This window comes from Trachypithecus francoisi, unplaced genomic scaffold (genome assembly GCF_009764315.1).
Source record: "Trachypithecus francoisi isolate TF-2019V2 unplaced genomic scaffold, Tfra_2.0 Lachesis_group3, whole genome shotgun sequence".
Classification (NCBI taxonomy): domain Eukaryota; kingdom Metazoa; phylum Chordata; class Mammalia; order Primates; family Cercopithecidae; genus Trachypithecus; species Trachypithecus francoisi.
In genome coordinates, this window is record NW_022681468.1 from 5,540,582 (window position 1) to 5,612,670 (window position 72,089).

The following is a 72,089-nucleotide window of genomic DNA, read 5'->3' on the forward strand; positions in this document are numbered from 1 at the left end:
TCCAGGTTTGGCCTCAACACCAGCTACGGCCCCTGGTGCTTCTGAAAGGTCTCTGATGGACACTGTTCCGGGCTCAGTTCATCTCTACTTGCCAAAGGTGGGGTTTGTCTGCTTTGCCCCCTACAGATGCTGCCAGGGTCCCGAGAGTCAGCTTGGGGAGGGTGAGCAGACATGGGGGTTGGGAGGGGAAGGTGGATTCTGGGCCGGGGTTGCATTCAGGCTAGAGAAGGGGGTGGATCCACAAAGGCAGGCTCTGAGGCTTGGAGAGGATCCTGGGCCCCATCTGCATAATGAGTTCTTGACAGTGACAAATGGATACTGACAAATCCTATCCGCTCTCTCGTTTCATCCTTGCAGTGGCTCCAGCATGGAGACAGTGTCGGCTCCACTTTAGGAGCAGGAAACTGAGGTCCAGGAAAGTTGGGTGACTTTCCAAGGGCATCCCCCATGGAGGGATGTGGTAAGAGCTGGCCCAGGCCTTCCAGCTTCATCCCTGCTGCTCCCACTCTACGGGAAGTCTTGTGGGACATATCCTGTGGCTGAACCTCTTCCCATCCAGCAGCATGGGAACCTCTTTCCATCTTCTTTCTCATGAAGAAAACCAAAAGCAAGGATTTCCACTTCTCGGAGCAAGTCTCTACCACCCTCTTCTAATCCACTGTGTCCTGGACCCCACCCGTATGGGGCCATCCTCCTGTGCCCAGCACCAACTCCATCCCAGGGACCTTGGCTGCATTCACCTTCCTCTCTCACAATTCACAATTTTCTGGAATTTTTCCTGGTGCCATTTCCACTGACTTCTCACCAAAGCTCATCTCTCTCATGCTTCCCAGCCCTTGATCTGGACATCATAAGGTTGTAGAAAGATCCTAGAATAGAGACTGAGAAAACTGAGTTCTAGAACTTTCCATCAACCAAAAGCATTATCTTTAACAATAAAACATTTGCAGGTTTGAGGATGGCTTCAGAGAAAGCTGCAGGATTCCAAAGCAGAATGTAGTCTTTGGAAGCCCAGGTGAGTCTTCACCTGGTTGTGTCATGCTGCTTGCATCACGTGGCTGCTCCGAGTCTTTATCTTCTCACCTAAAATTGATGTGATTGTGATGAAGACTGAGCAAGGAAATGCAATACTGAATTAAGTGCTTGGCAGTGTCAGATGGATTGGCAATACAAGCACCTGCCCTTCCTTCATGACAGGCAACCAGGACCCAAAACTCATCCATCTACCTTTCCATCCATCCACTCACCAGTCCACCCATCCATTCTTGTATCCATTCTGTCATCCATCCATCCATCCATCCATCCATCCATCCATCCATTCATCCATTCCTCCACACATCCAATCATTCCTCCATGCATTCAACCATTTCTCCATCCATCCATGAATCCGTTCCACTCACCCACCCATCCATCTATCCACTCATCTGTTCTTCCACCCATCCAACCATTTCTCTACTCACTCAACATTCACTCCCTTCCCTTCTCCCTCCCTCCCTCCATCTAACCATCCATCCATCCATCCACCCATTTTCCTACCTGTTCTCTCATTTATCCATCCATGCATCCATCCATCCATCTATCCACTCATCTATTTTTCCATCCATCCAACCATTTCTCTATTCACTCAACCTTCACTCCCTTCCCTTCTCCATCCCTCCCTCACTCCCTCCCTCCATCTAACCATCCATCCACCCATTTTCCTACCTATTCTCTCATTTATCCATCCAAGGATCCATCCACTCACCCATCTACCCATCCATTCTCCTATCCCTTCTCTCAACAAACCTTCCTTCCTTCCTTCCTTCCTTCCTTCCTTCCTTCCTTCCAATCCTTAGCCCTAGATTATGTCACAGCTCTGAATTTCTGTAGCATGAGTTCACTGCTCTTACAGTTCATCACAGGGGCCTCTCAAATTCAACTTCCTCCTCCCAAACCAACACCTTTTCTGAGAACCCCCTCAGAAGGCCCTCTCCACTGTACTTTGGCAAAAGACTTTCCATGGAGAACTTCATGCTATTCTTCAAACTACAGTTTGTTCTTCCTGCCTCCCCCCAGGCCCTCCCTCCTTGCATACCCACATTACTAAGCATGTTGCATTATGGGGCCAAGAAGTAGAAACAGAGTAATTACCCATCCTTTTTGACTTTGTTTCCTGAGAGACAATTGAACAAAAATAACCCATTGTCATGTGGTCCCTGTCACAGCTACAAAAGCTCTGGAGGTCTGGCGTTCTGGGTCATAGATACTTGCTTGCTTGGCACCAACTGCCATTGAGAGGGACAAGTTTAGGGTTAGAAATGCACAAACAACCCAAGATGAGTTGGGGGTATTTTTCTTTTTTTTTCTTTTCTTTTTCTTTTTTTCAGTGGTGCTCAAGACTGAAGTTCTTTTCAATATGTCAGGCTTTTCAAAAAATGATTAAAATGCACCGGATTATTAAATAGAGCTGCTTCAGACTTAATTTAGCAAACTGTAACATTTTTATCATTTTTATAAAGCCCTTTTTAATGAAAACCGTCTGCAAGGAGACCAAATATCGAGGCTGAAATCATGTTTTCTCTATATTTGTTATCCCTGAAGATGTTGTTCCCAGATTTTACAGAAATAATAAATTTCATTTAGAAGTTTGGGCCTCCGCGGCCGTGCCACACATCTCTGAATTTTCCAATTTGCAGTGAGAGAAGCTAATCCCACTGTAATTTTTCAGACTTGCCAACTCCTGACCGCAATTTCATACCTTCCTTGCCTCTTTATAAATGTAGAACTTGCAGCAACATTCGACCCAATGTGTTTATTTTACATGAGCCCAGAAAACGTTGTTCTAATAACCATAAACATATTTTCTCAGTGATAAATGTTTTCGTCCTGTAGCTCCTGATTTCACAGGTCACTGCTTTGTGCTATTTCCCACAGGTTGTCCCCTCAGCCACCGGGAATTAGGCAGGAGGTGTCCGAGCTGGCTTTACACCGTACAGGGTGTCATCTGTTTTGGTGTTGTGTGTGCCTGTCAGACATCCAAACCTGTTCTGGACACCCCTCCAGTGACACCTCATTAACAGAGGTGAGACTTCCAGTCCCAGAAATTATGTCTGCCATAAAACTACCTCGAAAGTGATTTCTCAGGTCCAAGGCCTGTGACCTGTCTTGGTGGCCGTCTGATGGCCTGTCTCCATGTTGGAAGCAGAGGTGGCTGGAGCCCGAGTTGCCCTGTGAAGTGGGCCAGGCCCTATGGCCACAGCTGGCAAGGTTATGACTGGCAAACAGCCAGTCAGAATTACTCCTGAGAGCCAAGGTAGTGGGGCGTGGCGGGGGTGGGAGTGCTAACCTGGTTTGGCCCCTCTGGCTTCTGGAGTCTGGCTACAGAAGTCAGGTGGGTCATGGGGCCAGGTAGTTCCTCCCTGGCTCCTCCTGGAGGGTGTTTTGTTAACTCAGATCTTTGGAGAGCAGAACAGGGTTTGATGAGAACAGTGGAGCCCACAGCATAGAAAGGGCATCTGTCCATTGGATCCCCCAAAGCCAATATCTTAACACTAGTCAGAGTCTGTGGGCCAGTCCGGTTCTGTTCAGCAGTTGGACTTTGGCTGGATTCTGAGAGCACCCCCAGTGCCTCCTCTCTGAGGATCAAGTTGGGAGGCAAGCTGTGGCCAGGGGCACCCCTCTCTGCTGTGATTTCAGCCTCCAGGTGCTGCTGGTCCTGGGATGGGTTTGTGTCTCCTGCTTTGCACATGGCTTGCAGGCATCACAGGTGCAATTGCTCTCAGTGCACTTTGGGGGCCCAGTTTTTTATCAAGGACTGGAAGTAAGGCCACCAACCATCCTGGCTTGCCTGGGACTGAGTTTTCTGGGATGCAAGACTTTCAGAGTTAAAATCAAGAGAGTTCCAGGCACACCAGGGAGGCAGATAACAGTGTTTACGCCACCGCCTTTGGTAAAAAGTCATTTTCTGTTGGGGGCCCAAGTGGAACGTATCTCTCCTCCACCATGCTGCAGGAACGTGGACACCAGGGCACATCCTGTGTAACACCATAAGTGTTCCCCAGCTGCTTCCAAGTGCCAAGGGATGTTCTCTCCACTTCTTCTCCCCATCAGAGTTAGGCACACCAGCACATTACTGTCTGGGGCCATTCTCAGTCCTCAGCACCAGGGGACTGGCACCCAGGGGCTTGATTCCATGAGTAACTGGCCTTCCCAAGAGGCCAGTGCTCTCAACACACTTAGGAAGAGACCAAGGCCAGAGGGGACAAGACTGGCCGACTGTCACTCAGTGAGTTGGTGACACTGTGGAGGTCTGGACAGACCCCAGGGCACTGACCTCCCAGCCCAGGGCTTTTTCTACTGCGTGCCATGCCCCAACCTGGCTCCAGCAGACCCCCTACGCTCTCCTCCCAAGAAGTGAGGCCGACTTTCAGTTCAGCTGAGGTCACCCAGAACTCCCTGCAGCTTTTGTCACATCCAGCCTTACGCTGCTCCCATCAGTGCGAATGCCCCCAACTGGCCTTACCGCCAAACTAGCAATCTTCCGAACCCCATGCTGCGAAGAACAAAGGACCAATTCAGCCTCCTGGGCAGGGAAGGGGTCTCATTAAGGCCCTGGCAGCCAATGTGGGGGCTGAGGTATTGTTTTTCATGGAAAAACAAGAATTTGCTGTTATGTGTTAGATTAAAGGCTTTGTCCTGGGGAATTAATCGGATGGCTACTGGCCTTGAGTCGGTAGCCTTTGACTCCCCTCCTCAGAGAAGTCACAGACCAGGGCCGTGAAATTGGTTCATTTCTCTTTCTGGTATTTAATGAAGCCCCAGACAGCCGTGGCACGGCGTCTCCTCCCCGGGGCGGCTGTGAATTACCTGTCACCTGCACTGGCGACAGTCTCTGAGCACTCACCAGCCCACCCCCCTCCTCCGCTAATCCATCCAAGACACACTGCCAGATTCATCCTCGGAAAACACAGCTCTGGTCACGAACTGCTCAGAAGCCTGGGTCTGCCCACCGCCTCCAGAATAATCTTCAAATTCTCCCGTCCCCTGAGCTCCTGTTTCAACCAACTCCAACTTTTTATTGGAGTATAATACACAGGTGGAATAGTACATGGATTGGAGGGACAGATATTGAATTTTCGCAGAGTAGCAGCGCACGCCTCTAGCCATCCCCCAGAGCAAGAAACAGAACCACGCCAGTGCCCCAGAAAACCTCCCACCACACCTCCCTTCCAGTTGGCAGCCTTCTGTCCCAGGGGTGACAATTACCCTGCTTTCCACACTATTTTTAAGTGGTTTGTACATGTTTATACATGAAATTATACAGTACATTGTGTATGCTTTTGTGTTCAATATGTTTTAAAAAGGTGGCCTCTCCTTCCAGATTTGCATACCCCACACAGCCGGGAAATAGTACCCACCTCCCAGACAGGCCCCACCATGCGACCCTGCTCCCCTGGGCATCACTCATGCCTCAAATTCTTGACCATCCAATCAGGAGCCTCCTCTTCCAGGAAGCCCCTTTGGATTCCCCTGCATGCTGAGAGCTGCCTCCTATGGGTAGAAACCTCCCCATTGTGGATCTCTGGTTAGACAGGGAGCTGCTCAGGGATGAGGACTCCTGGGGATACTGTCTAGGGACTTGCCTCCCCAGGGGAAGTTTGTCCATAAACAATGGCTTGCCACTCCATTGTGAGTTCTCGTTTCTTCCTCTATTGTAGTGTATCCTGACCCAAGGCATGAGTTTGCTTGTTGTTGTCACCATGGATTTCAGATGGTGGTAAAGTCTCCTGGGAAAGAGCGGGAGGAACTGAGGAAGAAGTGGGAAAGAGAGGGAGGGAAAGAATGGCTAAATGTTTGAAGGCCTACTATGTGCACACTTTTGTGGTCACTATGCTGCTATTGCCTGGTTCCATCGTCTCAACCATCTCCTGAGGCGAGTTCAATTTCCCTACAAACTGTGTGGCCCCGCACAATTTACTTGACGTCTCTGAGCCTCTGTTTTCTCCTCTGTAAAGTGGGGATCATGGAACCACCTTGCAGGCTGCTGTGAGGACAGGTGATAGAGAGGCCAAGAGCTGGCCTGGAGCTGGGGGAATGGGAGGCCACCAAGTCACAGCTGTGATCACAATCTCGATGTCCTGTGTTTGCATCTCACCTTGGAGGAAGGAGGAAAGGCTGAGAAGCTCTTCCCACCCCTGGAGGAAGCTGAGCAAGTGTCTGGAAAGCTGCCTGCAGCCCCAGCAGCCTCCGGTTCCCCTGAGGAAATCTCAGAACCTCTTTCCTCCTCTTGTGGACCCTGCTGGGTTCACAAGTGTGATCCAGTGTGATCCAGCTGAATAGCTCTGGAAGCCCCCGCAGCTAAGCAGGGGCCATTCCATTTCTTCCAATCTTGTCCAAGGTGAGGGTCTGGCCCAGTGGAGAGAACTGGGCCGTGGTCGCACCCACCATGCACCCCCAGCACCCCTTCCCTGAGGTCTGCATGTCTGCAAGAGGAGGGGACACACTGGACCTGCCTGAGAGCTGGCAAGAGCTTTGTATCTCTGCGTGGCACAAGACACAGAGGTCCGGTTGCTGCTCAGCTGGAGTGAAAGCCGGGGTCGGTGGGACTTTGGGTGCAGATTCTAAGGAAACATCTTTCCACCACACCTTCACTGTGAGTGACTAAGACCCCAGAGTTCCATCTTTCATTTGGCAGAAATCTGTGAAAGTTAATTCCTATTTCATACCCAACAAATACCCTACAGGGACTGAAGATGTAATAAATGACAAATAGAGCATTAGAAAAGAGAAGAAAAATACTGGACTCTCAGATGGGGAAGGCTTTCCAAGCAAGATGCAAAATCCAGATGCCGTGAAGGAAAATAATAACCAATGTAAGATCACAAGACCACTGAGTGCCGAAAGACACACACACGCGCGTGCACACACACACATGCACACACGCACACACACAGACACACACATGCATACACACATGCACACACACACACTTAACACAGACGCACACACAGATGCACACACACGCACACACTCACACACATAGACGCACACACGCACACACACATGCACACATGCACACACAGACACACACACAGACGCGCACACACACACGCATGCACACACATACACACTCACACAGACACGCACACACACGCACACAGATGCACACACACAGATGCACACACACATACACACACACACTCACACACACAGACACGCACACACACGCACACAGAGATGCGCACACACAGATGCACACACACATACACACAGACACTCACACACACAGACACGCACACACACGCACACAGAGATGCGCACACACAGATGCACACACACATACACACAGACACTCACACACACAGACACGCACACACACGCACACAGAGATGCACACACACAGATGCACACACACATACACACACACACACACACACACGCATGCACACACATACACACTCACACACACAGATACGCACACACACGCACACAGAGATGCGCACACACAGATGCACACACACATACACACAGACACTCACATACACAGACACGCACCACACACGCACACAGAGATGCACACACACAGATGCACACACACACATACACACACACACTCACACACACACGCATGCACACACATACACACTCACACACACAGATACGCACACACACGCACACAGAGATGCGCACACACAGATGCACACACACATACACACAGACACTCACACACACAGACACGCACACACACGCACACAGAGATGCACACACACAGATGCACACACACATACACACAGACACTCACACACACAGACCGCACACACACGCACACAGAGATGCGCACACACAGATGCACACACACGCACACAGATGCACACAACATACACACACACACACACACACACCACACAGACACGCACCACACGCACACAGAGATGCGCACACACAGATGCACACACACATACACACAGACACACACACAGACACGCACACACACGCACACAGAGATGCGCACACACAGATGCACACACACATACACACAGACACACACACAGACACGCACACACACGCACACAGAGATGCGCACACACAGATGCACACACACATACACACAGACACACACAGACACGCACACACACGCACACAGAGATGCGCACACACAGATGCACACACACATACACACAGACACTCACACACACACAGACACGCACACAGAGATGCACACACACACAGATGCACACACACATACACACACACACTCCACACACACAAACACGCGCACACACACACACACACAGACTAAAATTAAAATATAAATAACAAACCGAAGGAATGTAGTTGAACATTTCTGATAGACAAAGGAGCAATACCCTTAAAAAACAAAAAAGTTATAAATTAATTGAAACAACCCTCAATAGAAACATGGACAAAGGCTCCGAGGAGGCAATTCACAGAAGAGGAGTAAAAATAACAAGAAACAGCTGAAGAGATTCTTGACCACAGAATTTTACATTACAATATGAAACAATGAGATGTGGGGTTCCTTTGGCTGCTGACATTGGCCCAAATGTTCCTGTTTGACAGTAGCCAGGGCTGACAAGGGTGTGAGCACCAGGCACGAGCATGTGCATCCACGCTGTGTGCATGCCTGTCTCAGGAGTGTGCTTAGGAAGAGTCTTCCGTGATGAAAAATGCAGCAACCCCCGGACACAGCCGTGGGTTGTAGGGATCTGGCGTGACTTGCTGCAGTGTCTTTCTCTGGGTCTCAGCAGGAAGGACATGTCTTGTCCACTCATGCCTGTTCATCTTTAATGCTCTCACCTTAGAGCCTATTAAACTGGGGCATCCCCCCATCACCCGTGTGAAGAGAGGTGGGGCCCAGAGCAGGGCTGGTGCACATGGGGGCACTCCTGCTGTGACCGCTCCCTGCAAAGAGTCGTCCCCCACTGGGTCCACCTCATTCTGGAGGACACCCCCAGATCTCAGGCCGTGCATGTGTGTTCAGGCCTGGGTGCAGTCACAGCTCTCAGGGTGGCCGCTGTGGCAGCTGCTGAGACTGGAGTTGGGGACCTTGGCAGGGCAGGCTCTGTGAGGCTCTCCTGTGCGTGAGCTGACTCACATGCTTGCCTGTGGGGCCTGTCACACCGGTTCTGGGGATGGGGACCCGGGATGAGTGCCCTTCAGCCTTTCCATGGGACCCAGGGCCTGCCAAAGGTGGCGGATACTCCAGGCCTGGGGTGGGGTTGCTGCTGGCCTCCCAGCTGGTGGCAACCTCCTAGGAAAGACCCCCACTTTCCCTGCAGGTGGCCGCTGTGCTCCCCACCCACGTGTGTGGCCTGGGCGGGCTGGGCCGGAGGTCCCGGGCATCCCCGCCCTGCGGTCCTAATGTGAAGGCTGCGCTGCCCACCAGGTGGCCTGGCTCCAGGACTGGAAATTCGAGAGGACCCTTCCTGCCCAGGGTTTCTCTCCAAGCCCACAGCGCCTGGGGAAAAGCAGCCCCTCGTCCGCAGCCGCAGCTCACGGTGCCCCCTAGCGGGATCCGGGCTGGCGGCGTCTGCACGAGCAGGGTTTTGGGGTGGTTGGGAGCAGCCTGGCTGTACTGTCCCTGCAGCCTGGGCCTGGGGCCTGGGGTCTGTTGTGCAGGGAGGAGATGCCCCTAGAAATGAATGGAAATGAGAAAGAGTGAGGAGGACCCCACGACCAGAGATGCAGAGGAAGGAGGGGGAGGGAAAGGAAAAGGAAGAAAGGGAGTGGGGAAGGAAAGGGACAGAGACCCAGAGACCGAGAAGGGGGAGGATAGCAGAAGAGGGGAAGGGAAGAAGGAGCAGTGGGAGGGAGGGAGGGAGGGAAGGAGGGAAAGAGGATGAACTGGGGGGAGGGAAGCCCCGAACCAAGACGGCGAGAACGGAGCTGGGAAAATGCCAACAGTGTTCCCCATCCCCCACACTTCCGTTCATCCTGCAACTGATTTGGACACAAATCTGCCTCACTCTCGGGGGGCAATGTTTTTCTTGTTTATGAATGGGTTTGAACACCTGACCCCTCCCTGCCCCAGTGCATCTTGCAAGTCCCTTAAACTTGTGGGGAGATGCAGTTGCAGCCTCTGAGATGGTCTCTGAAGAGTTTGGCCTCCTGGTGTTCACACCCAGTGTAATCCCCTCCCCTTCAGTGGGAGCTGGTCTTAGTGATGGCCTCTCATGAGTACCATAAGCAGACATGATGGGACATCATTTCTAAGATCAGGTTTTAAACACCGTGGCTTTCACCTTTGGGTCCCCCCTCCATTAGCTCTCTCACTCTTGGGGAAGGAAGCTGCCATGTTCTGAGGCTGCCCTACGGGGAAGCCCCTGTGGCCAGGGACCAGAGCCTGCCCATAGCACATGCATGGGCTTGGGAGTAGAGCATCCCCACACCAGTCAAGTCTCTGATGAGACCACAGCCTCAGTCAACAGGCTCACCGCAGCCTGTGACAGACCCTGGGACAAAGGCACCCAGCTGAGCCATCCAAACATTCCTGGTGCTCAGAACCTGTGAGACGATGAATGTTTGTGATCCCTAGCTGCTAAGTTTTGGGGTTGTTACACAGCCACAGACAGCTAATACAGGAGACCCCCAGGGAGAACAAAGGGCTCTGCCTCTGATGGAGTGTGGGCACTGGCTGGTCACTCTCTGGACACTCTCTGGCCCTGGGAGCTCTCTTGGTTCTAGCCTTGGAGTTCCAGATGAGGAAACTGAGGCCTGGAACAGGGTGGCATTTGCCTGAGGTCTCTCCCGCTTTGGCCAGGGGCTAGAGTACCTTCCTTGGCAGGCCTGACTTTGGGACTTGGAGACACTAGGTCCCCAAGGGCTCTGCTGGGGGAGACGTGCTGCAGCCTGCTGGTGCAGTCACATGAGAAGGTCCTTGGACCCTGGCAAGGGCAGGCACAGGGCATGTGGTGATCAGGAGGGCAGCTTCCTTTAACCTCCCCTGGCCCCCTACTCTCCCTTCCTCTTAATGGAAGTGGTTTGAGTCAGGCATGGTTGGAGGGAGTGGGGCTAAGGTCAGGGCAAGGGTTTGCACTGTTCTCCGTGATTTGGCTAAATGGTGGTCCCACAGGTGGCTTAGAAGGCTTCCTTCCCCACCCACACCTCCCACTATAAGTGAGGAGCTGGGGCCTGGGAGGGAAGGAAATGGCTCAAGCTCACAGCAGAAGCTCTGCACAGTGGTGAGCAGGGCCGCTGAAGCCTCCAAACACAGGAGTCCTCAAAACAGCTCCCCACTTACCCCACAAACCCTCCCTACATCTGGAGACCAGAGCTGGCCAAGGAGAGGGAAGTGGGGAGCCAGACATGCCCACATCTGCACCTCAGGTCTGAGGCTGATGGGTCTCCCCCATTCCCCACACATCCTCTTTGGGCCCCAGTTCCGAGCCATGGTGAGCACTCTGGGCATCCCACTCAAGAGAAATGATTTAGGCTCACCAGGTAAGACACAGGATCCCTCATTAAATGGGATCTCAGATAACCAATGAATAACTTTTAGATATAAGTATATTCATGCAATATGTGGGATACACTTATACTAAAAAAGTATCTATTGTTTATCTGAAATTCAGACTTCATAAGGCATCCTTTTTCTCATTTGCAAAATCAGGCAATCTTATGACAAGGGCAGGCAGGCTCCGTACAGATGGCTGTGAGCCTCTGGCTTTGGGCCAGGTCACACTATTCCTTTCTTGGGTATGGGAGTTGGGGACTTAGCAGGGAAGAGCCGGAAGTCTGATAAATAAACACCAGCACCCCTTGTTGATAACTAAACACCAGTACCCCTTGCTGATAACTAAACAACAGCACCCCTTGCTAATAACTAAACAACAGCACCCCTTGCCATCTTGGGCTGGATTTCAGCCCTCACCTCTTCACACCCTGGGCCTTGAGCAGGCAACCAGCGACACAGCCCTTTGAGGGCAAGGTGAATTGTGATATCTTTTTTTTTTTTTTGAGACGAAGTCTCGCTCTGTTGCCCAGGCTGGAGTGCAGTGGCCGGATCTCGGCTTACTGCAAGCTCCGCCTCCCAGGTTTATGCCATTCTCCTGCCTCAGCCTCCCGAGTAGCTGGGACTACAGGCGCCCACCACCTCGCCTGGCTAGTTTTTTGTACTTTTTTAGTGGAGACGGGGTTTCACCGTGTTAGCCAGGATGGTCTCGATCTCCTGACCTCGTGATCCGCCCGTCTCGGCCTCCCAAAGTGCTGGGATTACAGGCTTGAGCCACTGCGCCTGGCCGAATTGGGATATCTTGAAGGGTAATGAGCTCCCCGTCATAGGAGGTGTGTCAGGACTGAGAATGTGATAGCAGCAGAAGAGAGGAGAGCATAAGCCATTCAGCTCACCAATGGGTCTAGAAAGAAGTTACCAAGGACTCTCCTGGGAGTGATGCCCTTGGAACCTATCTTGAGCGCTGAGTGGAGATGACCCAGAGGAGAGCAGGTAAGGGAGGTGCAGGCAAGGGAGCAGGCCCTGCAGGGGCTGGAGGAGGTGCAGAGAAGGGTGTGTGGCTGGGAGATGGTGACAAGAGGCTGGGTGAGTTTCCTATCACTACTGTAACAAATCACAACCAACTTAGCAGCTTGAAACAACACAAACTTTTCTGCAATCAGAAAATCGACATGGGGCTTATGGGGCTAAAATTGAGGTGTGCTCAAGGCTAGGTTCTAGAGCCTCCTCTGGAGGCTCCAGGAGAGAATTCGCTCCTGAGGCTTTTCCAGCTGCTAGAAGAGCCTGCATTCCTTGGCTCATGGCGGCATCATTCTAATATCTTGTCCATTGTCCCATCTCCTTCTCTGACCCTGAGCCTTCCCACCCACTGACCTCCTTCTTACCTTATAAGAACCCCAAAATCTCATTGGGCTTGACTACATAATCCAGGATCATTCCAGATCATCCCCCATCTCAAAATTCTGAATCACATCTGTAAAGTCCTTCCGTCACACAGGGTGACAGATTCACAGGTCCCAAGGGCTGGGACATGGGCATCCTTCAAGGGCATCCTGTGATTTTCTCAACAAGGGCAACTGGCAAGCCTAGCAGGTGCTAGTCAGAGGCAGCCTTGGACACCAGCTTCAGGGATGCAGTCCTTATCTTGAGGCCTTGGGGAGCTACTGGCAGGTTGTAAGCTGGGCCCCCTCCCCAGAACCCTGCACCTAATCTGAGTAGAGCCAACTTCAGGCCCTGCTGGTGGAAGCCGGTGTGGGTCAGGGGCAGCCCGAGCCCCCTGTGACCCTGGTGTGGCCAGTGGAGGTGGGTGGCTGTGTGCTGGGACAGACCCCCATGAGCTCAGCAGCAGAGCTAGGGCAGGGAGGGGGTGTGGGCAGCTTGCCTCCATGGGCAAGGCGTGTAAAACACCTGCTTCACATTACAGCTGCAAGAGTGTGATTTCCATCCCAACCTGGCACACTGGGGACGCCTGCTGCACGCAGTCCTGGTGGGGCTCAGCAGCTGCTGCAGAATTCTGAGGCTGTGAGCTCTGCCTGTGGGGAACGAGGCCTTTGATGCTGATGAGGCAGCGGGGAGGGAGGAGGGGGCTGAGCCTGAAGTCCCCCAGTCCCCAGACCCAGCCCCAACAGGCAAGGTCTGCTTTCTACAGAGCCTGGCATTTGGGGCCCTGCTGGGGGAATGCAGCCCACACACACGAGCCCTGCTAGCTGGAAAGGTTGAGCTAAGGTCCTCAGCGAGGCATGACTGAGGCCTTCTCAGACACAGCACGGTGGGAGGCTCAGCCTGTGTTCGGGCCTCTGCCTCCTCTCCTCTACTTTTGCCTCATTTTGGCCTTCACCTTTCATCAGAGTGGGTTGGGTCTCTGTGGGGACTCCGTGGGGAACCTGAGGATGCCCCTGTTTCTCTGAGTCTGAAGACAATTCATCAAGGCCCTCATTAAGCCCCAGCGTGCTGACCATGGGGTCTCACTGTGGTCTGGAGGAGAGGTTCTGCTTCTCCCACCCCGTCTAGACTGATTTTCTTTATCACTGTTATTATTATTTTAATTTTTTATTTTTTGAGACCGAGTCTCACTCTGTGTCCCAGGCTGGAGTGCAGTGGCACAGTCTCAGCTCACTGCAACCTCCGCCTCCCAAGTTCAAGAGCTTCTCCTTCCTCAGTCTCCTGAATAGCTGGGACTACTGGCGCCCGTCACTATGCCTGGCTAATTTTTGTATTTTTAGTAGAGACAGGCTTTCACCATGTTGACCAGGCAGGTCTCAAACTCCTGACCTCACGTGATCCACCTGCCTCGACCTCCCAAAGTGCTGGGATTACAGGCATGAGTCACCGTGCCCAGCCTAGACTGATTTTCAAACCCTGTTCTCCCTCCTGTGCCCACTCTGGTCCTGGCTCTTGAATCATCCTCCAAGTTTCTCACCTCAGAGACTTTGTCTGTGCCATTCCTTCCCCACAAGAACATCTTGCCTCCAGCTCCACCTCAGAGCCCCGCTGGCCTTCACTGCCGTGTACTCATCTTATCTGAGTCTTTTCAGGAATCCATGTCTTCCTGCTGCCCAATCTAGTCCGTTCCATGCTGTTCCGGGTTCTCAGAAGCCTGGGTCTCTAGCTCGGATGCGGCAGTGATCGCTCTCCATCTTGGAGGATGGCTGGGAATTTGCATGTCTGGGTCATTTTGGACATTGGTGACTCTGACATTGAACAGTGTTGCTATGACACCCGCCCTTACAGCCCTGTTGCCTAGAACAACCCCTGGTACCTGGAAGTGGCTCCCTCCATCTACTGAATAAAAGGAGGAGTCTGGAGGTGAATAACACTGAGAGGGGTGCCAGGGTCCCAGAGCCCTGCTGGGCCAGGGAGCAGTTCTGGATTTGTCGGTGCCTAGAGGAGAAAAGCTGGGGAAGAGCTCATGCAGAAGGGGACATTGGAGCTGGGTGGTAAAGGCTGAGTAGGAGTCTGTGAGCGGGAGAAGTGGGGAAATTCGTGCTAGAATGAACATTTGTGTCCCTGTGGACCCAGGGTCAGCACATGACAGCCCCGAGTCCACATTCTGCCTGAGACCTCTTTTTGCATGGCCTGCGAGCTAAGAATGGCTTCACATGTGGGAAAGCTTGTCTTATAAAAAAGGCAAAGAAGAATATGCAGCAGAGACCATATGCAGCTTCAATGCCTGAAATGTTTACTCCCTGGGCCTTGACAGAAAAGTTTCCTGAGCCCTTTCTGCACAAGGGGGAGGATGTACATGGGGCTGACCCTCTCCTAGGAGCTCCGGGAGGGTTGAGGATGGGAGCTTGAGCCGACTTGCACATAGGGGAGAGAGCCATGAATGTGGATCCACCACCCACTACTGCATGGGCAAGGCAAGCCCCTACCCATCTCTGGCCTCAGTGGGTGACGGCCTGTTTCTCACAGGAAGGCGGGAGGGCTGGATGAGATCACTGCTGTCACAGAGTTGAGCAGGCCCGGCTGGGGGGCCCACCGTCTCTGCAGCCAGATCCGTGACCCTCGGGCCTGGGAGGGAGAAGACTCCCACACTCCGTTTTGAATTAGCCGTATTTTCCACCGGCTGCCTGAGTCTGGAGGGACCCAGCAAGACGACGTTCCAAGCTTAGTAACGTTTCAGCTCTAATGAGCTGGAATTCTGGTGGTTTCTTTTAATCCCACTGTGTTTACCTCAATCAGCGATCGAAGGTTGGCTGGGATGGTTGTCATTTTTTTCTGTGATTAGGGCTCTGGCAGGCGGGCCTGTTTTCCAGGAAAAGCCACTCTTTCCCATCTCCGCGTGGACTCACAGTGTCTTTGGAGGCCCCAGATTGCCAGACTGGGATGTGGGTCACAGCAGTGGACACCGGGTGGACACCAGGCTTCTCGCGCAACTCTGGTGCTTTGCATCAGCTCCTGCTGTATCCAGTTGTAACTGCTGGTTACACTTCCTGAAGACGGGGGCCGTTTCTAAGTTATTGTCTTAGTTTGGATTCCCCCAGAAGCAGAACTTGAGACAAGGTTTTCGTACAAGCAGTTTCTTTGGACGGCGATCCCAGTAAACACAAATAAGGGGCAGGATGCATTTCCAAGCACGCTCCCACTGGGAGACACTGAGACACAATCCTCCTGGGGAGCCCCAGGGGTCAGCATAGGGCACGTGCCCCAGAGCTACCCCATGCAGAAGTGGGGTCCTTGAATGACAGCACTGCTCCGAGAGATGTCAGCTTCCGAGTATTTCGGGCCAGCCGTGTGTGCATGGAACAGACATTAGCAACTTCAAAGAAAGCACCTCAGGCAGAGAGAGGCAGCAACTGGCAGCTGGACGGCGGCTGGCACGCTCTGAAATGTGAAATCCAAGGGGATGTAGCAGGCCCAGCGCATCTGCTACCATCATGTTTACATGTCCTACCATCCATGCCTATGCCACCGCCACGTGCACGTCTGGTCCTTCAAAACTCTGCAGCACAGCATGGCCAAGTGACTCCCCTAATGGACAGGGAAATGGACCAGAGTCCTGGGAATACATGCACATGACTGTTACCCTGACAGTGTGACCCGCCTGGATTTCTTAAATGCCTGCTCTGTACCAGGCCTGGGAATGCCTAGAGGACGTTGACACAAGCAGGCCCCTGGTTCCCCTGTGTCTCCTCCAGGGCTCAGAGGGACACCACCCAGAGAACGTGTTCAGGAAGCATGTGCTGAGTTCCAAGGTGTGAGCAACGCCCTGCATCAGGAGCGTTCAGGAGGGCCAGGCTGGTGACCTTCAATAGCAGGCCAAGCAGCTGGGAGCAGGGGCTTCTGGTGTGCCACAGGGGCCAGGCAAGGTCTCTGACTTGGGGTGGGAAGGGGTTCGCCTATGTTGTAAAACTCATACTGGCTGATGGGCTAGAGTCCTATGGGTGCTCATGACCCTAGGCACACACTGTGCGGCCCAGGGACCTGGCCTGAGGGGAGGTCCAGGTGGGTGAGGGAAACGCAGGCCATGTCACTTACTGTACAGTGGCCCCAGTTACCGATGCTGAGGCAGCAGCATCCCTTCCCTCCCTAACGGTCTAAGTCTGGCTCAGGAGACACCCGCCCGTCTCTTACAGTCTTTGGTCTGCATAACAGCTGTGAAGATTCAGGCCTAAGAACTCCACTTTGCGGGTGACACTGCTGAAGTGGCCTTGCTGGTGAGCGGCCCATCAGACCTCACTCCTGAAGATGTCCTGGCCCTTTCCCTTGCTATCAGCTAGACTCTGCATTGCTTCATGCAGCACACATTTCTGTTCTCAGAGTTCCTATGGGGCAGGAGTCCAGGCCTGGGGCCCCTGCTCAGCATCTCATGAGGCTGCAATCAGTGTTGGCTGGGTCGCATTCTCATCTGGAGGCTTAACTGGGGGGAAATTGGCTCCCAGGCTCATTGAGGTTGCTGGCAGAACTCACTTCCTTGTGGCTCTAGAACTCTTGGAGGCCTGCTTCTTCAAGACCAGCAGAAGAGAGCATCTGACCCTGAGCTCCAGGCCCTCCTTAAAAGGCTTCCACCTGAAGAACGCAGGCTCACCAAGTGTGATACTAATACCTCAAAATCCACCTACCTAGATCTGCTATAACTCATCGCCTTTGCCATGTTCTGTTGCTTAGAATGCAGCCTCGGGTCTCGTACACTGAGGGACTGCACAGGCATGGATAGTGTGGGGACGGAGGGACTACTGGGGTCATGTTGGGGTCTGTCTGCCACACCATCCTTCATTCATTTGGCCAAAAAATGTCCCAAGATGCTGGCCTTAGCTCACACCAACTAGAATGGGCTCTTGGTTTTGTTACCCATGGAATGAGTATGGCTTCCTGCTGCCATCTGAAGTTCCTCCAGTGATGGTGCCTTGTCGGGGGCATGCAGCCCTGGGGAGGGGCTGGGTTCTGTGGGAGGGAGGTTCGGAGAGCCCTGAGTGAGCCTCACCTCTCACCTGCACCTATATTGCCTGACTCTGACCCAGGAGCCCATGTGGAGCGCAGACCTGGAGGCATGTCTTTAGCGAGGTACACACTCCTGCCCACACCTCCGGCCTCCTGCCCACACCTGCAAGGCAGAGCCCTCTGTTTGGATCTGCCCCACTCCACCTGCTTTGTGACATTAGGGAAATCACTCACCCTCTCTGGGCCCACGTTGTCCCTGCAGTGACGTGGAAGCGGATGGACTGGGCAGGGCCCAGCGTCCTCATCTGTACAGGGGAGACAGTGCCACCCAGGAGGGGACTCTCTCTGAGACTGTGGTCCTGGTGGCAGGGGAATCGAGGGAAGGACCGGCAGGGGCCCAGCAGAGGAGACGCAGCAGAAGCCAGCATCTCCACATCTGCCTTTCCTCTCTCTCCCCAAACTCGTGCTGTTTTGTAAAAAAAAAAAAAAAAATTGCCTTCTTTCTTTAAAACAACAGACAGGCAATGAGCCTCCTGTGCCCAGGGCCTGGAAGAGACCTGCGGGAAAGTGCAAGCAATAGAGCCCGAGGGGTCACTGTGAAATGCCAGCCCTGCCACCCTCACCACCGCGGGGAACACAGAAACCAGAGCCTGTGGTGGCAGAGGGGATCTGTGGGCAGTGGTGGCAAGCACTTGAGCTCTCCGCTGGCCTCTCATGTCCCCGTGAGCCCTCACTCAGACATGCGCCAGCCCACGCATCCGCCATCGCCGGCCTCCACCTGCAGGCTGGCAAGGCAGCTGCCCAGTGTGTATTTTACATTTGCTTTTTCCAAAGCCAGCCCAGCGTGTGGCCTCCAGTGGTGCTGGCCTCCCGCCACCTCGGTGCAGCTGACTGGCATTTTGGAAAAAAAGTGAAATTGGAGAGTGTTCCCTTTCCCTCTTCGTGAGAGAGTCCTGGGGTGCGGGCTGGGGGGTGAGGGGAGCTTGAGCGTTGGGGTGGGGTGGCACAGGCCAAGTGGGGTGCCAGCCATGTCCTGAGTCAGGCAGGAGCTCAGGAAAGCCCCGTGCCCTCTCTGGGCCTCGTCCGCAAACTGCCTTGTGCCAGACTTCCTGGAACTCTCAGAACGGAGGCCCAGGGTGGGGATGGGGGAGGCTGCAGCCCAGAAGATGAGGTCCCTGCCTGGGGCATGCACATCTGCATGGGGAAGTGCTCCTTTTTTATAAGTGGACTCCAACTTGTTAAATTTTACAGCAACAAGAAACTTATAACCTCACTTAGTAATTACATGGGGCCTGCAGTGAGCACACCCCATAAAATTCCATTGCCCGTGGGAATCTGGTGAGGGGAAGAGCTCCTGCCACCTCCTCTCCTCTGCACGGCAGGCGATGCCCAGGGCCTCAGGGGTGTGGACATTGCAGGCACCTTGAGGCCCCATCAGAAGGGTGGCTCCATGCCAGGAACCCCCAAGAGTCTGCTGGCAGGCTGACCAATTCAGTTTTCTCTCAGAGGACTATAGATAGAGCCTCTCTGCTACTTGAACCTCAGTGAGCCTGGCCTACTGAGGTCATGCAAGGGCCACATCACACATGGTCGTGAGCAGCAGCTGGGTGTGGGCAGCAGAATCATGACCCCTAAAGGTGTCCAGTACCCAGAACCTATGACTGTGTGACACTACCTGGCTCAAAGACTTTGCAGATTTAATTAAGGATTTGGAAATGGAAAGGCCTCTCTGGAGTATCTGCAGGGCCCAATGTAATTGCAAGGGTCCTTATAAAGGAAAGAGAAAAGCAAGAGGGTTGGAGTCAGAGGAGGAGAGGTGACCATGGAGCAGGTGTTGCAGTGATGAGACCACAAGCCGAGGAATGTGGGCAGCCTCTAGAGTTGAAAAAGACAAGGAAACAGCCTCCAGGTGGAAGGAAACCCAGCCCACACCTTGGTTTCAACCCTGTGTCAGACCTTTGGCCTCCAAAGTTGTAAGACCAATTTGCATTGTTTCAGATGCTGCATTTGTGGAAGCTGATTACAGGAGCAATAGGAAAAGAATCCACCAGTGCTATAGACTAAATGCATGTATTACCCACCTGAGCTGATGTAGGTTTGGTATGGCTTGGCTCCATGTCCCCTCCCAAATCTCACCTTGAATTGTAATAATCCCCTTGTGTCAAGGGCAGGATCAGTGGGAGATACTTGAATCATGGGGGATTTTCCATGATTTCCCCCAAACTGTTCTCATGGTAATGAATAAGTCTCATGAGAGCTATGGTTTTATAAATGGGCATTCCCCTGCACAAGCTCTCTTGCCTTCCACTATGTAAGACATGCCTTTTAGCCTTCCCCATGATTGTGAGGCCTCCCCAGCCATGTGGAACTGTGAGTCCATTAAACCTCTTTCTTTATAAATTACCCAGTCTCGGCTATTTCTTCATAGCAGTATGACAATGGACTAATACAGATTTGAAGTTATGTCCCCTGCAAATCTATCAGATGGCAATCCCCAGTGTTGGAGGTGAAACCAGATGGGAGGTGATGGAATGAACCCTGGGGGTGGGTTTCTCATGAATGGCTTAGCACCATCTCCTTGGTGCTGTCCTCACCGTCATACGAGAGTTCTTGCAAAACCTGGTTGTTTAGAAGTGTGTGGCACCTACCCCCAACCCTTGCTTCCTCTCTCACCAATTGATGTTCCTGCTCTCAGTTCACCATCCACGATCAGTAAAAGCCCCCTGAGGCCCCTCCAGAAGTGGAGCAGATGTCAGCACCTGCTTGTACAGCCTGCAGAACCATGAGCTAATTAAACTTATTTTCTTTATAAATTACCTGACTTGAGTCTTTTCTTTTCTTCTTTCTTTTCTTTCTTTCTTTTTTCTTTCTTTCTTTTTTTTTTTTTTCCACTCTTGTGACCCAGGCTGGTAAGCAGTAGCATCATCTTGGCTCATTGCAACCTCCACCTCTAGGGTTCAAGCAATTCTCCTGTCTCAGCCTCCCAAGTAGCTGGGATTACAGGCACTTGCCACCATGCCCGGCTAATTTTTGTATTTTTACTAGAGATGGGGTTTCACCATGTCGGCCAGGCTGGTCTTGAACTCCTGGCCTCTGGTGATCCACCCACCTCAGCTTCCCAAAGGGCTGGGATTGCAGGCGTGAGTCACCTCGCCTAGCCTTCGAGCATTTCTTTACAGCAACACAAGAACAACCTAACACAGGAGTCATAGGCTGAAATCCTAATCCCCACGGCAATGGCAATAGGAGGTGGGGCCTTGGAAAGGTGATCAGGTCATGGATATTTCACAAACAGGATTGATTAGTGCCCTTATAAAAGGGGCCAGAGAGAACACATTGGCCCCTCTGCCACGTGTGAACACAGCAAGAAGGCACATCTGTGAACCAGGAGTGGAACTTCACCAGGCATCAAATCTACCGGCACCTAGATCTTGGACCTGCAACCTCCAAAACTGGGAGAGAAATTTCTGTTGTTTCGAAACCTCCCAATCTACGGTAGTTTTGTTATCACAGCCTGAATAGACTAATACAGAAAATGGTTGCAAAAAACAGGGTGCTGCTGCACCAAAATCCTTAAAAATGTGGAACTGGGTCATGGACAGAGGACAGAAGATGGGTGCTAGAAAAACAGATGCTGCTGTGAATGGACTGTTGAGCTTGCTTGGATCTATCATCTCTTCCTTCTTTCCTATTTCTTCCTTTTGCAATGGGAATGCCTATCCTATGCCTGTCCCACCATTAGGTCTTGGAAACACATAACTCATTTGGCTTGGTAGGTTCACAGGTGGAGAGAGATTGGCCTCTGGGCAGTTGTACCTTGAGTTTCACCCATATCAGATTTAGATGCTGTTTAGATGAGACTTTAGATTTTAGACTTCAGAGGTGGTGCTGAAACAAATTAAGGCTTTGAGGGTTGTTAGGATATAATGAATGTATTTTGCATGTGAGAAGGACATGAACTTGTGGGGCACACGGAAAGGATGCGATAGACTGAATGTTCACGTCCCTCCAAAATTCATAGGTTGAAATCTCATCCTCGGAGTGATGGTGTTACGTGTTAACCTTTGGCAGGTGATTAGGTCAGGAGGGCAGAGCTCTCATGAATGAGATTAGAGCCCTGATAAAGAGACCCCAGAGAGGTCTCTTGTCCCTTCTGCCATGTGAAGACACAGAGAGAAGACAGCTGTCTATGCACCAGAAAGCAGAACCCCAGCAAATTCAGCATCTGCTGGTATCTTGATCTTAGATGTCCCAGCTGCTAGAACTGGGAGAAATCCATTTCTGCTGTGGACAAGCTACCCAGGTTATGGTATTCAGCCTGAATAGACAAAGACAATCAGATATACAGTAGATGCTCAATAAATGTCTACCAAATGTGTTGAAGTGTGGGCACAGTCAAGGAAAACCTGAAGGATTTGTTCAAAGCCGTGATGTAGTCCAGAAAGCTAGAGTCAAGGGGACCCCAGGGGTACCTAAGGAATGGCTGCTAGAGAAGAGTCTACAATCATGAGAAGGGTCTATCCAGGCAGAAATGACATCATGCGCTATTGAGTGATGGCTACAGCCCTGCCACTGTGCTGGGCTCTTTTTTCATGCATTCAAAAAATATTTCCTGAGAACCCACTATAACCCCTTACATTCTCATCTTTACATACATTTTTTAGCTGACTCATCACAGCTACCCAATAAAGTTTGTACAGCTCTTATCCCATTTTCACAGAGGAACAAACCCAGGTACAGAGCAGTTGAGAGACTGCCCCAGCATTACTCAGCCAGTGAGTGGCAAGGCCAGGAACTGAACCCAGCCTTTGTCACCCATTTGGCCCCACTGCGAAGAGCTAGAAGTCAACAACCAGAAGGAGAAGGAGCATCAGGTACAAAACACCAGCAAGTGGAGGGAGGAGGTGAGAGGCACTGGAACACGGGCCAAGACTCACATTTAGCTCCTTAACCAAAACTGAGATCTCTGGGACTGGGCACGGAGCTTCAGGAGTTTGAAAATTCTCTGAGGACATTTTTGACATATGTTTTCTTTTTAATAATAATCTGAAAAGATTTTTACTAGTTATACAGGGAAAACTCTTTGCGGTGATTTATTCAGTGTCTTCCACGCTGAGGACTGTAGTCCCTGAGAGTGTTCACTGATGTAATTTGGGAGATCTTTGAGAATTTTGTTTCCTTATTAAAGGATTGGGGAAAAAATTAAAGGTAGAAACTTCTGGTTCCAGGCAAGATAAAGCGGCCCCCCTTCTTCTCTAGTTTCTTTTTTGATTAAAAATATCCCAACAATTCTGGACATAACAAACAAGCTTGGTAAGTTTCTGAAAGACAGGAAGAAGGAGATGGATGGCCCAGGGACCTCAAAACTATAGGAACAGCATGGCAGTGAGTGCCCGGCTTTTCTTTTTACCTCCTATATCTCCTGTACTGGGTGCTAGAGAAGCTGCCACCCTAAACACCAATAGGCACAGACCGAAAAAAACAAAAACAACAAAATAAAAAGCCATAAGAGAAGACTGTTTCTTGTAGCCAAAGATAAAATGGCAGCTTAGCAGAACAGAAAACCTTTTTTAAAATACCCATCCTGCTGCAGCCAAACCAATGAAACGATTGCCTCCCTGCCAGATGGACCAATCAGGAAGCTCAACCTGCATCCCCACCCACCCAGCGGCAGCAAGGCAGAGCAAGCAGGCCATGCACTTGGGTTTGGTTCCATCAGCCAGTGGTGTTGGTGAGGTCCGGCTGAGAGCTGAGTATATCCTCCCTACCCAGAACCAGTGAGGCAGCATAAGGCTGAATGAGGCAGTGCTAGCTGAAGCTTTGCCTGGATCCTGCTGATGTCAATGGGGTTTAACAGAGAGTCATACTTCCACTCCCACTCAGCAGCAAACAGGCAATGCAAGTTTAGTGCTCTGCTTTCGAGAGCAGGGTCAACTTTCAGCCTTGCCTTTCGGCAATGAGGTGGGATGAGTCAGGCAATTGCTGTAGCTGGGTTGTTGTTGTTGTTGTTTTAGATGGAGTCTCGGTCTGTCACCAGGATGGAGTGCAGTGGCACGATCTCGGCTCACTGCAAGCTCTGCCTCCCAGGTTCAAAGGATCCTCCTGCCTCAGCCTCCCGAGTAACTGGAACTACAGGCATGTACCACCACGCCCAGCTAATTTTTGTATTTTTAGTAGAGATGGGGTTTCACCATGTTGGCCAGGATGGTCTTGATCTCTTGACCTCGTGATTTGCCTGCCTCAGCCTCCCAAAGTGCTGGGATTAACAGGCATGAGCCACTGCACCTGGCCAGCTGGAGTGGTTTTAAAAAAGCAAAGTGCAGAGTAAAACCTTCACCCAGGCCTGAACTCTACACCTGAGCAGCATGACTGCCTGTTAAAGAGGAAGATTAAATAGGGTACAGAGTCTCCTGACACAGTACTCAAAATATCCAGAACACAATAAAAAAACCATATTGTACCAAGAACCAGTGCAATCACAGCTTGAATGAGGAAGTCAACAGATGCCAACATAGAGATGAATCAGATGTTGGAATTATCTGACAAGAATTATAAAGCAGCAATCTTAAGAATGCTTTAGCAGCAATTGTGAACATGCTGAAACAAATGGAAAAACAAAATCTCAGCAAAAAAATAGAAGATATTTAAAAAAAAACACAGGGAAATTTCAGACCTGAAAAAGTATAGTAACTAATTTAAAAAAAAAAAAACTCACTAGATGGGTTCAGTAGTAAATTAGAGATGGCAGAGGAAGGAAGTGGTGAACTCAAAGACAGATCAATAGAATTCAAAGACAGACCAATCTGAGCCACAGAGAGAAAACAGACTGCAGAAAATAAACAGAGACTCTGGGACTATTACAAAGGTTCTAACATTCATGTCACTGTAGTCCTAGAAGGAGAGTGGAAGTAAGGTGAGACTTTAAAAGGATCTGAGTAAATAAATGCTGAAAATTTGCCAATTTTTTTTTTTTTGAAGAGACAAGGAGTCTTGCTATGTTGCCCAGGCTGGTCTCAAACTCCTGGCCTCTAGTGGTCTTCCCACCTTGGCCTTAAAAAGTTGTCAAAAGCATAAGCTTATAGATCCAAGACATGAAGAGAACCCCAAACAGGATGAACTCAAAGAAATCCTTGCCAAGAAACATCATAATCAAATTTCTGACAATTAAAGACAAAGAAAAATTCCTGAAGGCAGCCAGAGAAAAATGACATACAGTCATGTGCTGCATATGATGTTTTAATCAACAAACCGCATATGTGATGGTGATCTCATAAGATTATAATACCATATTTTTACTGCAGCTTTTCTACATTTAGATAGATTTAGATACCAAAACCCTTACCAAAGTATTACAGTTGCCTACAATATTCAGTACAGTGTCGTGCTATACAGTTGTGTAGCTGAGGGGCAATGTGCTATACCAGACAGTCCATGTGTGTAGTAGGCTAGGTTTGTGTAAGCACACTCTAGGATATTTGCATGATGACAAAATTACCTACTGACTAATTTATCAAAATGTATCCTCACCATTAACTGATGCATGACTGTGTTGTGCTTAGGGGAACACCAATCCAAATGACAGCCGATTTTGCATCTGAAACCATGAGGGCCAGGAGGAAGTGGCACAACATTTTCCGAGTTCTGAACAAATGGAACTGTTAACTCTCAAATTCTATATCCTGAAAAAAAATTCTTCAGTAATAAAGGGGAAATACACTCTGTCGAAATCTTTTTTTTTCTTTTTTCTTTTTTTTAAGACAGAGTCTCGCTCTGTCACCCAGTCTGGAGTGCAACGGTGTGATCTCAGCTCACTGCAACCTCCACCTTCTGGGTTCAAGTGATTCTCCTGCCTCAGCCTCCCAAGTAGCTGGTACTATAGGCACCCACCACCATGCCCAGCTAATTTTTGTATTTTTAGTAGAGATGGGTTTTCACCAGGTTGGCCAGGCTGGTCTCGAACTCCTGATCTCAGGTAATCCACTCGCCTCAGCCTCCCAAAGTGCTGGGATTACTGGCATGAGCCTCTGCATCTGGCTGAAATCTTTTAAAGACCTAAGTAAATAGACATTCCATGTTTGTGGATTGGAAGATTCAATATTGATAATCTATACATTTAATGCAATCCCAATCAACTTGCCAGAAAATTATTTGTTGATATCAGCAAACTTATTTAAAGTTTATGTGGAAAGAGAAAAGGCACAAAATAGCCAACACAATACTGAAGAAGAACAAAATTGAAGGACTCACACTACCTGATTTCAAGTATAGTAATCAGGCTACAATAATCAAGACAATGCGGTATTGGCAGAAAATAGACACAAAGGTCAATGAAACAGAATACAGAATGCAGAATTAGACCCACACAATTCTACTGATTGGTCTTTGACAACAGAGCAATGGCAGTTCAATGAAGAAAGACTAATCTTTTCAAAACATAGTGCTGGAATCATTGGACATCCATATGCAAACAAATTATTCTGAACACAGACTTTACACCTTTCACAAAAATTAACTCAAAACAGGTCATAAACCTAAATGTAAAATGTAAAACTATAAAACTCCTAGAAGAAAACACAGAAAGAATTCTACTTGACTTTGGGTTTGCTGACAAATTTTTAGATACAACATCAACAGCATGATCCACGAAAGAAAATGATGATAAATTGGATGTTATTAAAATTAGAATTCTGTGTACTGTAAAAGACAATAAGAGGAGAAAAATTAAAACCACATATTTGGGGTAAATATTTGCAAAATGCATACCTGTTAAAGAACTTGTATCCAAAATTTTTTTAAAGAATTATTAAAATTTAGCAGTAAGAAAACAAACAACCTAATTTAAAAATAGGGAAAAGATCTTCACGGACTCCTCATCCAAAGAAGATATATACATAGCAAATAAGTATATGGAAGGAGCTCAAAATAATTTGTCATTAGCAATGTGCAAATTAAAACAATAATGAGATACCAATACACACCTATTAGGTTGGTTAAAATCCAATACCAATTGCTGGTGAGGATGCAGAGCAAGAGGAACTCTCACTCATTTCTGGTTGGAATACAAAATGGCACAGCCACTTTGGGAGACAGTTTGGCAGTTTCTTACAAAGCTAAATATAATCTTACCATATGATCCATCAATCATGCTCCTCAGTATTTACCCAACTGAGTTGAAAACTTATGTCCACACAAAAACCTGCATATAAATGTTTATATCAGCTTTATTCATAATTGCCAAAAACTGGAGATAACCAAGATGTCCTTCATAGAACGGATAAACAAACTGTGGTTCATCCATACAATGGAATATTATTCAGCAATTAAAAAAATGACCTATCAAGTCACAAAAAGACATGGATAAATATTAAATACTCATTTCTAAGTGAAAGACTACTGTTAAGCATATTGCTAAATGAAAGAAGCCAGTTTGAAAAGGCTACATTCTGTAAGCTTCCAATTATACGGCATTCTGAGAAAAGCAAAACTATTGAGACAATAAAAAACTATCATTTCCAGGGGCCTGGGGGTACAATTGAATAGGTGAATCACAAGAGATATTTCAGGGCGGGAAAACTATCTTGTGTTACACTATAATGCTGGCTACATGATACATACATTTGTCAAAATCAATGAAGTTTTACAGCACAACATTAACACATAATTTTTTTCCACATATGCAAATTTAAAAATCACTTAGGAGGTTGGGACAGCCCAGAATGGAATGCAGTTAGTGAAAAAATCATCTAAATGCATTACAGATGTATAAAACAGCCTAACTGAAGGGAATGGGAGGATAAGGTGCTCACTTAAGCGGCTTTGAACATAGTAGTCTGAACACTAAAGGCAAAAGAACTGTACCTAAACACTGCATTCTAGTTGATAAAGTTGTTCCCACAGAGTGTAGAGGTTGACATGAAACTGCTATAGATGTACACTGGAAGAAACAATTAAGTAAACATGACAGAGGATGGGAGCCAAGTTTTTTATTGTTAAGTAGCAAATTACAGATAAGCCAGGAGTCTAAAATGATACATGTAGCAATGGATTAGAGTTGACATCAGTATAAGTTCATATTTAGAATAATGTAAATACATATAGTTACATACAGAAATATGTAAAGATGTGTACATACAGGATTTAGTATAAACAAACATATCACCTTGCTCCATCAGCTAAGAAGGCCTAGAAGCAATGACGCTACAGTAGCAATAAGCACATCTTTCACCCAGATCTTGGTTTCTAACACCATTCTCCAATAAAAGGAACCAGGAATTCTTGGAACAATGATTGATTCTAGGACTGGGTCAGGAAAGTGCAAGATGGGCCTGGAGTATCTTGTAGTGCCAGGAAGAAAGAAAGTGCAAAAAAAAAAAAACCCAAATAGGAAACTCACAGTGATATGAGATACGTCAATGGGTTAAAGGAACCAACTGAAAGAGCTTCCCATGGTCAAAGCTAAAACAATGAGTGATAAAATAAATGTAGTATTGGGTTATAGCCAAAAATATACAATAAATACTGATATAAATAAATGATTGAATACATAAATAAATGACTACAGACAATCTCCTGTGCAGAATTCTAAATAATGATGTGGGTATCGTGCCCTCAAGGAGGTAGAGCAGTGCTACCAACTCCTTCAGTGTAGGCTGCACATAGTGACTTTTCCCCAAAGATTACAATATGGAAAGGGAGACGAACATAGTCACTTTACAGTGGAGAAATCTCACAAGCCCTACTTCAAATGAGGTAATCAAGGTCAACATGAGCAGTGATAAGTTACATTGGTAATACATACCCTTGACGTGATATAACGAGAATAGCACTTTACTTCTGTGATCTTCCTCCCCCAAACACATTACCTCATTCTTATCATGACAAGAACATCAGATCAATCCCAGTTGAGGGAAAGTCTACAAAATACCTCGTGTATACTCCTCAAAACTCTCCAGGTTATCAAAAAATAAAAACAGAGCCTGAGAAACTGTTACAATCAAGAAGAGCCTAAGGAGACATGATGACTACATGAAACAGAATCCTGGGACAGGAAAAGGATATCAGGGAGAAAGTGAAGAAAGTTCACTTTTAAATAGAAAGCATACAAATAAACTACAGACTCGAATCAACAATAGCATATCAGGCCAGGCGCGGTGGCTCATGCCTGGAATCCCAGCACTTTGGGAGGCCAAGGCAGGCAGATCCCCTGAAGTCAGGAGTTTGAGACCAGCTTGGCCAACATGGTGAAACCCTGTCTCTACTAAAAATACAAAATTAGCCAGGTGTGTTGGCGCACACCTGTAACCCCAGCTACTCGGGAGGCCGAGGCAGGAGAATCACTTGAACCTGGTTGCAGTGAGCCGAGATCGCACCAATGCACTCCAGCCTGGGCAACAAGAGTGAAATTCTGTCTTTAAATAAATAAACAAACAAATAAATAAAATAACATATCAATAGTGGTTCATTAATTGACCAATGTATCATACAAATGTAAGATGTCAAAAACATGGGGAAATTGGGTGTGGTATATGGCAACTCTCTGTACTATCTTTAGAATAATTCTGTAAATCTAAAACTGCTCTAAAATTAAAAGTTTATTATTAGAAATTCAAAAAAATTTCAAAAAGAGAAGAGAAAGAAAGAAAGGAATGAACTGTTGGTACATGCACCAACCAGAACGGATCTCCAGAGCATTGTATTTTATGTATAAAGTCAATCTCAAAATCTTCATACTATATGATTCCTTTTATGTAACACTTAACAATGACAAAGATATAGAAATGGAGAACTTGCTAGTGCTTTCCAGCAGACAGAAATGGAATGGGTTGTGCAAACTGCTTGAATAGTGAATAGTTACGTGAGTTGGTTGTATGAAAGGGGCAGCACAAGAGAGCTTCTTTGTATAATCGGTGATTACATAAATTTGTGTATGGAATCAAATTGCGCAGAACTGCATACACATGCATATACACAAATAAATGCCTGTGAAAATTGAATAAGGTCTGTAGTCTAGTTAACAGCATTGCACCAATGTCAATTCCCTTGTTTTGATACTGTACTAGAGTTAGCACCATTAAGGGCAACTGGGAAAAGGGTATATTGGAGTCTGTGTTCTATTTTTGCAATTTCCTATAGACTCCTGTGAGTCTATAATTATTTTTTAAGTTAAAGTAAAAGTCTGAGTACTCCAATAATGGCAGAATAGCTTGTAACAGACTCTCTTTTCTCCTGACAATAATTACACTCTGGACAAAATATAAAAACAGCCATTTGAATGAATATTTAAGAACAACCCGAAACAGGCTAAAACTTAAGAGGATGTGACACCTAAAACAAGGAAACATTAGATAAGATGTATGTTTAAATGATGTTTCCCCAAGAGACACTATCCAGTGTGTATCACATGCAGGAATAAGATTAAGCAGAGAGTGACAGTCTAAAGAGGCTGCTGAATCAGACACCTGAGTTCAGAGAAACCATAGAAGCTGAAAGTGAGGGAAGAAAGGAGAGAGTCATGGGGTGGAAGGAAGTATCCCCAAATCTGTATACAAATGCCTCTTCAAAATCTTGGCTAACTCCTAAACTGCTTATGTATGAGTAAAGACTCTAAAAATCTCAGTGAAAAGCAGCACCTGGAAGTCTGAAACATCCAAGCAGAGATTTAATCAGCTGCCCAGTTCAGGAGAGATAGAACTTGAAGTTCCATTTTTGAAACGTTATCCCTTTAACTGAAACCAAAGAAGAGCCACACCTTATGTATAGGGACCGTGTTCCAGGACTAAGGACCACACTCTAGGACTAAGGGAAAAATGGGAAGGAACTTGCCCTTTGAAAATCTTAAAGCAAGCTTCTCCCAGACCAAAGTAATGACTGCCACTGATTTATTTGCCTACCAGAAAAAAGGGAAACACTCTTTAAAGGAAAATAATAGAATCCAGAGCTTCTATGATGTATCGCCTATAATGTTTATTGTATGGTCAAAAATTAATAGTGTAAACCAAACATAAAATCCTATGTGTTTCCCAACCAACTGAATGGACTCCTCTCTTGGCCAAGGGGATCCCAAAGAAACCTGAAAAACTAGTTTAGGCCATGACAGCAAGTGGAGATCAGACATGGCCCATTATACCCTTCCCCCTTTGGAATTAAGGCACAATGGATCAGCATTAATATTAATATGGAGATCATAAGAAAAACAAAACAGACTCTTTGTACCCACTCCAACCTGACACTGGTATAGCATCCCATGACAGATAGTAGACCCTGAAGGAAACCAAAGTATTTTACCCCAAAATATATTTTCTTTAACATATTTTGAAATGCCCCTGCAAAGCCATCTTTTGTAGGGGAAATGTTCATTGTGTAGAGAATCTCTTTTCCTTACTAGGTCTTTTCCAGAGAGTCTGACCCCATTTAAGGTCCTATAGACACTTACCATCTATTCTCTCTGAAGCCTGTTACTTGGAGGCTTCACCTATGTAACAAGAACCTTGGCTTCTGCAATCCCCCTTATCTTGACTCAAGCATTTCTTTATTGTGACTTCAACTCTTCAGGCAAAGTTTAACTTTTTCAACCAATCACCAATCAGGAAATCTTTGAATCCAGCTATGACTTGTGAGCTACCCCCACCCTTCTTCACTTCAAGAAGTCCTGCTTTCCAGGCTGAACCAATATATACTTTACATATACCAATGTGTGTCTTTGCCTAAAACTTCTGTCTCCCTAAGATGTATAAAGCCAAGCTGTAACCCAACCACCTTGGGCACATGTTCTTAGGACCTCCTGAGGCTGTGCCACAGGACATGGGCACTCAAATATGAGACTCAGAAGAAAGCTCTTTAAATATTTTACAGAGTTTGGCTTTTTGGGGGTCAAAAGTAGGCATGCAAAGCAGCAGAAAAATGTGACTCATAATCAAAAGAAAAAAGCCAGTCAAAAGAAGCAAACTAACAGATGACCCAGATATTTGAGTTAGTTGACAAGAAGTTTAAGTAAATTTTTTGCAGGAGAAAGATGGATATATTATGTATATTCCCACTGTAATGAGAAATATCAGAAGAGAAATAAAAAAGAAAAAACGAATCAAATAATACTTTGGAAACTGGACAATTCAGTGTCTGAAATGAACACCGTATTAGATAGCAGACTGGAGACTCCAGAAGAAAGCATCAGTGAACTTGAAAATATGTCAATAGAAATTAATCAAATTGAAACCTAGAAAAAAAGTTAAAACTTCAAACAGAACTCAACATGAGACAATGTTAAGAAATCTAATATATATATGATTGGATTCCTAGAAGAAAAAAAAGAGAAAATGAAACAGAAAAATATGTGAAGTATTAATAGCCTCCCCAAAATCTAAATTTAAGTAAAAACACTAATATACAAATCTGAGGATCTCTGTGGGCCTAAACAAGACACATACAAAGAAAACCACACCTAGATATACCACAGTAAAATTGGGAAAACTGAAGATAAGAAAAATCTTAAAAGTAGTCAAAGAAAAATGGTGCATTATGTGCAAGGTAGACAATGATAATAATAACAACGGACTTCTTGTTAGAAATAATAGAGGTCATAATGAAAGGTTCTTGTATCGGTTCCAACCTCCAGAGTGTGCCAACAGACAACACGAGGTGGTGTGGAGCAACACGCTGTTCTAATGAACCCCTGGGTTCAGGCACGCTGAGGCCTAAAATGGCGTCAGCCCCAAATGAGGAAGGGGCAGGGATTTTATAGACCTCTGCAATCAGGAAGTGTCCCAGTCTCACGTGACTGCTAGGTAGTATCCCGACGGCCTCTTTCTCGATCTTCAGGGGTACCTGTCTTCCGGCCAGGGTAGGTGTCTTCAGGTGAGCTCTCTTCCTGCTTCTGCTATCTTGCTGACGTTCGCTGCTGGAGCAAGTGGCCTTGCGCCTTGGGACTGGGCCTGAAAAGGGGGGAGTTACTCATCCCTTCAAACTTTCAGGCCCCGGGGAGAATCTTTCACGTAACAATAGAAAAACATCTTCAAAATGCTAAAAGAAAAATATGGCCTTCCAGAAGTCTGTCTCCAGCAAAAATGTCTTTCAAAAATAAAGGAGACTTTCAGTTTCTAGTCAGGCATGTAGGAAGCTTAGAAGTTGCCACTCTATCCCAACATGTAAAAAAACGGAAAAAACTGCTTTCAAAACCAACAACTTGTTTGAAAATCAACAATCTTCTTACATCTGTACAAGAAGTGAGATACAGGGCCCTCCTCTTCCCCCGCAATTTGGAAAGATTGATAGGCAAATTCAGATATTCAAAACTTACTGGAACAGAAACCCATTCACTGAAACCTCATGTGAACCAGTGCCAGCATAGAAAAACCTAAAGTGTAATCAAAAAATTGCTGGAGGCTTAGTCTGGACAAATCTGAGAGTTAAAAATTCTAGGAAGACCCAGTTATGGGAGCAGGAGGGAACTATTTTGTGGGTTTTACCTCGAGAACCTCTATCAGGTCCTCATAGTGAATACTGGAGAAAAATTCCCTCCTGCTTCTGGTAAGGAAAGGGGAAAGGGAACCATTTTTATATATATACATTATATTTTTCTTAACAAGGTCTGCCCTCAGGAGAAACTGTTTGACCAGAGCTTAACCTGCTGGGGTTTTATCAGAGCCTAACTAACCTGGGGAAAGGGAAATACCTATTTTCAGCCAGCTCTATCCTTCTACAAGGAGGAAGGGAAATATCTAACTCCAAAAACTGGTTCTTTGAAAAAAAAAAAAAAATCAATAGAATTGGTAAACCTCTAGCCTGGTTAACCAAGAAAGAAGACACAAATTACTAACATCACAAATGAAACAGAAGCCATCACTACTGATCCCATGAAAATGAACAAAAAAGGAATGCTATAACAACTCTATACCTATAAATTTAATAATCTAGAGGAAATGAACCAATTCCTTGAAAAATACTCTGCCAAAACTCACATAACAAGAAACAGATAACCTGATAGGCCTATATCTATTATGGAAATTAAATAAATAAATAATAACCCTCTAAAACAGAAAGCACTAGGTCCAGATGGGTTCACCTGTGAATTCTACCAGTCATTCAAAGGAGAACTTCTAACAGTTATCTACAGTCTCTTTCAGAAGATAGAAACAGTAAGAATACCTCCTAAGTCATTCTGTGAGGCCAGCATTACTACACTACCGATTCAAAGACATTGCAAGAAAAGAAAACTACAGACCAATATTGCTCATGAACAGAGATACAAAAACCCTAAACCATACTGGCAAATCAAATCCCACAATGTATAAAAAGAAGTATATACCACAACCAAGTGGCATTTCTCCCAGGTATGCAAGGCTGATTCAACATTCAAAAATCAATCAAATGTAATCCATCACATTAACAGGTTAACAAAATTATGTGATCATATCAATAGATGAAGAAAAACCATTTGACAAAATTTAACACCTATTCGTGATTTTTAAAACTCTCAGTAAACTAGAAATAGAGAGGAACTTCCTTAATAAAGAATATCTGCAAAAACCCTACAGCTATCATATTTAATGGTGAGAAATTTGAAGCTTTCCTGCTAAGATTGGGAATAAGTCAAAGTTGTCCCTATCACCACCGCTTTTTAGCATCATGCTGGAAGTTCTAGCTAATGCAACACAAGAAAATGAAATTAAAAGTGTAAAGTTTGGGAAGGAAGAAATAAAACTGTTTTTGTTTGCAAAAGACGTGATTGTCTCTATAGAAAATCAGAAAGAATAGAAAAAATTCCTCCTAGGCATAATAAGCAATTATAGCAAGGTTGCAGGATACAAAGTTAATACCCCAAATCAGCTGCTTTCCAATACACCAGCAATAAACAAGTGAAATTTGAAATTTAGCACCCTGAACATGAAATACTCAGGTATAAATCTCACAAAATATATACAAGATCTATATGAAGAAAATTACAAGACTCAGATGAAATAAATCAAAGAATGGCCAGGCATGGTGGCTCACACCTATAATCCCAGAAATTTGAGAGGCTGAGGAAGGTGGATCATATGAAGTCAGGAGTTCAAGACCAGCCTGGTCAACATGGTGAAATGCTATCTCTACTAAAAATACAAAAATTAGCTGGGCTTGTTGGCACATGCTTGTAGTCTCAGCAATTCGAGAGGCTGAAGCAGGAGAATCACTTGAACCTGGGAGGCAGAAGTTGCAGTGAGCTGAGATTGCGCCCCTGCACTCCAGCCTGAGTGACAGAGTGAGAATCTGTCTCAAAAAAATAATAACCCAATAATGGAGAGATATTCCATGTTCATGGATAGGGAGACTCAATATTGTCAGTTCTTCCCAAACTGATCTGTAGTTTTAATGTTATCCCATTAAAAATCCTAGCAGGTTATTTTGTGGGTATCAACAAATTGAATCTAAAGTTTATATGGAAACGCAACAGATCAAGATAGCCAACACGATGTTAAAGGAGAAGAATGTAGTTGGAGGAATGATACTACCTGACTTCAAGATTTATTGTAAAGCTATAGTAATCAAAACAGTGTGGCATTGGTAAAAGAATAGACAAGTCAATTAGTAGAACAGAATAGAGAGCCCAGAAGCAGACCCATACAAATGTAGTCAACTGATAAAAGAAGCAAGAGCAATATAATGAAGAAAAATAATTCTTTCAACAAATGGTGCTGAAACATCCGAATTTCCACATGCAAAATAATGAATCGAGATACAGATCTACATCCTTCACAAAAATTAACTCAAAATGGTCACAGACTTAAGTGTAAAATGCAAAACTATAAAACTACTAGAAATGACACAGGAGAAAACTTCAATAACCTTAGGTTTGGTGATGACTTTTTAGATATGACCTCAAAAGCACGGCCCATGAGAGAAAAAATTCATAAGTTGGACTTCGCTAAAATAAAAAAATTCCCAGCTTGGGCAACATAGTGAGACTACATCTCCATTAAAATTTTTAAAATTAGCCAGGCATGGTGGTGTATGCACGAAGTCCCAGGAGGCTAAGACAGGAGGATCACTTGAACCCAGGGGTTAAAGGCTGCAGTGAGCTATGAATGCAGCACTGCACTCTAGCCTGGGTGACAGACTGAGACCCTGTCTCAAAAAAATAAAAATAAAAAAGTTTCTGCTTTCCAAAAGGCATTCTCAAGAGAATAAAAAGAAAAGCTACAGACCGGAAGAAAATATTTTCAAAAGATATATCTGATAAATGTCTTTTATTCAAAATATACAAAGAACTCTCAAAACTCAATAATAAGAAAATGAACAACTTTATTATTATTATTATTTTTCTTCTTACAAACAGAGGTTTTATTGCGTTTGGTCCACAATTGTATTTCACATTATCTCATGGAGCAGGGCCCCTCGGTGGGGGTCCCTGTGCAGTACTTGGCGGGGCGTGTGGCGGGGGGAAGATGGAGCAGTATAGTTTGTCGAGCCCAGAAAGGAGGAGGGTTTGGGGGCTCCTTAAAACCTATTGAGGGGCCGGGCACGGTGACTCACACCTATAATCTCAGCACTTGGGGAGGCTGAGGCGGGTGGATCACATCTGAGGCCAGGAGTTTGAGACCAGCCTGGCCAACATGGAGAAACCCCGTCTCTCCTAAATTTTTGTATTTTGTAACTAAAAATACAAAAATTAGCCGGGCATGGTGGAGCACCTGCAGTCCCAGCTACTCGGGAGGCTGAGGCTGGAGAATCGCTTGAGCCCGGGAGGTGGAGGTGCAGTGAGCCAAGATTGCGCTACTGCACTGTAGCCTGGGTGACAGCCACAACTAAAACAAAACCTACTGAGGCCAGAGTGGGTTGGGGGGTGGGGGTAGCATGGAGAGGGGATCAGGCTTAGCCCCAACAACTCAGAATTTCACTTCCTTGTACGGCCTTCACTTTCCCCACCTGGCCCCGGGGGCAGGTCTGAGGGTCTGAGGTCTGTTGGTCCTGGGGAAATCAAGTCACTCGGGAGCTGGAGATATTTAGCATCATGGCCAGGCCCCCTTTCCCCAGCACCTTCTCCACTGTCCCTGCCCCATTCCTCAGGAATAAAAAGCAAAATGTATTTTTCTTTTGTGAATACTTCCTGAAACTTGCAGAGAAACCACAAACTGCTCAGCTGACAAAAGGGGGAAGAGGCGAGGCAACCAGAAACCTTTGGGAACCGGTTAGTCTCTTCTCCCCAGCACAGCCTGAACGTGCCAGCAGGGACCCTCGCCCTACACGCCCTACACGTATCGGGATATGGCCTTGACCTCCCTCCCCCACAGCCCGGTGGCTCCGCCCTGCGAAGGACCAAGGCAAAGGGGAAAAAAGCTCTGCTGCCTGATCCCACACTGCCACTCACAGACCCTTGGTTGATTGGCAGCACTGAACCGGCTAAGAAAAAAAAACAAAGATGAAAACACAGAAAAACCCAAAAACCCAGATGGGGAGAAGATGTGGGAAGAGAGCGTGCTAGGAGCCTCAGTAGCTGGCCTCCTCCTGGTAGTAAGGGGGATATTCAGGGACCTCCCCCGGGTCCGGGCAGTCGCTGGCGCCTGAGGGAGCCCCATCGGCCACTGTGCCTTGTGGGCAATACCTGGGATCATATATCTGTCGGCCCAGGCCGAAGACCTGGCCGCTCTGGTTGGCGCCCTGCGTGTAGCCCATCTGCAGGCACATGGAGGAGTTGTCACACTTGTCGGTTCCCAGCTTGGTGTCATAGATGTGCCGCCGCGTCCCTGGAGCCATCATGCCCACCTGGCTCACACATTTGTTTGTGCCCATCTGGAGGCTGATGGTCGAGTGGTCCGTGGGGGGCAGGATATGGTTCTTGGGGTCATAGAGATGGCTCCTCGTGCCGTACGCGGTCATGCCCGACTGGCTGGCGCATTTGTTGGTGCCCATCTGCAGCCCAATGACACACTGGCCGGCCTTCATGGTGGTGTCATCGAAATTCCGCTCCTGCTTCTCCCAGTACTTGACGCCAATGTTCCCCCAGCTCTGCAGCCCCTTAGTCTTGGCCTTCCCTGCCAGGGCGAGAAGAGATACCTGCACCTGTGTCACATTCCCACTCTCAAACAGGTGGGTCCACGGGGTTCATGCCGTAGCTGACCATGGCCTTGATGAAGTTGGACAGGTTTTCTAGCTGGTGCCAGTTCTGCATGGAGCGGTTGATCTTGGGGAGGGAGCCCAGCTGTAGCTTGTTCATGAGTGTGCATAAAATAGTTCCGTCCTTCAGGCCCTTCTCGAAGTCGGGGCCGATGGAGAGGCCGGTGAGTCCCTCAATCCAGGTGCGGAGCTCTGCCTCCTACTGGGGGTCATATTTGGACAGGAGCCGGTTCTTGACCTCGGCCGACAGCCCGTACGAGGGGCCTTTGTTGAACTGCGTGGAGCTCATGGCTGGCTGGCCGGCAGCAGGATGGGGCCAGACGGAACCACAACTTTACTTTTTAAATGGGCCAAAGACCTTAATAGACACCTCACCAAAGAAGATCTATAGTTGGCAAATAAGCATAATGAACTGATGCTCAACATTATACATTGTCAGATAAGTGCAGATTAAAACCACAACCAGATACTTCTACACGCCTATTAAAATGGCCAAAATCCAGAACACTGACACTAGCACGTGCTGGTGAGGATGTGGAGCAACAGGAACTCTCATTCATTGCTGCGGGAATGCAAAATGCTGCAGTCACTCTGGAAGACAGTCTGGCACTTTCTTACAATGCTAAACACACTCTTACCATACAATTCAGCAATCGCGTTGAACTTACTCACAGGAGATGAAAAGTTATGTCTATGCCAAACCTTCACGTGAATGTTTATAGACTTTTTATTCATATTACTAAAACTCGAGAGCAGCTAAGATGTCCTTCAGGAGGTGAATGGATAAGTGAATTGTGGTATATTCAGACAATGGAATATTATTTAGTGCTAAAAAGAAATGAGCTATTGTAAAAAGACATGGAGGAACCCTAAATGCATATTACTAAGTGAAAGAAGTCAATCCACTGAAAAGGCTACATGCTGTGTGATTCTAACTGTATGACACCCTGGGAAGGGCAAACTATGGAGACAGTGTAAATAGCAGGGGTAGGAGAGAGGGAGAGATGAGTGTGTGAGGCACAGGGGATTTTTAGGGCAGTGAATGTTCAGTATGACATTATAGTGGTTATTATATACTATAGTGTTATTATAAATTTGCCCAAATGCATAGAATGTACAACATCATGAGTGGACCGTAATGTACACTATGGGTGGAATGCTGTGTCACTGTAGGCTCATCAACTGTAACGAGTGGACCACTCCAGTGGGGGATGCTGATAATATGGGAGGCTGGGCATGTGACGGGCGCTCAGGTGTATGTACCATCTCTGTACCGTCTGCTCAATTTTCCTGTGAAACTAAAGCTGCTCTAAAAAAAAAAGTAAAGTCTAATAAACATGAGAGAGAAATAATGACATTCTTGGGGAAATGAAACACAAGAAGATTCTTTGCCAACAGACTTGCGCTACAAGAAATGCTAAAGGAATTTCTTCAGTCCGCAGGGACATGATAATGAGTGAAAGTTGTGCTGTGCAGGGAGGAATACAGAGCGTTGGAAATCGTTACTATGTGCATCAATGGAAAATTGTATTTTTCTAATTCCTTAAAAGACCATTGATTGTTCAATGGGTGAACAATAGGGCTTGTAACTTATTGAAGTAAAATTTATGGCAGCAATAATTCAGAGGATGGGAGGGAAGAAATGGAATTATACTGCTGCATCTTAGCTTATATGTGAGATGGTATAACATTCGTTCCCATTGGACTGTTATGTGTTAAGAATGCATATTGTAATCCTGCAGAAACAAGTAAAACTAATACAAAGAAATATAGCTGAAAATCCATAAAAGGAAATAAAATGGAATACAAAAAAAACCAATTAACTCAAAAGAAGGTATGGAAGAAGAAAGGAAAGAGTAAATAAAAGGAGGTAAATAGAAAACAAGCAGTAAGATAGTAGACTTGAACCCAACCGTATCACTAATTTTATTAACTGCAAGTAGACTAAACCCCCTAATTAAAAGGAAATATTTCCAATCTAGATAATAAAAGAAAGGTGTAGGATTTTTGCTTTCAGGCCTGGTGAGGCAATACCCTACTGAAAGACTCCTACTCCTACACTCACCCTACAGAAAACAATTGTAAAACGTGGACATAATAAATAATTTGAAAGGTACTGGGGAATAAAAACAAGCACAAATATTTGGAGGAAGTGCTCAGAAATCATGGTCATGTGGTGCAGAATGTTGATAATGGACGGGGGGATTATGTGTGCGGGGGCCGGGGGTATATGGGAACTCAGAGCTTCCAACTCAATTTTGCAATGAGTCTAAAATGGCTCTAAAAAATAAAATATATGAAAAAAAAATATGAGCACATGCCAAAAAAACAGGAACCAGATGAAAGGAGCTACCACTGGCCAAATTCAGGATAATTAGAGCACAAAAATAAATAATGATAGTAATGGGTTTCAACCCATTGAATATAAGAGAAATCCACATCTATGCTGAAATGAATAAAGAAATAAATGTGCAGAAGGGAAAGTTCTTCCTTCAGAAGAATTAAAACTAATAAATATGGAAGGAAAGATGAAGTTAGAAAATCATCAAAAACTATCCATGAGGAAAGACATTTAGAAATTAACAGTTTCTAAATGTTGGTGTGTATTTATCTGTTCTCATACTGCTAATAAAGAAGCACCTGAGACTGGGTAATTTATAAAGGAAAGAGGCTTAATGGACTAGGAGTTCCACATGGCTGGGGAGACCTCACAATCATGGCAGAAGGTGGAAGAGGAGCAAAGTCACATCTTACACGGCAGCAGGCAAGAAAGTGTGTGCAGGGAAGGCCCTTTTATAAAACCATCAGCTCTCGTGAGACTTATTCACTATCACAAGAACAGCATGGGAAAACTCCACCCCCACAATTCAATTACCTCCCTCTGCATCCCTCCCATGACATGTGGGGATTATGGGAGCTGCAATTCAAGATGAGATTTGGGTGGAGACACAGCCAAACCATATCACTCTGTTATGAACTAAATTGCATCCCTCCAAAACTCACATGTTAAAGCCCAGTCCCCAGTATCTTAGAATGTGACAATATTTGGAAATAGGACCTTTGGTGATTAAGGTTAAATGAGGTTGTATGGGTGGAATCCTCATCCTATATGACTGGAAACCTTACAGGAAGAGAAAGAGACGCCAGGGGTATGTGCACACACGGACAAGTGCTGTGAGGACGCAGTGAAAGGCAGCCATCCACAAGCTGAGCCAAGGAAGGAGCCCTTTGGAGAAACCTCTTACTTGGTGAAAGCTGTCAGACACACAGAAAATGATTCTGTTCTTGTGAAGGTCTAGGGCAGGCAAAGCCAACCCATGGCAATTGAGTCAGAGCAGTGTCGGCCTCTAGAGGGGAGGGGTGCATTGACTGGAGATGGGGTGGGCTTTCTAGGGTGATGGACATGCTCTGTGTCTTGATTTGTGGGCTAAAGACACGGGTGCCTGCATTTTCAAAACTCATCAAGCTGTTTATTTGAGATCTATTTTACTGTATATTGATTCTACTTCAATTGTAAAAATTGCAAAAAAAAAAAAAAAAAAGAAGAAGAAGAAGGAAGAGGACTGGGGCTTCCATATTAAAATAATATATTAAATTAATTAAAATAAAGAGTCCGAATCTTACTGACTTGAGACACTAGGGTGTCCGAGGCAGTAGGCAGGGGCCCAGAGGGGTGACCCCCTCCCCAGCATGGGTCCCACAGGCCCTGGAAAGGGAGTTGGCTCATCTGCAAGGCTGCGTTCCCACCTCACATTCCCTGGAATAGGAAGAAAGACCCCAGATGTAAAAGTTATCTGAGCTCTTCCTCTGCTCTGATAGGGTGCGGGGGAGGCTGCAAACCTCACATCCGGATTAGCCAAGCATCTTCTCCCACAGAGCAAAGCAGGAATCTCCCATTATCTTCAGCACTAGGCTTGTCCCAAGGCAATGTCTCTAGGATTCCCCAGCAGAGAGGGAGGAGAAGGGAAGACTCCTGAAAGGGCCTCGTGGCCAGGTGCACACAGCAGCAGGAAGTGCCCCCGGGGCACCGAAGAACCAGACCCCACCAAGGTCAACGTGAGCTCTGGGTCTGGGGTAAGAAGGACAATGGGGCAGCACAGTGGGCCTGGAGGGAGGCCTAGGGGAGGGGCTCAGGGGGCAGTTCTAGACCTGGTGAGAGGGTTGGGAGCCCAGGAGCCCTGAGTGTCTGAGGGCTGCTGACCAATGGACTTGGAGATTTTTCTGGAAGTGCCTGAGCGAGGATGGTCAGGGTGTGGGCTGGAAGTGGGAGGGGCTGAAGGTCTGTGCCCAGGCCAGAGTCACAGAGCTCAGGGAGAGGTTGTCCCCCTGAGAATGGGACAGCTCAGCCAAGTGGTCTTGGAGGCCAGAGCTAGGGCCAGGGGTGGGGGCCGATGTAAGAGCATTGACTTGGCTTTGCCCCTGTTCAACCCTGAGCAAGTCACTGTCCCTTTCTGGGCCTCAGTTTCTCCATCTTTGAAATGAGGAGGATTAAACCGATGCTATGCAAAATCTCCACCAGCTTAAAAGAAAAAGCCTGTGACTATCCTGTGTGAAGTGCAGAGAGGCAAATTTGGCTTAATCTAAGGAAGAACATTCCGATATTCATAAGCGGCTCCTGAGATGACTGTGGGGTGAGCCACACTCCCCTACATTGCTCACGAGGTTGTCCGGGGTGGAAGTGAGGTCCTGGGCCAGGTCTCTGAGGCCTTCACATACCCCTGGTTCTCCTGGTGCACCCATGAGATGCATCCCAGGCTGGCCACTGCCTCTCTAGGAATCAAGCCCCGGGAGACCAGCCTTTCGCTTCCTCAGAGGTGTCTGCAAATGGCACCTGTGAATTCCATCCCTCGGCCTAAGATTCCTCCTTTTCCCAATGAGGATATCCAAGTCATTTTGAAACCCAGTTCCAGATACCACACCTTGATGACAGCACGTTCATAACTAACCCCCGTTTCTCCTTGCCTTGGGGTCCACCCCAAGACCTGCTCCTCTCTCCCTCCAGCAGTGAGACCACGGAGGGGGAGCCTTGGAAAAACCCAGGGTCACTTAAGTTCGGAAGGACTTGGCACTGCACGCCGCCCCTGGCGCCGAGCTGTGAACATAGCTGCACTGCTGGAGGTGTGCTTTGCTGAGGAGCTTTGCTAAGTGGCGAGAACTCGCCAAAGCAGATTTCCAGGTTCCAACTGGCTTTCAGGAAAAAAAAAAAAAAAAAAGGCGGGGGGAAGATTTTTTGGGGAGTGCTGGCAAAGACACCAGCCGTGTTCGTGTCTGCTGGTGGCAACCTATTGAGAGCCACAACTTCTGCGGTCATTTGCTTGCTGTTTCTTTGAAAGCCCACCTCCCTGGCAGTCTCAGCAAAGCTTTGAATCCCACGGCTCCGCTCCATTTGGAAGGCGTGGAGAGGTCCAAGCCGGGAGGGCTGTCTGGGCACAGGCTCCACTCCATCCCCACTGCCCCTGGTGATGGACGCTGTGAGAAATAGTGAGCAAGGCAGGGAGGTGGAGGGAGGTGGGGAGGAAGAGGGGGAGCTGCAGGAGGGAGTGAGGGACTGGGCACTGGGAGGGAGGCAGAGACCCCGAGTGGGAGCGGGACCCCGGCTTCTTGCCCCTCAGCCAGGAGTCCAGGGCAGCAAGCCCAGGAGTGTCTAGGCAAGAGCCCACGCCCCGACCTCACCCGGTGAGGTGGGTGGCGCTGCCATGACTCACTCTGCCCCACTCCAGCCCAGTCTGGCCTCCCCTCCATCAGAATCCCTTGCCAAGGACTCAAAGGAAGCAGCATGGTCAGTCCCAAGTCCTCCCAGCGCCGGCCTCAGGTGATACACAGTGGGTGTCACGTTACTGTTAGGCTGAAATCCTTCCCAATCTCTGCCTTCCTACTGCCTGCTCTTCCCCTGGGACTGCAGCAACCCTTTCCTTACGGGAAGATGGGTGAGCATTTGCAGCCCAGGCTATCAGAATCCCAGGTCTGCAGCGGCCTCCCTGAGTGCTTGGGGCAATTCCATGTCTACAGTTCTTCAATTCCACGGTGGTGTCAAAGCCCAGGGTTCATGGGGACCCAGTCCTTTCCACTGGCAGAGACCAATTGGGACTCCCAGGTGGAGGTGCTGCAGTCAGCCATGGAGGCAGGAAAGGGAAGGTAAGTGGAGAATTGAGGTGAATGACACAGAGGAGGAGGAAAATTAAAGTCAGTCTTCCTCAGTCCTAGGTAAAACTCCTTACAATGGATACAGAGAGGGAGAGGCACAGAAAGAAAGGACAGGGGGAGGATAACTCCTTACAACAGAGGCAGAGAGGGAGACGCACAGAGAGAGAAAGAAGGGAGAGAGGGAAGAGGGAATGAAGAGAAGGAAGGGGAGGGAAGGGGAGAAGAGGGGAGGGGGAAGGAGGGAAAGAGGGAGGGAAGAAGGGAGGGAGGGCAAAAGGGAGGGAGGGAAGAAGGAAGCGAGGGAAGAAGGGAGGGAGGGAAGGGAAGAAGAAATAGGGCAGGGCAGGGCAGGGAAGGGGCAGGGGGTAAGAGAGGGACAGGAGTATCTTTGGTGCAGGGATTATTTCCATTTTATAATCTTGAGGCTCAGCCATGCAACCAGAAACTCTCCAATGATTCCAGACTTATTGTGACCCAGTTTAACTCTAGGTCAGATGCTGGGCAGGAGACCCTGGACTTGGAATGTCACAGACAGAAGGCAACTTGGAGGGAAACAGGGCCACCCACCCACTCGCCTCAGGGAGACTGAAGCCCCAGACAGAGGAGAAGTGACTTGTCCAAGACCACACCAGTGTTGAGCTTTCTTTCTGCATAGACCCTGCTCCCTCTGGAGTTTGTGCCTCAGTGTGCAGTTCTGTGACCTAACTGGATCGATCCAGATGACTCAAAGTTCCTCCAAGCTGAGATATCTGCTTTTGCTCATGGCTTATTCATGAGAAGCCCTGGAAAGGGTAGCTGCAGCTGGAGCTGGCTCCCCGCCCCCACCAGGCACTCCAAGACCAAGGGGCCTTTCCCTCCTGACACAGGAGACACCCATGGAGACAGAATGGGGGGATTTGCCCATACCTGCAGCGGAGGGCAGGAGAAGGCAGTGGTTCACCTGGGAATGGCTCACCTGCAGCCTGAGTGGCCCTGCTGGGGCCTCAGAGGGTCTTGTGAGCTCCTTGGATCCAGATGGGAGCAGCCTCGATGCAGAGCTCAGACAGTATCTTCCCTGGGGAAGTTTAGACAACCACGCTGGTAAGCAAACTTCCTAGATTTGATTAAAAGAAGCTTGACTCTTGCAGGTTCTGCTGCTGACAACCAAGAGCCAACTTGGCTCCTGCTCAGCAAGGTGGGGGCCACCGAGGCACCTTTTCTTTTGAAAAGAAAAAACAAGAATACCATGGTGATAGCGAGGGTGTGGAGCGATTGAGATACTCTTTTTCTTTTTTGCTGACTGGAATGCAAAATATTACAACTGCTTTGAAAACAAGATTGCAATTGCCGTTTCTTATCGCTTTAAACACACTTACCCCACAACCCAGCAATCCTCCTTCAAGGTATTTACCCAGAGAAAGTGAAAAGAAGTTATGTTCACACAAACACTTAAACGTATAAATTTGCAGTTGTTTTATTCATAATCACCAAAAACTGGAAATAACACAAATTTTATTTAACCAATGAAATGCGTAAACAGACAGAAGTAGATCCATAAAATGGACTTGTACTCGAAAATATAAACAAACTACGGATATGTGAAACGTGATGAAACTCAAAAGTGTTGTGCTAAACATGACGTGACTAGGAAATTCCATAAACCCGCTCTCCCCTAAAAGCAACAAAAATACTTGCAAAACAATAAAATTTGACCATTTGAGAATTCTGGAAATTAACTACACACAAGAACAAGCTGAAAAACACCAATTACCAATTACTGAACCTTGGTAATACCAGTGGGTCTGTGGCGTATTGAACTTGGGGCTATTCTCACACTCTCTCACCCTCCAGCTCAGAGGTGCAGTGGTGGTGAAAAGCCAACATTCTCGCAGCCAAAAGAGGACTGACCGCTTTAAAACTCTGTAGCTGGAAGACAGGATACTGAATGTTCCCAACACAGAGAAACAATAGATGTTTGAGATGATGGACATTCTAATTACCATGATCTGATCATCAACATTGCATGCATTGAAACATCATTATCTATACTGTGTGTGTGTGTGTGTGTGTGTGTGTATACAATCACTATGTGTCAATTAAAAGTAATTTTTATTTTGTCAGGCACAGTGGATCACCCCTGCGATCCCAGCACTTTGGGAGACTGAGGCAGGAAGATCACTTGAGCCTAGGAGTTTGGGACTAGCCCTGGCAATATAGCAAGATCCTGTCTCTACAAAAAAGTTTTTAAGAATTAGCTAGGCATAGTGATATGCACCTGTGATCCCACTTAGGAGGCTGAGGTGGGAGGATCACTTGAGCCCAGGAGGTGGAGGCTGCAGTGAGCCATGATCAGGCCACTGCACTCCAGCCTGGGCAACAGAGTGAGACCCTGCCTCAAAAAAAAATTTTTTAAAAAGGGCCTGTACTCAGAAAACAGTCAGTAGTTTAACCCAACAAGAAGCTGCCTAGAAAATCTCTATTCCTATGATGTTGTTGCTATGTGACTTGTCTGTGAACTCAGCTCTGCAAATAAAACTTCATGCCCAGGGCACTCCGAAAATGGTAAGAATCTGCTGGTAACATTGCTGCTGCCTAAGGCTGTGATTTCAGTTGGGGCTAACGAGAGCCTGGCCAAAAATTGAAAAGGAAGACCTATAGAACTAGAAAGCCACAGGGAACTTGAGCTCTGTATTCCTGCGTGAGCAGGGCTATACACATGTCCAAGAAAGACCTGGGGAAGGAGGAGGCCCTGTCACTCACTGCTGACCTTGAGGCCCTACAGAAGCAGGAAGTAGAAACGAGAGAGGGTTTTTAAACTACATGAAGTTTGAAAGTATGTACATTCCCACACAGGTAACTTTGGCAAAGGATGGAGAACCGATGCTCAAGGCAGTTAAGAAAATCTGATCGATCACTTGCTGAGCAATAAATTGTATTGACAGAGGACTGAACCCTAGGAGGCCAGGCTTAAAGATGTAAACAAACTGATAAAAAGGTGGGGAACAAGGAATTTAGTGGCTGCATAGTACAGGAAACAGAGTTATGCCAGGAAAGCCACTAAACAAACAGGCAGCAAAAATAAAAACAAAAGCAAGCAAAAAGAGAAAAGAAAGACCCATCAAGAACAATTCCTGGAAGGGGAGAAACTAATGACAGATTGTTACAGTGTGTTATCTAAAATGTCCAGTTTTCAACAAGCAATTATGGCACATGCAATAAAATGGGAACACAGAGCCCGTTCAAAGGTAAAAGACCAACCAACAGAAAATGTCCCCAAAGGCACCTAGATGTTAGGTTTGGGAGACAAATAATTTAAATAAATACATACATTTGGGAGCTTAAAAGTACAACACCTAAAATAAAAAATTCACTAGAGAGATCAAGAATGAATTTGAGCTCACATAAGAAAGAATCAGAGGCCAAACATTTTTAAAGAATGAATACCAATTCTTCACAAACTCTTCCAAGAAGTAGAAGAGGAGGAAACACTTCAAAAATTATGAATATTCTGAGACCAGTATTACCCTGATACCAAAACAAAAGAAAGACATCACAAGAAGACAAAACTACAGACCAGTATCTCTTATTACTATGCATGTAAAATCCTCAACAAAATAGTGGCAAACCATATCCAGCAACATATAAAAATAATTCTACACCATGACCAAGTGAGATTTATCACAAGAATACAAAGTTGGTTTAGCATACAAAAATCAGTTAATACAACACATTATATCAATAGAATTAAAAAACAAAAACTACATGATCATCTCTAAGCAGAAAAACTACATGACAAAACCCAATAAACATTATGATGAAAACACACAAAAAGCTAGGAATATAAGATATTTTTTTCGGAAACTGACACAGGGCATCTTAGAAAAACTGACAGCTAACATCATATTTAATGGTGAAAGACTGGATTCTTTCTCTATAAGATCAAGACCAAGACAAGAATGTCTGCTCTCCTCATTTCTATTCAGCATCGTATTGGGGTTTCCAACCAGAGCAATTAGCAAGGAAAGAAAGCGAAAGACATTTAGATTGGGGGAAAAAAGGTAAAACTATCTCTATTTGCATATGTCATGATCTTGTGTGTGTGTATATATACATAATGTATATATATAATGTATATGTAACAGATAGATAGATAGATAGATAGATAGATAGATAGATTATGAATAACCCACTTTAAAAAACTATTAGAACTTGTAAACAAATTCAGTAAGGTTTTAGGATATAAGACCAATACATAGAAATTACTTGTATTTCTATACACTTGCAATAAACAATCTAAAAATGAAATTAAGAAAATAATTGCATTTACAAAACCATAATAAAAATGAAATAGGACTAAGCTTAACAAAAGAATTGCAAAGCTTATACTCTGAAAACCACAAAACATTGTTGAAAAAAATTAATACAGCTCTAAATATATGGAAAAACATCCCATGTTCCTGTATTGAAAGACTTAATATTGTTAAGATGGCTATACTCCCCAAATTGATCTATGAGTTCAACACAATCCCTGTCAGAATCTCAGCTTTTTTTTTTTTTTTTTGTAGAAACTGACAAGCTGGCTCTAAAATTCATATGCAATTCAAGAGATTCAAAATAGCAAAAATAATCTTTAAAAAGAAAACCAAAGTAGAAAGGCTGACACTTCCTGACTTCAAAACCTACCACAAAGCAAGAATAATCGCTATAGTACAGTACTGGGAGAAGGGTAGATAAACAGATTAATGGGATAGAATTGACAGTCTAGAAATAAACCCATGTTTCTATGGTAAACTGATTTTTGACAAGAATCCAAGTCCACCCATTGGAGAAAGAATGGTCTTTTGACAAATGGTGCTGAGACAACTAGACATCCACATGCAAAAGAATGATGTTGGACCCTTACCTTACACTGTATATAAAAGTTAACTCAAAATGGATCAAACTTCTAAATGTAAAAACTGAAACTACAGAATTCTAGAAGGAAGCAAAGGGGGTAAAATCTTCGTAATCTTTGATTTAGCAATGGATCTTAGATATAACATCAGAAGCACAATCAACCAAAGTAAAACCAGACATATCAGACTTCATCAATGGTTTTTGTTTTGTTTTGTTTTGTTTTTTGGTTCAGTTGTTTTTGTTTGTTTGTTTAGTTTCATTTTGTTTTTTGTTTTTTCCAAAGGGTGCTATTAAGGAAGAGAAAAGACAACCCACAGAATGGTAGAAAATATTTGCAAATCATATACCTGATAAAAATTTTAATAGCCAAAAGGTGGAAACAATCCACATGCCCATCAACTAATGAATGGATAAACAAAATGTGGTATATCCATATAATGGAATATTATTTGGCCATAAAAAGAAATTAAGTGTTGATACATGCTATGATATGGGTAAACCTTGAAAAAAAGTATGCTAAGTAAAGAAAGCCTCACAAGAGGTCACAAATTATATAATTCCATTTATATGAAATGTCCACAATTGGAAAATTTATAGAGACAGATAGTACATTAGTAGTTGCTTAGGCCTGGGAAGAAGAGCATATGGAAAGTAGGAGGATGATAGTTAAAGAATACAAGTTTCTTTCTGAAGTAATAAAAACGTTCTGAAGACTATACTTTCAGGGATCATTTCTACAGTTCATTACTAGAGAAGTTTCTCTAAATGTGTAGAGCACCAGAAACTATGAGGAGGAGGCACAGAGTTCTCTTCTGAGCATGAAGCTGGCGCTTGGTGTTGCTTTGCTGCAGCTGCCATTTACCATTGGTGATCGTTCTTGTCTTCCTCTTGGAGTGTAAGAGAAAGACAATGCAGTCTGAGTGGTTCTTGTTTTACAAAAAAAAAAAAAAAAAAGTTCTGAAGTTTATTGTGGTGCTGGTTGCACTTATTTGTAAATATATTAAAGACCACTGAACCTGAACTTTTTTAATGGATACATTTTACATTATGTGAAGTATATCTCAATAAAACTATCTTTTTAAAAGAAGATGGATGTAGATGTGTGGCATTATTTCTGAGGCCTCTGTTCTGTTCCATGGTCTATATATCCGTTTTGGTACCAGTACCATGCTGTTTTGGTTACTGTGGCCTTGTAGTATAGTTTGAAGTCAGGTAGCATGATGCCTCCAGCTTTGTTCTTTTTGCTTAGGATTGTCTTGGCTATATGGGCTCTGTTTTGATTCCACATGGAGTTTAAAGTAGTTTTTTTCTAATTCTGTGAAGAAAGCCAATGGTAGTTTGATAGAGATAGCATTGAATCTATAAATTACTTTGGGTAGTATGGCCATTCACAATATTGATTTTTTCTATCCATAAGCATAGAATGTTTTTCCATTTGTGTCCTCTCATTTCATTGAGCAGTGTTTTGTAGTTCTGTTTGAAGAGATCCTTCACATTGCTTGTAAGTGGTATTGCTAGGTATTTTATTCTCTTGGTAGCAGTTGTGAATGGCAGTTCACTCATAATTTGGTTCTCTATTACTGGTGTATATGAATGCTTGTGATTTTTGCACATTAATTTTGTATCCTGAGACTTTGCTGAAGTTGCTTATCAGCTTAAGGAGATTTGGGGCTGGGACGATGTGGTTTTCTAAATATACAATCATGTCATCTGCAGAGACAATTTGACTTTCTCTCTTCCTATTTGAATACCCTTTATTCTTTCTCTTGCCTGATTCCCCTGGCCAGAACTTCCAATATTATGTTGAATAGGATCAGTGAGAGAGGGCATCCTTGTCTTGTGCTGGTTTTCAAAGGGAATGCTTCCAGTTTTTGCCCATTCAGTATGATATTGGCTGTGAGTTTGTCATAAATAGCTCTTATTTTGAGATATGTTCCATCAGTACCTAGTTTATTGAAAGTTTTTAGCATGAAGCAGTGCTGAATTTTATCAAAGGCCTTTTCTGTATCTATTGAGATAATCATGTCATTGGTTCTGCTTATGTGATGGATTACATTTATTGATTTGTGTATGTTGAACCAGGCTTGCATCCCAGGGATGAAGCCAACTTATTCATGGTGGATTCGATGTGCTGCTGGATTCGGTTTGGCAGTATTTTACTGAGGATTTTTGCACTGATGTTCATCAGGGGTAGTGGCCTGAAATTTTCTTTTTTTGTTGTGTCTCTGTCAGGTTTTGGTATCAGGATGATGCTGGCCTAATAAAATGACTTAGGGAGGAGTCTCTCTTTTTCTATTGTTTGGAATAGTTTCAGAAGGAATGGCATCAGCTCCTCTTGGTACCTCTGGTAGAATTTGGCTATGAATCTGTCTGGTCTTGGGCTTTTTTTGGTTGGTAGGCTATTAATTACTGCCTCAAATTCAAAACTTGTTATTGGTCTATTGAGGGATTCAACTTCTTCCTAGTTTAGTCTTGGGAGAGTGCATGTACCTGATAAAAATTTTAATAGCCAAAAGGTAGAAATAATCCAAATGCCCGTCAACTAATGAATGGATAAACAAAATGTGGTATATCCATATAATGGAATATTATTTGGCCATAAAAAGAAATTAAGTGTTGATACTTAATCAACACTTAATTTAATAAATAAATGAGAGGATTTTATTTTATTTTATAGATTTTCTAATTTATTTGCATAGAGGTGTTTATAGTATTCTCTGATGGTAGTTTGTATTTCTGTGGGATTGGTGGTGATCTCCCCTTTATCAACAATCTGATCTTTGACAAATCTGACAGAAACAAGCAATGGGGAAAGGATTCCCTATTTAATAAATGGTGTTGGGAAAACTGGCTAGCCATATGCAAAAAAACTGAAACTGGACCCCTTCCTTACACCTTACACAAAAATTAACTCAAGATGGATTAAAGACTTAAACATAAGACCTAAAACCATAAAAACCTTAGAAGAAAACCTAGGCAATACCATACAGGACATAGACATAGGCAAAGACTTCATGAATAAAACACCAAAAGCAATGGCAACAAAAGCCAAAACTGACAAATGGGATCTAATTAAACTCAAGAGCTTCTGCACAGCAAAAGAAACCACCATCACAGTAAACAGGCAACCTACAGAATGGGAGAAAATTTTTGCAATTTATCCATCTGACAAAGGGCTAATATCCAGAAACTACAAAGAACTTGAACAATTTACAAGAAAAAAAATAAATAATTCCATCAAAAAGTGGGTGAAGGATATGAACAGACACTTCTCAAAAGAAGACATTTGTGAGGCCAATAAACATAGGGAAAAAAATGACATCACTGGTCATTAGAGAAATACAAATCAAAACCACAATGAGATCCCATCTCACACCAGTTAGAATGGCAATCATTAAAAAGTAAGGAAACAACAGATGCTGGGGAGGATGCGGAGAAATAGGAACACTTTTACACTGTTGGTGGGAGTGTAAATTAGTTCAACCATTGTGGAAGACAGTGTGATGATTCCTCAAGGATCTAGAACCAGAAATACCATTTGACCCAGCAATCCCATTACTAAGTATATACCCAAGGGATTATAAATCATTCTACTATAAAGACACATGCACACGTGTGTTTATTGCAGCACAGTTCAAAATAGCAAAGACTTGGAACCAACCCAAATGCCCATCAATGATAGACTGGGTAAAGAAAATGTGGCACATATACACCATGGAATACTATGCAGCCATAAAAATAATGAGTTCATGTCCTTTGCAGGGACATAGGTGAAGCTCGAAACCATCATTCTCAGCAAACTAACACAGGAAAAGAAAACCAAACACCACATATTCTCACTCATAAGTGGGAGTTGAGCAATGAGAACACATGGACACAGGAAGGGGAACGTCACACACCAAGGCCTGTCATGGGGTGGGGCGCTAGGGGAGGGATAGCATTATGAGAAATACCTTAGATGATGGGTTGATGGGTGCAGCAAACCCTCATGGCACATGTATACCTATGTAACAAATCTGCACATTCTGCACATGTATCCCAGAACTTAAATAATAATAAAAAATAATAATAATAAAATAAAAAGGATGGAATGATCAACTGTTTTGAATGTTACTCAAATAAAAGCTCTCTCTCTCTCACTCTCTCTTTCTCTCTCTCTCTCTCTCTCTTTCTCTCAGTGGTGGCAGAGAGAGAGAAAAAAAGGGAATTGGTAAACTTAAAAACAGGCCAATAGAGATCATTGAGCATAGGGAACAGAAGTAAAAGAATGAAGATAAAATGGACAGAGTCTCAGATATCTGTAAAAATCATCACGTGTACTAACATATGCACAATCAGAGCCCCCAAATGAAAAAGAGAATGAGGCAGAAAATAATTGAAGAAATAATGACTAAAAGGTTCCCAAGTTGGATGAAAAGCATTAATATACACATCCAAGAGGCTTGACAAAATCCCAGTAGATTAAACTCAAAGAGATCCACATCTAAACACATTAGAGTCAAACTGATAAAAGTCGAAGACAAAAAGAACATATTGAAAGCAGCAAGAGAAAACTACTTATAAAAAACAATGGTTTTCAAATAAGACTAACTGCTGACTTCTCCTCAGAAACTGTGGAGGCCAGAAAAAAATGACATAGCATCTGAAAGGGTTAATAGCAAAGACTGTCAACCAATAGTTTTATAGCCAGCAAAACTATCCTTAAAATAAAGAAGAAATAAATATATTTTCAGATAAACAAAAACTGAAAAAAACCTATTACCATAATATCAGCCATACAAAAAATACTATAGGAATTCTTCATGCTGAAAAGAATGGGCATTAGATAGTAACTCAAATCTACATAAAGAAACAAAGAGCACTGGTAAATATAACTATATAGGTAAATCAAAAAAAAATATGAATGTATCTCTGTAATTTTTTTCTCCTCTCTAATTTAAAAGAAAACTTTACAAACCAATAATTATAAATCTATGTTGATGAGAAAACAATGTATATGGTTGTATTTTGTATGACAATAACAGCATAAAAGAGTGGAGAAAACACAGAACTAGAGGAAAGCAAAGATTTTGTGTAGTAGTAAAATTAACTTTGTATTAATCTAGACTAAATTGTTATAAATAGAGATAATAATTATAATCTACATGCAACAATGAAGAGAATAACTCAAAATTACATAGTAAAAGAAATGGAAAAGTTTTAAAATGGTACACTAGAAAATATCCATTTGAAACAGAATAAGTCAGTAATGGTGGAAAATAAGAACAAAAAGAGCATGAGACATAGAAAACAGACAGCAAAATGATGAACAAATCCTACCTTATCAATAAGGACATGATCTGTGCTGGAAACCAGCATGGTGCCTGATTACCTATGTAACAAACCTGCACATCCTGCACATGTACCCCAAACTTAAAAGTGGAAGAAAATAATAATAATAATAATGACATGAAATATCATATCAATTGGATTAAAACTCCAATTAAAATATAAGGATTGGCAGAATGAATAAAAAGTATGATCCAACTATATGCAATCTATAAGAGACATAATATAGATGCAAAGACACAAACAGGTAGAAAATATTGATAAATGGAAACAGATGTACCATGAAAATATAAACAGAGTTAGAGTGGCTATATTGACACCAGCCAAAATGAATTTTAAGACAAAAATTTACTAGAAACAGAGATGACATTTTATAATGATGAAAGTGTCAATCCATCAAGAGGATATAGCAATCACAAACATGTATGCACCTAACAATATAGTCCTAAGAGACATGAAGACAAAACTCAGAATTAAAGATAAAAATAGGCAATTCAACTAAAATAGTTAGAGATGTCAATACCTCACTTTCACTAATGTGTGGAGCAGTTAGACAAAATAAGGAAAAAGAAGACTTGAGCAACACCATGAATCGACTAAACCTAACAGACATCTATAGAACATTTCACTCAGCAACAGCAGAATATGTATTCTTCTCAAGTGCACACTGGACATTCCTCCAGGATAGACCATATGTTAGGTCATAAAACCAGTCTCAATAAATTTAAAAGGACTGAGATCAGCAAAATATGTTCTCTGACCACATGGGATGAAATCAGGAGTCAAAGACAGAAGTAAATTTGGGAAATTTACACATACGTGGAATTAAGCAACACGCACCTACATAACAATGGATCAAAGGGTAAATTGCAAGGGAAATTAGAAGGTGTGTTGATAGGAATGAAAACAGAAACAGAAGATACCAAAACTTTGGTATGTAGGGAAGCAGTGGCTCAAAGGAAAATTTATGCCTACATTAAAAAAAGAAGAAAAATTTCAAATCCACAGCCTAAACCTCCATACTAAAAAAACTAGAAAAAACAAGCAAACTAAACCCAAACCAGTATAAGGAGAGAAACTGCAAAGCGTAAAGTGAAAATTAACAAAAAATAATAGAAAAACAATCGAGAAGATTGAAAAAACAAAAGCTGGTTCTTTGAAAAGATCAACAAAATTGACAAACCTTTTGTAGACTGACTATAGAGCAAAAAAGAAAACTCAAACTACTAAAATCAGGAGAAAGGGGACATTACTACCAGTCTTATAGAAATAAAATGTATTATAAGAGACTATTGTGGCCAAGTAATTAGATAATCTAAATTAAATTATTTTCTATAAATCACAAATGACCAAAACTGAAGAAATAGAAAATCTGAATTATATTAATACCTATATCAAGTGAAGAGATTTCATTAGTAATCTGGAAGATTCCCACAAAGAAAAGCCAATGTCCAACTGATCTCATTTGTGAACTCTAACAAATGTTTGGAGAAAAGTTAACACTTGTCCAAAGCAAATCAAAAACGTGAAGATGTGAGAACACTTTCCAACTCATTCTATGCAGTCAATATTGTCCTGATACCAAATCACACGAAGACATCACAAGAAAAGGAAACCAATATTCCTTGTAAATATAGATGCAAAAATCCTCAACAAAATACTAGCAAACTGAATCCAGTAGCATATAAATAAAAATAGCTATACACCATGACCAAGTGGGATTTCTCCCAGGAAAGGCTGGTTAACCAAAAATAAATTAATAAAATATGATTCAATAGAAGAAAGGATAAAAATCATACAATCATCTCAATAGATGCTGAAAAAGCATATAACAAAATCCAATACTTATTCATGATTAAAAAGAAAAAACTGCCAGTAAAATTGGAATAGGAAGTAACTTTTCCAACTTAATAAAGTGTATCTAGGAAAAATCTATAGCAAAGATCAAACTTAGTGGTGAAAGATTGTATGCTTTCCTCCTAAGGTCAAGTTACAAGACAAGAATGTCTGCTTTCATCACTTCTACCCGATATTTTATTGGAGGGTCTAGCCAGAGAAACGTAGTAAGAAAAAGAAATAAAAGATGTCCAAATTACAAAGGAAGAGATAAAATTGTCTCTGTTTGCAGATAACATTATCTTTTGCATCCACAAAGAATCCTATTAGAACCAACAGGAACTAAAAGAACTAAAAGAATCCACAAAAAGTCCTATTAGAACTAATAAACAAGTACAACAAAGTTAGAGTCAACATACAAAAGTCAGTTTTTTTCTATACACTAGCAATAAGTAATCTGAAATAAAAATTTAAGAATACAATACTTTCACATTATCATCAAAAACATAAAATACTTTAGAGTAAATTTAACAAAGCGGTACTAGGCTCATAGATGGAAAATGACAAAACATTGCTTACGGAAATTAAAGAACTATTTAAATGGATATATGCTCCATGTTCATGAATTGGAGGACTCAACATTGTTAAGATGACAGTTCTCCCCAAATTGATCTACAGTTTTAACGGAATCCTTATCACAATTCCAGAATTTTTTTTCTCCAGAAACTGAGAAGCCAATCTAAAAAAATGTATGGAAATTTAAAAGACTCAGAATGACCACAGCAATCTCTGTTTGCTTTTTTGGGTTGTTTTTGGTGTTGTTTCAAGATGGAGTTGCTCTCTTTTGCCCAGGCTGGAATGCAATAGTGCGATCATGGCTCACTGCAACCTCCACCTCCCGGATTCAAGTAATTCTACTGCCTTGGCCTCCCAAGTAGCTGGGATTACAGGCATATGCCACCATGCCAGGCTAATTTTTGTATTTTTAGAAGAGATGGGGTTTTGCTGTGTTGGCCAGGCTGGTCTTGAACTCCTGACCTCAAGTGATCCACCCACCTTGACCTCCCAAAGTGCTGGGATTACAAGCGTGTGTCACTGTGCCTGGCCGACCACAGCAATCTTGAGTAAGAACAGAGTTGGAGGATACTGTGTTAGTCAGCTAGGGTTGCCTGAACAAAGTATCACAGACTAGGTCACTGAAAACAGCAGAAATGTGTTCTCCCACAGTTTTGGTGGCCAGAAGTCTGGAATTAGGTGTCAGCAGGGCTGCACTCCTATCAGAGGTTCAGTCGAGATTTTGTCTCTGTTCCCTTCCAGCTTCTGGGCTTCTGGTGGCTCTTGGCATTCCTTGGCTGTGGCCACATCGCCCTACTCTCTGCCTGCAGCCTGGCGTGCTCTTCTGCTCTATTCTCTCCTCTGTGCATCTCTCATAGGAACATTTGTTATTAGATTTAGAGTCCACTCTGATAATCCAGCACCATCTCATCTTAAAATATTTCACTTAATTGCATCTGCAAAGACCCTTTCTCCAAATAAAATTGAATTCACAGTTTCCAGAGATGAGGACGTGGGCATATCTTCTTGGAGGCTACCATTCTGTTGTAGAGGGTGTTCATATCCCAACTTTACAACTTACTATAAAGCTGCCCTTATCAAGGTAATAAGACACTGTCGTAAAGATAAACAGAATAGAATTTGAAAGTCCAGATATAAATCCTTATATTTATGGTCAATTGACTTTTAACAAAGATGCTAAAGCAATTCATTGCCAAAACCTTTTCAACAAATGGTGCTGAGATAACTGGATATCCATGCAAGGAGATGCTCTTGGGCCCTAACCTCACACTACACACATACACTGCTCCTGTTTGCCGCTTGATGCCGGGCTCATGCTGGAAGTCTGAGGCCGTCTCTATTGTCCTGGTCTAGTCTCAGTCTGGGGTAGGTTCTCTGCACCTGGTTTCAGGGGTGGGATGTTGCCTGCCTTCCTACCCTGGTAACTTGGACTTGTGCCTGTGGTTGGTCTTGCTGGGGAGTTCTCTGCACCTCCGTAGCAGCTACAGCTTCTGTTTAGCATCAGGGTCAGATCCAGCAGGGCCCAAGGTGCATTTCCGCTGTACTCCCAGGGCAAAGTGTTTTTTCTTGTGCCCTTCTCTCCAGAAACAATGGGCTTTTGCCTGTGCCCTGGGGTTGCAGATTTCACTACCCCTCCACCAGCAGTGTAAGGCTTTTGTTTCTTAAGACTGAAGGGTCTGGGGACATGGGCAGTCATTAATGTGCATGCCAAATTAGAGAAGTTGCCTGTTATCAACCAGTTATCAATCATGTCCAGGTTATTTGGGGCCAACTGTTACAGAAGCCAGGGTTTAGATTGTTGCTAAAGATGGCCATGTGGCCTCCTGCAAGTCTAACTCACCGTAGGTTTGCTTCCTGAGTTGTTATTGTAGATTTGTGTTGGTTTCCTGGGCAGGTTGTAGGTCAGAGTTCTTTTTTCATCCATGGCCTAGCCATATTCGGTTTATATATTCAGTCTCTCATGGCCATGTTGTCAGGGCTATGTTCTCCAGCAGGACAGGATAAAGTCTTTAGGATGCTGAGCTCCTTCAGGATGAGGTCATGTTTTAGGGCAAGTCCATGGCTTAAGGCCAAGGGCTCCGTCAGGACATGGTCATGGTTTTCCCACTGTAATTGTGAAATTACATTGTGAAAGCCCTCAGGAGACGGCTATAGAGAAACACAGTATCAGGACTATCACAACTGTGAAGGTGGGAGCTGCCCCAGGACAAGGCCAAATAGACTGGCGCCTCGGGGCCATGAGCTCCCACAGACAGGGCCCTGGCTTCAAGCTCTGGGCAAATACGGACAGGATCAGCAGCTGGGAGCTCCTTTTGGACTCGCAACTCTCTCAGGACAGGGGCCAGGCCTTTGGCACAGTGAGCTCCCCAGGGACACAAGCCCAGTCCTGTATCCCCAGTGCGAGGCAAATCTTGGCACCAGCTGCCTTCAGCAGTGACTTTGCCTGATTCTTGATTCGCAGCAAAGAAGGGGCTGCCTGTGCAGGTGGGGGCTGGGAGGGGGCTGTCCCGAAGGCTGGTGAGTGGCCACAGAGTGAGCAGAAGCAGAGGTTCCAGTATCACTCCACGATCTCTTCCCTAATCTGAATCAGGAATATGTGGCTCAAATCTGTTTACGTTCCAATGCTTAGCGCTTGGCAAGGATTTATGTAAATCCTATACATTCCAAATAAACCCCCCTGGAGGCTGAGGCTGGGAAAGGTTTTTTTCCCCAAGGGGACGGACCGTGAGCGTATAGAAAGCAGCTTCCCTTAGCGTGCTCATCACCACTCGGGCCTTTTGCCTCAACCCCTGCCAGAAGCTGCCGACAGGTGCCTGTCACTCTGTCACCCACACACGCCTGGTAGCACTAGCCAGGGCATACATGTAGGAGATGCAGATTGTCTGGGCATGAACCAGACCTGGCCCCCAAAGTCCCCACCTGGATCTCCCTTGAGCCCCCAATTCAGTCACACTGACTTGTGCTCCAGCTGAACTCACCACTCCTTTGCATGTGCAGGTCCTTCTTCTCATGGGGCTGCCTGTCCCCTCTTAGTCCCTGGTAAGAGGTCTCCTGAAACCCCCGGCCCCAGAAAGAGCCACACTTGTGAGTTCACCAAGCACAGTTATCATCACTTTTTTTCTCACAGAGCGAGCGGCCCCTCCTGTAAGTGTTTGCAGCATCTTGTAATCAGAGAACCTCTCTGAACCTCTGTTTCATCTTCTGTGGAACGAAGTCATCGTGGTAGCTACCAAAAATACGGGACTAGGGTAAGGCAAGTGAAGCACTTATTGGAAGCACAACCTTCAGTTGGGGGTGGTATATGTGCAAAAATCCTCGGTAATTGAGGTAAATAATATTTGAGCACAATCTATTTAAAAATCTAAATTAACTCAAAGATATCCATGATAAACAAAAGATCATAACTGTGACTAGAGGCAGGAAAGACAGGTTTCATATTTCTGCAGTTTCCTTTGGCTTCAGGAAACTGTTCAGTAACTGTGAAATAAAGAACCTTAGATTTGAGGACTCTTCAAAGTTATCTTAGCAAACCTTCTCGTTGAACATGATAGAAACAACGGCTGAGGGATGGGGCTTACTCCAAGTCGATTACAGGGCCGGAGCGGAGTGCAGGGTCCTGGACTCGCCCAGGGCTCTCTCTGGGGTCTGCACATAGACCGCCTTACCTCCGAGGGAAACCCTGCAAACTTCAGCCACGGGCCCTGCCAATGTTCCTGGCAGTGCTGATCAAGGGAGGCCAGCCGTGTCTCCAGGTGTCAGTGCAAACTGACCTCTTCTGCAAAGTGACCAAAGTCCCCTCCCACTCTAAGAATCCACCCCCTTCCTTTCCCCATTCTGCTCCATTTCCCTCTGGCTATTCAGTTCCTACCTAATTTATGTTGTTTGTTTCTTCTAGTTGGTTCTATCCATTCCTTCTACCTCCTAGTGTAGCCCACTCTATTTTATCGACTTTGACCTATTTTGTCCATTTATTCCATCCTGGTTTATAGTTTCCATTCTAGTGTATACGTTCCATTCCTTTCTATTTTATTTATTTTATCCATTCCATCCTTTTGGGTCCACCCCACCCCACTGTGCTCCCGCACGCAGCCCCACTGAAGGGCCCCAGTGTTTGTTTAGAAGGGCACAGTGGAAACATCCATGTCTGCAAGCCTAACTCCCAGGGACTGCGCGCCACCTTTCCGGCAAATGCCCACATGAGCTCATGCTTTGTGGTTGGGGCTTAAAAAAAAAAAAAAAAGTCAACAAATTTGAAGGCAAAGCAAGGCCTGTGTTTCCTTTGATAGCTCCCAGATCCGTTTCTGATCAGCCTCCCATTTTCAGAGATGTCTGCAAGACTTCAGCTGCAAACATTCGCCTCCACATTCACTCCGCACCCGCTGCCAGCTGTCTGGTACCCACCACCTTGGGACTGCGCTGCAGACGGGGTCAGGAGGGACCATGGGGCTGCATCCCATCTTGACGCTTCCTCAAGAAGAACGTTCTTGGGGTGACAGCCTGAGCTTCTCTCTTAACTGCCTTGTACCTTCCATGCTTCCAGAATTGTCATTAAATAGTAGGAAAATCCACATGTATGCATGCACAAATGCACAAAATCTCAAATGCCACATACCTGGCCCAGCACGCTCAGCACCAGGCTCTGTCACAGAGAGGAGGGCGCCCATCAGGCATTAAGTGAAACCTAGGGTTTGGTGCTTTCTTTTTCCTTGGTTGTTGCAAAAAAATGAAATCATTTATCTTGGAAATCAATGGTAATGGTCTGTGTTCTAGACCTTTTTCTTTGCATTGACAAGTATAGGTGGACATTTTCTCCAAAAAGTTGTTTAGTATTGTTCTGCCATGACTTTGTTTCACTCCTGGACATACTGTCATGTTGGCACCTATAGATGTATCACATTTTTATTGGCTGCATAATATTTCATTCTATGAAGTATTGTTTTGTTCTGTGATTTCTCTGCTGAAGAATTTTTATTTTTGCTCTTACAAATAAAGTTACAGCAAACATTCTTGTTCATAGGTCTTTGCATACACATTTGTGCGATTATTCTTATTGAGTGAATTCTTAGAAATACTATTGTTTGGTTAAGGAATACCCATGTTTTAAAATATCTTATGTACTACAAATTGCCCTTCAATTTGTCCTTTGAATCAGTCTTCTTTATGTGAGCAAGAGTGATCTTTGTAAAATGAATTTGGTCATGCAATTTCCCAACATTAAAAACAAACAAGAAAAAACTCTCTGGAATTGTGGTGACTTTGTGCCCCAGATAAACTGGGCTGTTGGAGCAGGCTGCAAATATCAGATACCTACAGATATCAAGGGACTATCCAGGTGTGGCGACTCCGGTCTTACCAGAAATGAAAGCTCCTTTCCTCTGTCCCAAGTTCACCTCCCAAGGCCATCTGAAACCTGCCAGTCAGATACAGGTTCCAGAGACTTTGAGGTGGGGCCCCCTGGGGCCGTGGCTGAGGCCAGACCAGCCAGGCCTGGACTGAAGCCCTCAAAGATGACACCAGTGGGCCGGAGACTCGGAGACTGTGTCTCTTCGCTCCTTGGAGCTTTGGCGTCCTTTCCTACACAGCAAGGGGAAAGCACCTACCCTGGATGGTTTTCACTGAATGAGAACGAACGACAAACTTGTTTTGTAAATGTCAGAGGGTGATCTGATTGCACAGCCTTCTTATGGAGCACAGAAAATACGGTCATTCTTATGGCATAAAATAACGATTTAATCCATTCATTCCACATTGCTTTGTAGTTTCCGTTCTGGTGCACACATCCCTTTTCCTTCCGTTTGATCTATGTATCTATTCCATACCATTGGGTCCACAACCTCTCCCTTTCATGGGTGATGAGGACAGGGTGTGGGGGCCTCTTGGCCTCTTGGGTGGGCTTTTGAGGCACGGTGCCTGGAGAGAACATCTGGCTGAGCAGGTGGGTGGGGGGCTGCCCTGTGGAGAGGCATAGGCCAAGTCTGTCTCCAGGGAGGTGAGAGGGCAGAGGTACCCAGCGGTCATGGGTCCGTCCCTGCTTGCCTGTGCCCCATGTCCACCAGACCCAGTGTGCTGGGAGCTGGGGAGACTCTGCCCAGGGGATCCTAGCTTCCCCCAGATGGTGGTGTCTGGGCTCACACTACAAAGCAGGTGGGGCCATCACAGGCACAGCCGGGAGACCCCAGCTGGAAGCCGTCACCCATCCTTCAGACAGGAAGTCTCCGCACAGATCCTGCACAGACCTGCAATGAGGATTGGGGTTTCCCACCCCAGGCCTCGACTCCACCTACAGAGGTCCCATGTGGGCCTCAAATGCGTGTCTTACGTTCAACAGAAGATGCCAGCCAGGATGCAGGGACCCGCCCCGAGCCTGGCAAGCAGCCACAGGGGCCTGAATCACAGTCACACAGCCTTGGACCCTGGTGCAGGGTCTGGTCCAGAACAGGGGTTCCGTGAACAAGGCGATTCCCTGACTTGCTGCCCTCTCGGGCATGCAGCAGGCAGTAAGCGCCGGGCTTGGCGTGGACCAGCGCATCGGGGGCAGAGTGGGGCATGGGGAGTCCTGGGGTGTCCCACCCTGCAGCACCTGCCCTGCCGCGGGAAGCCTGTCTCCTTCTGGCTCAGAAAGATCATGCGCCTGTGTACCTGGAGCTTTGGACACAGAAGCTCCCGGGGACAGCAGCCGGGTCTGTGACTGGCCATCCTTGCCACACATTATTAGCAGAACAGCACCTGCAGGGGCTAGAAATTGGTTGAGCCTCCTGGTGGGAAGATCCAATTTTCACCTGAGCAAAAGTAGGAGGAGGGAGAAGATGCTGCTTCCTGAGGGGCCCAGCACCTACCTCTTATCTCAGCTGTGCCCAAAAGGTATCGGCTACCCACCTCCCAGCCCAACTGAGCAGACAGGTGCTGGCCGACACAGCTGGCCCTGAGGTTCCTGGGGGCACACACCATGAGCTCTGTGGATCTCAGTTTCTTTGTCTGAAAATGCAGGAGCTGCATGAACCTCTGAGTTCTGAAATCTGACTCGAAGCCCCCCAGCCAGCTCTGGGCTGAGTGTATCAGCCACTCGACGAAACGCCTGGGGCGCCTGCTCTGTCCCAGGTGCAGGGGCTCTGATCCAGGCCGACCTGGAGGGGTTGAGTCTCACAGAAGTGATAACTCTGATAAAGGATTCACAGGGCAGGGGACGGGGACAGAATGCAGGCTACAGTGGGAGCTCTGACAAGGGGCATCTGGCTCAGGCCAGAGGCTGTTACTTATTCATTCAGCAAACATATATTGAGTGTCTTCTACGCGCCAAGCTTTCTAGGCAAGCAGCAGCAGCGGACAAGGTCCTTAGCTTCCAGGAGCTGACATCCTAGTGGGTAAGAGGCAAGAAAGGAGCAAACAAATGAACATGTCAGGTAACACCAGGCCACAATCATGCTATGACAAAGACAAAACAGGGACTGGGTGAGTGGCTATGGCTGGTGGGGACAGGGCTCCTCTAGATGGGGGTTCAGAAGGAGGGGCTCGCTGAGGAGGAGACAGCTGGGTAAATCCCCACACAGCTGCCCCAGCCAGGGGCCATGATTTGGAGTCAGGGCTGGCAGGACCCACAGGACTTGCTGGTGGCAGGGACGGAGCTGGCTGGGAGGCCCCTGGGCTCTGGTCTGAGCATGGGGGTAGATGGCACTGCTGGGGGCCGCAGCCAGAAAGCGGGGGAGCAGCAGGAACATAGAGGGGGTCTCTGTTTTTGTCCTCTCAAGTCTGGAACATGGTGATTTGGGAATTTGGAGGTTTGGTCCTCCTCCCTTCCAGGGTGTGGGCTGGACATGGGGACTCGAATCCAGCAAATTGCAGCCCCTGTGCTGGGCACTCAGCACCAACTGGGCTGTCTCCCACCCAGCTCTCTCTCCCTCTCTCTGTCTCTCTGTGTCATTCTCACTCTCTCTCATTCTCTCTCTCTGTCATTCTCTCTCTCTCATTCTCTCTCTCATTCTCTGTCATTCTCTCTCTGTATCATTCTCTCTCTCTCTGTCATTCTCTCTCTCATTCTGTCTGTCATTCTCTCTCATTCTCTTTCTGTCATTCTCTCTCTCATTCTCTCTGTCATTTTCTCTCTGTCTGTTATTCTCTTTCTGTCATTCTCTCTCTCTCATTCTCTCTCTCTCTCATTCTCTCTGCCATTCTCTCTGTCATTCTCTCTCTCATTCTCTTTCTGTCATTCTCTCTCTCATTCTCTCTCATTCTCTGTCATTCTCTCTCTCATTCTCTCCCGCCCTCCACCTCCTCCCTTGTCTCTTTCTCCTCCTGAATGGAAGGAAGGAGGGATGGAGGGATGGCAGACAAGTATCTCCTCCGCAGAACCTGCCCCTCCTGGGGCCTCAGTTTTCCCATCTGGAAAACATCAAAGTGGACCTGATGTTCTCCTTTGAGCTGTTGTTTTCTGTGGGTTTTATTGCTTTTGATGCTTTTGAGCTCGGTCAGCAAATTGTTCCCTGTTTTCTTTCTATTTTGAGAAGGCTTCTTTCCCTGGTGAATGCAATTTTCGAGTCTCTCTTCCATCATACTTCTTTTAATGATATAGTCTTTCAAAGTGGCCTTCTATTTTTACTTTTCCTTTGGCAAGATAATTTCTAGCCCTTTTCTCACCACCCAACTCAATTTCCTTTGTTAATTTCCAAGCCTCTTCTTTCCACAGGGGCCTCACCTCTTAGTACTTAATTGATTTCTTCTATCATATAATTCCACGGTTTCATCAATAAGCAATTTTGGACCCATTGTCAATTTCTATTTTTTATACCATTTGATCTGCTCAGAGGCCGAGAACATGGATTAGACACAAGATGAGATTTCATTATCTCTTAGACGCCAGTTTTCCCCCTGGCCCCGTTCGCTGAAGCAAGAATGTCTTCTGGACTTTGCTATATTCTCTTCTAATTAATTACTCTCCTTTTTATTCACTCCCCTGACTTCAATGTTGTGAGTTGAAAGTGTAAATTAGCACTCGTCTCCTGCTTCAAATGTCATTTTAATGCTAGGGGACTTTGCACATACGCATTCCCCCAGCTCTGCGGCCTCCTGTAGACGTGGACAGTGACTGCAGTGGAACTCTTTTTGGGTTCAGTGGGACTTTGCCTGTGCCCAGCCCTGCCGAGGTTCTCTGCTTGCTTCAATGCCTTCTGTAGCTGCTGCTTCCTGCCACGCACACAGGCCCGGGGGAGGCAGAGAGCAACAGGAGTCCCCGGGGGCCAGCCAACCTCGATAGACTGAGCAGAGCCCAGGAGTTATGTCTCCACTCCGCAAACACGAGCCCCGCAGGAGCCCCTTGCTTTTTGCAGATGGGTTTTGACACGGCCAAGACTCTGCAGACCCTGTTAGACTTTTTACTACCTTGAGGAGAAACCTGTCAAAAACATTCCAGACTGCATTACGCTGGTATCGACCGCCTCCGCCTTTGACTCTCTGGAGAGGGATTAGTTACCATCTGAGCCGAGTGAACTGCACATGGAGCCCAACGCCCCTGCAGCCTGCCCCGGATCCTACCTGCCGGGAATCTCCGGGTGCGTGGGAACTGTCTTTCCTAAGATCATGATTTCTACCGCAGGTGGGACGGGAGGCACTCTGCCTCTTCCATGTTTGTTCCTGAGCGATGGCACGCCAGGCAGAGGCTGCAGCCCCGTGCTGGCCAGAACATCCACCATCCACCACTCTTCTCAGGGCCCTGCAGCTGCCTTTCCCATCTGGATATGGGCACGGTCACTCTCAGTGGGGCTAGGCATGAAAGCAGCTTCCTTGTCTCCACTCTTCTGTGAGAACAGCCGTCAGGAGGCTGTGCTGAAAGTCAGCTGTACCCCCAAGTATGCCTGTGTGCACCACGAAGAGGTCGGGGGACACGTGGCTGTGAGATCATGGCTGCTGCTTCTTTGGGAAGACTCTCAGGGGAAGACAGCCATCTGGTCTCTGTATCAAAAAGAGCCACATGCCTCCTGACCCACTAGTGTGGCATATCTAGTTGTCCTTTCACTCATATAGACTGATCATGCTTCTTTGTTCATCGTGGCTACTAGGAAGCTCAGTAAATAGGATTTCAAGGCAGGAACTTTGTGAGTCAGGCCTCAGATCTGACTCCACTTGCTGCTGTTTTCCATGCCTTCCTTCCTCATCTACTCATTTTATTCTCCTGTAATTCATTCATTCATTCCCTTACTGACCACCATGTCATACCAGACACTGGGCAAGGGGCTAGGATCACAGCAACACCCAAGTGCAAAGGTGCTTAGGGAGATTTAATCAAGCAACACTTAAAAGCAGCAAGTCAATGTACAAGACCAAAAGTGCTGGGATGAGACTCAAACAGGAACATGGGATAATAATTGGCTTGGGCAAGGACCTCTCTATGATAGTGGTGATGTGTGGACAGCAAAGAAGAGCTCTCTGAGGAGGTGACACTTTAGCTGAGAATTGATTACTGAGAAGGAGCTGGATGTGGTGGTTAGGGTGGCAGAGCCTCATGCCTGGAAAGGACCATGAATGTTCTGAAAATAACAAGGAGGTTTGTATGGCTGGAGCCAGCAAGAGAAGGCAGGAAGGAGATGAGGACAGAGACACCATCAGCAGGGACCTTGCAGGTTTTGCCACCACTTGTGCATCTTAGGTCACCTTGAGCACACCTTTCCTGAAATCCTTCTCTGAAATAAGTAAATGAATGAGCAAATTTATATACAAACGTATGCTTATCTGCATGCAACGACTCTGTGCCTTTTGATCTTTCATCAGCAGTTTGTCTAACATGGTTGTACAGTGTGTGTGTGCGTGCACAGAAAATGGCAGCGTCTCCATGCCTCAGTATTTGCCTGAGGGAACACAAACCCCAGCAATCCCTGTCTGGGGGTATTGTGGGCATTAAATGAGCTAACATTGACAGCGGGCTGACGGCCTGTGGAAGGGCTCCCTATGTGTCAGCTCTCGTTACCAGTGTGTATACACTTGACATGTGGGACTGGTTAGGGAGGGCGTGAGTCTGGACATGGTTACTGACACGATTAGTTACATAAGATCCGACGGTGAATGTTCCTGTGGACATCTGGCAGGACATATATAATCTAATAAACATCCATAACATCTTTAGAGCTTGGGAAGTATTTCCCCAGCTCTTCTCTCATTTGATTGGAGAATGACCTCAGCTTACGAGAACCTCCTAGCTGTCTAGGGCCATGGTTAGGATGAGTTTTTCCCCCACTGTGGGATTTGCTGAGGGTCCACAACCAGCAGTCATAGGAGGTGACCCAGCGTGTCCAAGCACTGGCCAGGCCTGAGGGCTGGGGGCGTGCGGCTGTTGGCTGAGCGGGGCCGCAGGGGCTGAGATCACTGTCTCCAGGATCTCGTTAGGCGATTGTGGCAGAGTGGTGGAGAGCTGAAAAGTACAGAACTGAGCAGAGGTAGGGGCCCTGGGGCAAGGGGGCCTTGGCCGGTGTCATGAAGGACTTCCTGTCACCTGGAGTTCTTCTTCCAAAAGTGGACAGGGCAGGCAGCCTTGCCAAAGGGTGAGCTCCCCATCCCAGAACCTGCAGCCAGGTTGTGATGCCTCAGCCCCCTGGCCTTGGAGGAGGGGCTATGGGGGCTGTGAGCCCAGGCCAGGGGCTCCCTGCGTGCTATCCTACAAGCCCCTTTTTTCTGGGCCTCTGTTTCCTGGTCTGAGAAATGAGGAGGTCACAAGAAGCTCCCAACCTCTTCGTTCTCTGATGCCCAAATTCCACAGAACAACGAGGCTCTCTCAAGCCCGCAGTGTTCAAGGAATAGTTTGGAACATTGGTGGCCAGCCTGCCCCATCTCGTCAAACTGAGAACCAAGGGGTCCTGAGAACACATAGCTTTGGCTGTCCCTGCACCAATCCCTGCACCATACGTGCAGAAGCAAGAGGTCTCGGAGACTGGCCCGCAAGGATCACGGGTAGCCTTTGCTTTCCAGAGCAGAAATCCTGGGGCTCAGGGCCAACCTGGAAACCGAGGAGGCCCTGTCTCTTCTCATTCTCCTCACTGCATTGGCGGCTAATTGACCACAGGACAGTATCTATGGCATGTATACAATAAACATGACTTCAGCCTTCTGGAACCATCTTCCTGTGGGGCTGTCCATCACTGTGCGGCCCCAGCCAAGTGCCGGGAGGAAGCTCCCGCTTTGGGGCCAAAGACAGTCTCCCTCCTAGACAGGATCTGGCCCTGCCGAGGGCACCAGCACAGCCTCCATCTCTGCCCTGGGGTTAGCCCTCGGTGCTCAGCGATAGGCCGGGGCTGCCTCTGCTCACCTGAGGGCGATGGGCAGAGCTATGGGGAGCAGCACGACCGGGTTCTGAGACACTGCAGACACCTGGGGCTCGTTTCTTCCTCATGGTCTAGGAGGGTGGTGGAGGAGGCACCAGTCACAAGAGGCCTCGAGGACAGCCGACGTGTCCCAGACCCGGGTGCTGAGGGGCAGCTGGGGAGGAGCCATGGGTCCCTGGACAGAGGGCGGGGAGATGGCAGGATGGGTCCAGGGACGGGTCCTGGCAGGGCACTGTGGTGTCACTGGTCGCGACTTTAGAGAGGTTTTCCTTGGGAACCAGCGACTGGGCCAGGGCCAGGGGCGGGCAGAGGGGACCAGCAGCAGGGTCACACACCCCTGGCCCACCCCTCAGACCATGCCACCCCCTAGATGGGGCCCTGCTCCCACACCAGGGCATATGAGTCCCCTACCCGTGGTCTACTGAGGTCCAAAAATATTAAACAGAAATCCCAGAAAGAAACAATCCCTAAGTTTTCAACTGCATGTCGTTCTGCATGATCTGATGAAATCTCTCACCTCCCCACCCTGGACACACCTCCCCCTTTGTCCAGCGTCTCCACACTGTAGGCGCCCTCCCTATCTGTTGGTCACCTAGGAGCCCTCTCGATGACCAGGTCGACTGTCATGATGTCACAGTGCTGGTGGCCAAGTCACCCTTATCTTACCTCATCATGGCCACAAAGTGTGGAGTAGCAGTGCTGACATATTGTTATAATTGTTCTATCTGATTATGAACTATTGTTGTTCATCTCTTCCCGTGCCTAACTGATAAACTTTGTCAGAGGTATGCAGGTATAGGAAAAAACATAGTAGAATAAGATTCAGTCCTACCCGAGGTTCAGGCTTCCACTGGGGGTCTTGGAATGTATCTCCCACTGGTAAGGGGGACCCTTGTGTAAAGAGGGAACCCCGATGCTGATGCTGAGGCTGACGATATTCTGTTCAGGAGGGCAACTGCATGCACTGGCCAGACTTCGCCTCTGCAGACTTACAGGAGGTTGTCACTGGATCCAGGTTACAGAACTGGCCTGTACCCGAAAACCAGTGTGTGCACTGCATGGCTGTGCATGTGTGGATGGACATGTGTGTGCACCAAGGGGAGTGTGTCTGTGGGTGTGCGGGAGCACGAGTACTTGTACCCATGTACGGGCATGTGCGCATGGCTCTGAGAGTGTGTCTGAGTGCCGGCGTGTAAGGATGTGTGTTTGTGTCTGTGAATGTGTGTATACGAGCATGTGTGAGTGTGTGAGTGTGTGTGTGCCTGCGTGCGTGCCTGTGGGTGTGTTTGTGTGTGCTGGGAAGGGGGGTGTCAGTCCCATGATCTCCCCAGATGCCCAGGGACTGGGGCTGGAGCAAGTCCGTCCAGGTGAGCAGGCTGACCTTCTCTTCAGCTCACCCTGGAAGGTTTTCCCTGGACCCAGTTTGGCCAATGCTTCTTGGGCTGGGCTGTTGGTGTCCACACACAGTATTACTTATGACTAAGGATCCTTGCTGCAGACAATGGTGGCTACATCTGTCCCTGACATTAACAACCCCTCCCACTGTCAGTCATCCAGGACGAGGCTGTGGTGAGGACACAAAGGGGACTGCGGCTGGACGGGGAGCTTTGCAGAGGCCCATTGGGATGGGCCTATTAGATTCTCTAGAGGTTCTATTGGAAAGGGGGTTAAGCAACCCTGCCAGAAGTAGATGGGTGCTTTCACTGGGGTCCTCCCATTAGAATAGGAGCCCCGGGCTCTGGGACCAGCCATGTCTGCCATACTGATATGTGACTTCTGATCCTCTCCACCCTACAGGGACCCTCCAGTTCTCACCAGCCCTCTGGGGTCCCCCAACAGAAACATCTAGGGCAGGACATTAGGAGGCAAAGTCCAGAGCAGGAGGGTGGGAGGCAGCCCAGGGGCTCAGGCACAACAGCATTCAGAGGACGTGGGGCCAACATAGCCTCATTGCCTAGTCAAAAGGCACAGGTGGACTCTGTGGGGCTTTTGTAGACTCTGAGCTCTGTCTGGGCCATAGTCATGTCTGAGCTCCCCTTGGATCCCGACCTGCAGGCAGCATCTCCAGATCTCAGGACCCCAGCCTGGGAGCCTGCAGAGGAGGAAGACATGAGCTAATGGCAAGGAGGCGGCAGCCAGATGTGCGGGACAGTCATTGTCACGATGCAGAGGCCCAGGTCAGCAAGGAGCAGGGTTGGAACTCCCCTTGGCTCTGTGCATCCTGAAAAGGAAGGCGCCTGGTGCCTCTCTACCCTTCAGTGCAACTGACGCTGTGGGGTATAATTATTTTCCTCCCTCTGTGCGAGCTGACACAGGCAGCAGCCCTGCGTGGTAGGAGGATGAGCAATAAAGTATTCTGAAATGAAGGTTCAGTGATCTGGAAGATTTAAAGCACCCTGCGTAGGAAGCAGGCTCAGGCAGCTCAAAGCTGGCTCCAATGCTGGCCAGAGAGGCGTCTTACAGCCCCTCTTGGGTGGTGGCTGTGAGGTGTGGAGGGGGAAGCAGGCATCGGCATCCAGATGTTGACCCTTGGAGAGGCCTGGGGCTGGTGGGTGACCTGGGCAAGACATCAGGAGCCTCGGGTGGGTTGTTTTGTTGTTTGTTTCACAGGGCGGTTCAGGATTAAATATTTAAAGACTTTTAAAAATCAAGGCATAACATATACAATAAGATGCATGCATCTTACGTGTGCAGCTGGATGCATCTCACATGCACAGACATGTAGGAAACCTCCGTCTGATCACAGAACATTTCCACACCCGAGAGGGTGCCCTCACCCCTCCAGTCAACAACTCCAGAAACAGCAGCAATGAAGCTGTTGGCATAGATGGTTCTTGCCTGGTTCTGGGCAGATAGAAACGGCCCCATGCAGCAGGTACATTTGTGTGGCTGCCTTCTTTAGCTCAGCAGTAAGTCTGTGAGATCCACCTGTGTTGTGGCGTGCCAGCAGCTCTTTCCTTTTCCTTGCTGTTAGAATTCTTTGCATGAATATAATGGGATTTACTACACATGTTACAGTGAATGGGCCTGGGCTCCCAGTCCCCTTGGTCCCCATCAAAGGCAAGCTTCTTCCTCTCCCGTCTGCTTCCCATTCTCCTGCTGACCGCAGTCAC

At 46.3% G+C, this 72,089-nt stretch overlaps 1 non-coding gene and 1 pseudogene across 2 annotated transcripts; one reads left to right on the forward strand and one right to left on the reverse strand.

The window, feature by feature from the left end:
- Positions 1-36,893: 36,893 nt before the first annotated feature.
- Positions 36,894-38,227, reverse strand: LOC117071368 (annotated as a pseudogene). Its single transcript, XR_004432262.1, has one exon. The product of XR_004432262.1 is annotated as a calponin-2-like (transcript).
- An 11,416-nt stretch (positions 38,228-49,643) lies between these two features.
- On the forward strand, positions 49,644-49,859 carry LOC117071884. Its single transcript, XR_004432612.1, has one exon. It is a non-coding gene; the product is annotated as a small nucleolar RNA U3 (small nucleolar RNA).
- Positions 49,860-72,089: the final 22,230 nt, after the last annotated feature.